Below are 72,089 nucleotides of genomic sequence, written 5' to 3'. Positions count from 1 at the left end.
TAATTCAGTAAGTCAGATTTTAAAAGACACAGTTCTCTAATCTGTTTAGAATCGATGCGTACGGGTGATCTCCCCTGTTGCGAAAACTCCCACACTAAATTGAAAGGGGATTCCTTATCGAATCCTATGGCTACGTACTTGTTTTATTCCTTGTTCAGAAAATATGTGTTTGCAAGATAGAGATCTAAACATGCATCTACGTCATGTAGTTTAGGACACTCGATTTTGTCTGTGTAAAAACCAATTTCCCTACGTCTCTTTATGAAATCACAGTCCGTAGTCACATCCATTCCCTCGTCAGCCGTCTCGTTCTTGATAGTAACGGTTTCTAATTTAATGGGTTGCACACGTTTTCGTGGTTTACGTTTGGAAACATCATCCTTATGGGTCATGCGTGTCACAAGTTTGTCGTGTTTCTCCATTATAGAAGCCGCAGTAGGTTCCATGGTGTGTTCACTAGAACTGTCTCGATGGCACTGAAAGAAATATACGCAGCACACATTTTAAATAGATTTCTTCATGACACGAGCCTAAATCGTGTGGATAGAACAACGCGTTTGTTCCCCTCTGGGACACTTGGAATGTGGTAAACATTTGAAGATCTGACGAAAACTGTGCAGGATATATCCATCTTTACTGATACCTGGTGGAAATATCTGGATGAAATCCTTGATTGTAAAGTGAAGTGCTTTGTAGTAAGCATACACGCAACAGTAATGACCGCATGTTGTGGCCAATATCCCCTGTAAGGGAATGTTGTTGTAAGTCCAGACCGAGGAATGACTATTCAGGAAAGTTACGAATTCTTGATAGAAAGGATGAAATCCGTATGAATCGAAATACTCGGCCATATTATTTTTGTCGAAATAGAAGGCCACCCAGTGTGTACCCCGGGAGTCGGACTTGTCAGTGTTTGCGTTGATCAAGGCCGGGGTAGGAAACGTCCGAGATAAAAGATCTCTCGGGTAAACGCCGTAGAAAATGTTTCTGGTGGAACAGTTACGAGATAGAATCTGTCTGATCTGCGACGTGTTCATGCTCCTTATGTTTTCAATAATGTATAATAATTGTCTGTCTTTGGTCATTTCTATGCTTCCAGGGCTGTTGTCAAGTAGTTCGGGAAACAATTGTATGTTCACAGGTTTTGAAGTTGTCACTTTCGAAGAAACACTACTATGCTTAATAGTACGAGTTATCACTTTGGTGGGTTTTTCCATCACAAGCAGTATAATGTTTACATAAGAGCTATTTCGGTAACACTGTGAGTCAGAAACACAGGCACACATATTTAATGGAAAATTCGGTCTTACTGATGGAGGATGACACTTCTATCTTTAGGTATATCTACTGCAGATTCAAATTCAGCATACAAAAGGTATGTTATATTTTCCGTCAGCTGAGGAGAAAACTGTATCTCGGCTCCGATGACGCCTTGTTCCTGGAGACTGGTGTGCGTGTCGTTTCCTGAAGAGTCTGGCGTTATGTCGTAAATCAGAAAATAGAATCCGTTCTCGAACATTTTCCGTGTGATCTGGTGTCCGTAATTTGAGTGGTGAATGCCTGTACCGGAAAATAGAGTTTGATAGGTACGTGTTATCAATCCGCTGTTTCCTCCTGTGGTGATTCGTAAAGGTTCGGAAGGTACGAGTTCTCCATTTTTCACAAGATGGAAAGAAGATAGGTTCAAACGTCTAAAGTCGAATGGATTTTTCTTACTGTCTCCGAGAAAGCTGGCGGTGGATACCATAGCAAAAAGAACAACATTCGGAAAAGGACCTTGAAAAGCATTATCGATCGAAATCTGCTGCTTTCCGGCGACGTAAGAATAAGCTTTGATGACGTTTCTGGTGAACGGATAATGAGCAGGAGCGGAAGTGAGTGCTCTGTCTATGGCCAAACTGGTTGTAGGAGTAGGAATGATGTGATTTATGTCGAGAACAGCCTTTAAAATTTTTATTCTGACTGTAGGTGATGTCTGGTCTCCCCAGATGTAAAAAGCGTCACGTGATCTAGCTAGATCTATGCGTACTTCAACACCGTTGAGCAGGTATTTAGACTGGTGGAAGAAATCTATGTGAAGTTTCCCCATAAGGTCGACCACGGCTGTCAGTTCCGTAGGATTTCCGGTCGTCGGAACATACTGGAATTTTTTTTTTTTTTGTGGTGAAACCTGTGTTGTCGGCAGTGATTTCATCTTGATGTTCAGGTGTGTCCAAATACCATAGGGCATTCGTGAGATGCGTGTTTGCGGCATCGCTTCCGTAATTGATAGCTGCTTCAAAGATCGCTTTATATGCGTAATTGTTATCGGCGGTTGTAACAGCAATGCCGTTGAGAGTCACTGTACATTGGGAAAAGAGTGAATGGAGAAGATAATTCACGACCCCGCAGTTTTTTGTGAGGGCGTTGGAAGGTTCGGAAGCACTCATAGGACTTCCATCCTGTTTAACCATTTGCGTTTGCAGACGAAGATAGGCAGATGAAAGATCGAGAAAATCAGTTCCTGCCCCCGGTATGACAAACTGAATTATATTCTGATTATCGATGGAAGCGATAGGTTTGTAGGTGGCTGTGTACGTTTTTTCCACATTTTGCTGAATAGGTTTTTCCGGAAGAGGTCGAACTGCGAGATCATGCACATGTTATCCTCCATCATTATCCAAAAATATATTTCCCTGAGACCTTCTGTTTGATTTTTCTTTTACGTGTTCTCCTAGATTTTGCGGATGTTTTCCTTCGTTTTTTACGGATCGTAGATGTTCTAATACGGGTGGCTGAACGTTTTAACATCAACTGAGCAATTCTTGCTGCAGGTTTTCTTCTTATACCGGAACCTATCAGAGAGTCGATTTTCCGTTGTGCTTTACTTTGAAGATTTTGACCTGCTTCACGTACCCGTTGACGAACAATAGTTTTCGGAGTTTGTTGGGTTGTTGCAATGTCGGTGATAATGTAAGCTCCTGTTTTTAAAGCTTCTCTTCAGATTGTCTTTGCACCGCTCCAGAGTAGAGGTTTCACCATTCTAAACAGTCCTGCGAAAAGTGACCCCAATCCTCTCCCTTTTTGATTTCTAGTTGAACGGTAGATGGGCCCAATTCCTCCACGGATTTGGTTACTATAATATTCGGTCTGCGAATTCATGGTGATTCATTCGCTTTTCGACAAAGACTGAGAGAAATAACTGTCTACTGTTTTTTAAAAGGACTTTTCTTTTCTGCGAAAATGTAAAACAGCGATTGTGGGTACGGACCCAGTTCTCAAAGGTAAGAAATTTCATTTTCTATCGTACAACGCAATTTCTATTGTTTCGAAAGATGCTTTATCCAGAGGAACGTAATGAATCGGGTCGAATGTTTGATGGGCTACGGGTACTGTGCAAGACGTATTTGTGTCCGAACACTGTTTTCGGGTAAGACGCAAGAGACGTACCATTTCTCCCCCGACCAATTGTTGTTTCACCAGATCGGAGTAAATAAATATATATGGGTTTTTATCCACAACACTATTGGACATTGCGTGCGTAGAATAAATAGATTTCAATATGTCATATCGAAATTTAGCATAGTCATCAGTTTCGTTTATGGGTGTAACGGTATTTGTTGGAGCATCGTCAGGTTCAGACTTCGGAACCCCTATCACTGATAGATGTTTGTACACGGCCTCTTTGAAGAAAAACCTGAGATGAGTAGGAACAGCTACATTAGCAGGGTTTGTTTTCAGGAAATAAATCAGATCCTCTATCGTATATGTTGTTGCAGGAAAATAAAATGGTTGTTCGTTAATATAGAGTGTGTTATCCGTACAGGTAGTAGATCCAAATGTTCCCCATTGCGGTTCCGTCAAAAAATGCCAGAATTTCTCGAGAACGGATCTCCTTATTTCCAGGTCGTCGGGGAGAGATTCGATGATGGTAGAGACTAGGTGCTCAGCACTTGCATATGTCCGAACAGGAAGAGTTAACATTCCAGAACGAGTTTCCAAAACATTGTCGTATAGAGTTGAATAATGTAGTTCTGCCAATCCGACTTCCCACAATTCTGGAGACAGATCGATCCGTTTAGCAAGTTTTACGGTGAAATGGGTGAGTGTGTTGTCTGGAAAATATTCCTCCGATGCAGATGATAGGAGGTAAACGTAGAAATTATCATCCATTCTCGCCGAACACAGAGGACTCACTGGATCGCAGTACCGTTATATTTTGATATAAATATGTTTTGGAAATTATTTTCCCGATAACTGTTTTAAGGAAGATGCCTTGATCCATGAATCGAAACTAGGCGGATATCCGAGCCAACGAACCAGGTATACCAAATTTTTTCCTTTTCCCCGGGTGTTCAAAATTTTATCAATTTTATACCCTTCGTCAGGATCCGAATACACTTTCTGCAGTTCATGTTTGTAAAATGTACCTTTTACAGGTTCTTCATTTAAGTCGTCTAATATGTATACAGGTACAGGTGTTCGCTGAACAAGGGAATGGATTTTGAAAAGTTCTCGTGACCACGTTTGTTCGTATCCTTTCTCAAAATGTCCTTTGACGACAGAAATTCGTACAATATCACCTACATTAAGATCTGAAGAAGGTTGTGAAACATGTTTGTCAGGTTTGTTAAGACGTTTCCACACAATGTAAACGTTTGTTTCGTTGACATCTCGAGGGGCCATTCCTATGGAACTGTGGATTGCTGTATTGTAACCTTCGAGAAGTTGCGGAAAAATATCGACATAACGTTTTGTCTGTTTTGAGGTGAAATATTTCCACATCCGTTCTTTTAATGTTCTGTTGAAACGTTCCACTACACTCGCTTTCATAGGATAATTTGTTGCTGTCGAGAACTGTACATGTTCATTTTTTAAAAATTTCTGGAATGTAGAATTTGTAAATTCCGTTCCTTGGTCGGTCTGTAGTGTAACAGGTTTCCGTCTGTTTTCTTCGAAAATAGTTTTGAAAGCTTCGGCTACCGAATTGCTTGTTTTATTTTTTAGCGGTAATGCAAAGGCATATTTTGAAAATACGTCGATCACTGTCAGAAGATATTTGTATCCGTCGTTATGTTTTTTTTTGTCGATGTCATGTCGTTGAGATCAGCTTCCCAAAGCATGTCTATGTTCCATACATTGTAATGATTTCGAGAAAACCTTTTTCTCGCAGGTTTGTGGAGAGTGTAGGTTTCCTGATGCATCAGCCAATTTTTCACCGTATCGCGGGATATATTTTTATCCCGTACCGCTTTCCACAGACGATATACAGATGAGAATGAAGCATGGTGTCGGGGATCGTAATATATTTTGGTGAGAATTTTATTGTTTCAACTTACAGACTCCCATGACCGATCTCTCTGTCTACGGCTTTTTCTCAGAGGAACCAGTTTGTAAGCGTCAGGTGTTTTCAGAAAAGGTGTAGTTTTCCTGGAAACACAGACGGTCACTTTCTTCTTCTTCTTCTTCTGTCGATGAGACGGTCCAGGGCTTTCCGTTGGCGACGATGAGAAGTTCAACGTTTTCAAATCCGGAAGTGTTTTTTCCTGACGTTCGTCTATAAAATGTTGTGCCGTGGATTGGTACTCATCGATGATATTCTGTAACTGATGACGTGTATTACGGGGTAATGTCTCTGCCAGATTCTGAGGAAAATACGTCGATTCTGGTGAAATAGTAGAAGAACCGTCGTTATCTTGATCAATAGGAATCTGTAATGGTTCTTTGGATTTTCGACTCAGCCATAAATACTCGTCCAGTTCCTTTCTGTAAAGACGCCATTTTTGATCGTCTGATATATTTTTAATTTTTAGAATATCATTCATCTTCTTATCTAGAACGGATAATTTTTGAGTCACAGACAATTCGGAACCACGAATACGTGCTAACTGTTCCGGTGAAAGGACGATCATTTCTTTGTAAGAAGATGTCATTTCTCAATGAGGAATGAGAGTACCGAGAAGACCCGACAACAAGGAGCCTAGAAGTAAAGGTAGAAATCCTCCTTTCTGAACAAGAAGCTTTCTGCATTTCTCGATGTTCACTTTAGGTTTCACTAGATTGCGTATGACCGACTTGTAAGGTGTCAGACGACGTTTTGCGGACGGTTTAATTTTCACGTTTCCTTTTAAAACGTTTAGGCAGCATTCGCTGATGAAACGTATCGTTTTTTTCGGAGCACTTTTGAATAATGATTTACGGATTTTGGGCGGTGAATTTTTCAACACGTGCAAGAAAGGTGAATGTTTCTTGAAAGAAGTGGAATGTCTATTCCTGTTAGAACGTGAGTTGGTACTGTCTTCCTCGTTTTCCTCATCTCGATGTTTTAAACATTCCTGAGGAAGATATACAGTTGAGTAATTCTGGTTGAAAACTTCTGTTTGATAACGTAAAGGATCCGGTGTTCACTGTGAGAGATCGATATACAAATAACTGTAAGGTTGCGTGGTAGCATCTATATATACTTTTTCCAGTTCCTTCATGCGATGAGGATGAAGTTGTCGTGCAAAATCAGTGAATTGGTTCATATCTCGAGGATTTTTAAAAATAACAAAGTGCTTCACGTTCAACGAAATGTCCCTGCAATTTTTTCCTTGGTGGAAAAGATTCTGTGCTATGAACACCACCGAAATGTTTTTGTGATGGCTGCCTTTTGTGAAAAGGTCGGCGACTTTTTCCCCTTGTGCAACCATCATAAGATCATCCAGGATTATGAGTGTAGGAGTTTTTCCATTCCACGACTGCCAATCGACGATACCTTTATGATATTGCACATCTCGAAGACTTCGTGGAATACTGTTCTCCTGATCGTAACACCATATGATTTTCTTGACGGATCCTTCTACAAGATGAACGATGGAATCGACCATATTTGTCACAAAAATAGTTTTTCCGCTTCCTGATGGTGAAAGGATGAGAAAGTTTAGGAATCATGCTGAAGAAACGTGTTACAGATTCTGAAGAAAAATGAAGGTCTGTCAGTCTGCGAACACGTTTTATATCAGCCCACGAAGTGTTCGAACTCTGGACTGTTACAGACATATTTTAGTCTGCACAGTATCCGAAAGGAAACTATAAATGTTCATGGTGGAATTGTCGTTTCAACAATACTGGCTGAAACAGCTTTTTTTCATTTGTACTGATGACTTTGAACTGTTTTGTTCTTCTGATTCTGAAAATATTTTCGACCATAACTTCAGGTTTCTCATTGTTTATCATGTCGCACATGGTATCGAAATTGATCAATTCTGATGTGGAGGTATTCATTGTAATCCCATTCACTTTACAGATATACTGCGGTTCGGAGAACGGTTTTGTTATTTTCATGCTGTAACTTTTCGGTCCCGTTGAAACAAACTGTTCACAAACCGCATCGGTGCCGAAATCTGCCAATTCATCGGTGAGTTCTCCTAGTGCGTCACCTGTCTGGGGATGGTATTCCATTTCAGGACTATCTATGTAAATTACTGAATCTATATCACAATAACATGTTACGTTCCCCGGAATATACTCAAAGGATCAACTTACGTTTATTCCTCCACGGCGATCGTGAGACTTATCAGCCTACTTTGAAGCCCTCAGGTAGTGGGAAATCAGATAAGGATATGTTAATGTTAATATATTACACTAGAACTCACAATTAAACTTCTTATTACAAACAAAAGTGTATTTCGATCATAATACTTCTCCACTACACAAATTAAAACATTCACATTTCCAAAATCACTTCCATTATTCCAGAAACATCCATAATATATCTCACCTCACAATTCACAATCAAATGTTTTAAGGTTAGTTCATAACCATAAGAGACTACCCAATTCAACAAAACAAATTACGTCATAATAGATAATTAACATTTTAAACATATTAAACACCTAAAATGATACAATAAGTGGGTGCGTATCATGGCATCCTCCCACAAACAAAAAGAAAATTAACAAAATGAAAATGGAGTAAATTTTCTTTTTCAAAACTCTAGGGCCATCCACTCAACTAAACAACTGCTTCTCAGTTTCTTGGAGTGTAGGACGGGGCAGATGTATTCCAAGTGGTAACATCTAATTGTTTAACACTAGTTTCTCCACTATCGAAATCTTCCGTCTGTGTAGCACTTTCCTTCCTCCTCCAATTGTAGTTACCTCTATACCGGTTATAGCGATATGGGGAGAAATTATTATTACCATATGAACTTCTTCGGAATGGCGTTCTTCTTTCTTCTCCAGAAGATCGCTGTGATCCCTCGCAGTTCCTTCTTCTGTAGAACCTGCCTCTATTTTCTTCTCCTGAAGAATTGTTAGTTTGTCGAGCGCTACCACTAAAGTTCTCATTATCAGATCTTCTGTTACCAGCAGGCACCTTCGCTGAATCGGGTTGATTTCTGGAGAACGTCAATTGCCTAACTCTAGCTTGGTTGGTTCTTCTGTCCTCGAATCTCAGGTTTTCTGTCCTCCATCCGTCGAGTTGCTCCGAGGCTTCACATCTTCCCAAGAAGCTGGTAAGTTGATCCATGTTGCGTGGATCGCGAGTAAGTACCAACTGACGCACTCGCAGCGGAAGTTGACTAATAACCAAGTTCAGCGCTTCGCTTTGGTCAACACTATCCACAAGATTACAATAAGAGCCATATGTGTCCCAGCAATATTCTTCAAGTGAGAGGCCACAGCTCCTCGTATACCGTTTGTTTCTCAGAGTCTGCATTTCCCTTTGTTTGGCATCAGCAGAGGCATATTGTTTTCTAAAGGCAGCACAAAAGTGTTCAAAAGTCTTCCACTTCTTCTCATTTGCAACAAACCACGCCTTAGCCTTTCCTACCATAAGAGAGGGCAATAACTTCAATCTAAAAATCATAGGGACATTCATTAGATCCAAGTATGTTATTAGCTCTTTTAAATACCTCTCAGCAGAGACAGTATTAATCTCTCCAGCAAACTTTGAAAGAGTGTTAACATCAGACATGCGAAAAGATTTGTAGGAACTATTCTTATAGGCATTGTCACGAGATATCTCATCCTGTCCCCATCTCTCAGACTTTCCATTATTATGTCTCTTCCTGGGCTTTGTAATTTTCCTAGTTTCAGTTTCCTCAGAACTAGAGGAAACTGCAGAGCAAGAACTTGACGAGTAACGATTTCTTTTCCTCATATTCCTCTTGGAATCACCTCTCGTTGTTGAACCGTTCATTCCCGGTTGAAATACAGCTTCACCATTTTGAGAAGGTTCTAGAACCCGACAGCCTGCCATTAACATCTGTAGTTGATCGACCTGCCTATCTACAGATGCGACTTTCTCCGTAACTTCTTCAAGTTTCTTTTCTTGCCTTCTCTGATTTAGCTCTAAATTATCAAGTAATTCTGAGGAACCCTGTGTTCCTTCTGGCCTTGCAATTATTTCAACACTCTCTATTCGTCCCCTCAATTTCTCAATTTCATTTTCCATTTCCTTTTCTTTAGCTTCTCTAGATGTTTTCTCCTGTGTCAAGTCTAAGTTCCACTTGTCATAATCCTCCTTTTGTTTTTCTTCCAGCTTTAGAATTAATTCAGCTACTTGCTGCCTCTCACACGCAATTTCCTTCCTCAGAGTCTCCTTAATTTCTCTACATTCCTTTCGCCCCTCTTCTATTCTAAATAATAATTCTTCCTTATCTTGACTGAGCAGCTTCATCAATTCTCCTCTTTCTTCATTCCTTTTTCTTTCTTGTTCATTTCTTATCCTTTCCTGTTCCTCTTTATCTTCTCTTCTGATTCTTTCTTGTTCATCTTTATCTTCATTTCTTTTTCTATCTTGTTCATTTCTTATCCTTTCCTGTTCCTCTTTATCTTCTTTTCTTATCCTTTCCTGTTCCTCTTTATCTTCTCTTCTGATTCTTTCTTGTTCATTTCTTATCCTTTCCTGTTCCTCTTTATCTTCTTTTCTTATCCTTTCCTGTTCCTCTTTATCTTCTCTTCTGATTCTTTCTTGTTCATCTTTATCTTCTTTTCTTCCCATTTCCATTTTCTCCATCAGGGTTTGAAACAACTGTTCCAAACAAGGACTTCCTTTGTTACCCTTCTCTTTACAAATTAGACATTTCAATTCTTCCCCCTTATACTGCGATTTTGGCAAAGGATAACCAGCATAACGTAAGTGGAAGCTTCGTTTGCAATCATTGCACTCGACCTCTTCATCATCAGCTTTCCCTTTATCGGAACAGCAACTTAAAGTATCCATTTTTAACTTACGACGATCACTTCTTAAATTACGCTTCTGCATACCCTTTTCAAACACATTTATCGAGTCCCGCGTTGCGGCGCCAAAAAGTTTAAACCTGTTACGTTCCCCGGAATATACTCAAAGGATCAACTTACGTTTATTCCTCCACGGCGATCGTGAGACTTATCAGCCTACTTTGAAGCCCTCAGGTAGTGGGAAATCAGATAAGGATATGTTAATGTTAATATATTACACTAGAACTCACAATTAAACTTCTTATTACAAACAAAAGTGTATTTCGATCATAATACTTCTCCACTACACAAATTAAAACATTCACATTTCCAAAATCACTTCCATTATTCCAGAAACATCCATAATATATCTCACCTCACAATTCACAATCAAATGTTTTAAGGTTAGTTCATAACCATAAGAGACTACCCAATTCAACAAAACAAATTACGTCATAATAGATAATTAACATTTTAAACATATTAAACACCTAAAATGATACAATAAGTGGGTGCGTATCAAACATACCCTGTCACCCAATTTGTCTAGAAGTTCATAAAGTTTCAGACGAGCATGACATGTTGTGAAGGCAGCGATAGGAACGTTTACTTTCCTGTTCTGACTGACTGCCTCTTCAACATATTTCCAGTTCACTAAAACGGTGTCCTGATTGATGAATACGACTCCTCCGATTATGATATTTGGGTCAGTCAATTTATCGACGAAATCCTTCGATTCCTTGATGATGGTTGTCTGGGAAAGATTGTCCTGTTGGCAGAACTTGTCTTATAAAGAATTAAGCCAGAGTTTAGCCAGAGTACGTTTCCCGGGATTGACTTCGATACTGTTTTCTTCCAACAGAATACCCTCCTTATCGAAATATTCCTGTATGTATTTCTGGTTATCCTCGTCGTTCTGACACCATGAAGGCCACCCGCTCGCTTGATGTTTTATTTTCAAGAAGGTGTTGACATAACCAGAAAAAAGTCCTCCAGTCTTTGTGACAGGGTCGTACATCGATGTTTCATACTTCCACACTTCCGACACTGACAGTACTTTGTAGCCTAAACTGCAAGCTTTACGCACATCGGCTATGACCCAAGTTCCTGAAAGTACACGTTGATCATCGGAATGGCTGCATGTACCTTCACATTTTAATCTAAAAGCACATTCCTTGCACAATACAAACATCAGTTTTCCGTGCATTTTTGTAGGTAAAACAGGATGTAAAAGGGTTTTCGGTGGCAGAATAGTACATTTGATGAGTCCCTCCATGTTCAAAACCTCATTTACCGAAGGAATAGAATTTCCTAGAAATATTGTAGGATGTCCGAGAGGATAAGCACAGTATTTGTTCACATAAGGGTACAAACTTGTAAAATCGTTGTACTGCAATTTCTCGTTTTCCTTGACCTTGTAATAAGTCCTGACTGTTTCAACTCTTCCTCCATATAAGGCGTCTCGTGGATTTAAAGGAATGCGCAAGACAATAGGATGTGTCGATAGATATCTATTCAGTTCAGGATCTGCTTTCAATATTTTGTTGAAATCGCATTCGAACATAGTGACGACATGGTATCCTTCAGAACGTAAAGCCGCAAGTTTACGACATGTTGTCTCGTATCTGAAGGCTGCAGTGTTCAACATGTCACTGTGTTTCTGACTGTTACTATCCTGATCGGTTTCATCGTCATCTTTCGGATACATATCTCTGTTAACGGATATGCGACGTTGACAACCATGCCAGTAACAGCCCAGGGCCTCATACACTGTCCTCGTCTCCTCGTGATAACCGTCCACTCTGTAACGTCCTCCTATGACATATTTTTCACGAGTACGTCCGCCGTGAAGAAGTATTACATCATTCTGTTCTTCAACGTAGGTTAGCCATTTCAATGCAAACTTCGACATCTGATCTGCATGATGGTAACCTCCTTTAGGAATTATTCCTATAGTGTTAGCAGGCATAAATTTCTGTCTGTAAATTAGTGAACAGGCAGATGCTATTGTGAGGCAATCCCTTAAAATGTCTATTTTACATATGTCTAGGAAATTCTGTCTCAGCTTCAGACATCCTTGTCTCAACAGGGTAACATCCTTGATGCAGTATTGGAGAAGTTGGTTTCTGTTGTTGAAAGGTATGTTTCGCATGCATTCGGCGTGATACCAAGACATGAAACGGTGTTGATCTTCAACTGTTTTCATGTATTCATAACCGTATGCAGAAGGAGGAGGCATCGGTCCAATGTAATTTCTGTTCTTGTAGGTGTTCCACAAATGCGGATAATATCCTTTCTGAACAGGCAAACCGAAAAGTTTCGAAAAGCCTGCAAGATTTGTCTGAACGTAGTTGAGACTGTCCACAAAATGAAGATTTTGGTATGTCATGCTGATGATTTTGGTACCATCTAAGATGACACGAGGTTTCATTTCTCTCTCCAACATTCTCCGTAATAAAAATGTTCAATCGTAACCTCGTGCATTATGTGCACAGATGGTTATGTTGGAAAACTTATGCTGCAATTTCAAATAGGATAGGAATGTGTCTACAGGGTCATCCCAGAATATAAACTCTCTTGTTCCACAAACAGAACACGGAACTGTTAAATCTGTGACGTTCACAAGTCAATTATTTGCACGATTACAACTAAAACGCGAAGGTGAAGATACAACTTCTATAGGTCTATATATTAGTGAAATAACTGAGCAATATGCAGTTCACTATTACCTATATTTCCATTTTTGTCAGACACACTACTACATACTGACTATTGATTCTCGTTGCTATAGCAACGTTAGAATTACAAATATCTCGTTCATACAGCGTAGAGTGCAATGAATAACATAAAACTTATTTAACGTTGTACAAAGTAATAATTATACATTTTTTAAACGTTAATATAAAGTGATTTTTATAATATGAAATTAATAATTTCAATAAACATATAATTATATTGTGCGGATTCACAGCACCGTCACAACATTCCCCTCCTCCGGGAAAATGAAAACTACGAAACAACGAGGAGGAGTTTTCATTTATAAATCAGTCAGATGTGTATCAACATAACTACAACAAAGTTACAAATGGACAATATTATCTGACATTCGACAACAACGTGCACATAAACAGATTTGTGCCTAACAGGTAATAACAAATCAGAACATAATACACCATTCAATTGTACAAAATAATAAACAGAATGGTTTCATTTTTTTCAAGTATCTACTCTCATAAATTTAATTCTCAGACAACAGTTGATTCCTCTTTTCTTCCGAACAGTTAAACACTCGAAGATTTGAAAAGTTAACCTTGTCATAATATTGCTGGTTCATTGTGTAAAGAATTGCATTATTGTCCTTAATTTCCTTGACAAGGAATGGCCCAATATACAAGTTGAACAATTTATGAATCTGGCTGTTAATTTTGGAACTAACTTGCCTATTTTTTGTCATAACCAAATCTCCTGTTTGAAGTTTGATCGAGTTCAATGCATTCTTAATCTTCCTACTTCTTCTAGATTGTCTAGTCCTGATTTCTGCTAAAAACAATTTGCGTTTCCATGGCAAAGATTTAATTTGTTCTGGCCAGCTGATTTCTTCAAATATTGAGTCCTTCATATCTTCATGTAAGAAAAGTTCACTAGGACATAATCCGGTAACTGAAGAGCATGAATGATTTAATAACTGAATAATAGAATTTATTTTTGGATACCAACTGGTGTGATTATCATTGCAGAATAATCGCAGTAATCTAACAATCTCCTTATTGTACCTCTCAATAGGATTAGATTTCGGATTGTATGTAGTGGTAGTAATATGCCTAATTTTTCTTGAATCCATGTAGGCTTTCCACTCATTTGATGTAAATTGGCTTCCACAATCTGATAATAATACATTACATACAGGGTAATTTTTAAAATATTGTTCTTCAAAACGATTGATAATTTCCCTGGCAATTGCTTTTCTTAACGGATAAATCATAACAAACTTTGACATAACGTCTACAATTGTGAGGAGGTATTCATATGTACGTGATCTTGGTAATTTTCCGATTAAATCAATAGAGAGGAAATCGTGAGGTTGGTGAGAATCGACGTGATATTCATCTCTCCGCAACGGCCGACCTACAATCTTTATTCGTGCACATTCTAAGCAATCTTTCAGGTAATTTCTAATTCATTTTCTCATGTACGGCCAAAAATATGCCCTTCTACAAGCTGCTAAAACCTTCTGATAACCAAAATGTCCATTTAAATCATGCATTTTGTGCAATATCAAAGGTATAAGCTCACGTGGCACTACAAGTTTACAAATTTCATCTGAATTTGGTTTATAAAAAAGAATTTTGTTGTGAAGAAGATACTTTGAAAAGTTTTTATCAGTTGTACTATCTTCCAGGTGAGAAATTACATTATTGCATTTTTCATCTGCTCGTTGAGCTTTTAACCAAATAGAAGAAGTATTATCTTGTGAATCTTCCACAATTACTTGATTGATATATAATTTATCATCAAGTGCAGAATAAATAGTACAAGGCGGAAATCTGCTCAACGTATCAGCAATATTATTCGAAACTCCTGGGACATGATATAACGTGAAATCAAAACACTGCAGTTTGAGAGCCCATCTCGTGAGACGAGAATTAAGTGATTGTGCAGTTTTAAGCCAAGACAACGACTTATGATCTGAATATAAGTTGAAATCAGTTCCTTTAAGATATATAGCAAATTTCTCCAGAGCAAATAATATAGCTAAACATTCCAATTCGTGTGTACTATATGTAATCTCTGCTCCTCTAAGAGCACGACTGCCATATTGTATGACACGAATTTCATCATTATCAACTTGCCAAAGTACACAACCCAATCCTTTCTGGCTTGCATCAACAGAAACACAAAACCTCAACTCAAAGTCGGGTTGACTCAATGCTGGTGCTGAAATTAGAGCATTCTTTAATAACAAGAAAGCTTCTTGACACTGAGGTGTCCAATAAAATGGTACATTCTTGCGTAAAAGATGATATAATGGACTAGCGATATCTGAAAATCCCTGTATAAAACGATTCCTCCAATTTGCCAGTCCTAAAAATTTGCGAAGTGACTTTTTGTTTTGAGGAACAGGAAACTGTAGAATAGCTGAGTCTTTATCATGATCGACCTTAATCTCAGAACCAGACAACACATGACCCAAAAACTTAATTTCCGTTTGGAAAAATTTGCATTTGGCAAATTTTATGGACATGTTCGTCTTCTGCAATGTCTGTAGAACATAATCAAGATGTTCAAAATGTTTCTCTATTGTTGGGCTAAATATTAAAATGTCATCCACATATATCATCAGAAATGAATGAGTCTCTGGTCCAAACACCTTATTCATTCTTTCAACAAAAACAGAAACAGCTGATTTTATACCAAATGGCAAGTAACAAAACACGTGCTGTCGTCCTCGATACGAAAAAGCTGTGTACTTATATGAGTCGGGCGTAAGTGGTATTTGAAAATATCCACAGGAGAGATCAATCGAAGAAAAATATCTTGCACCCTTAAAATGTTGAAGTAGCTCGTTTATCGGTTCAACATGGGTAAGTGGTGAAATTACATGTTGGTTTAGGCGACGAAAATCCACCACTGGACGCCACTCACCATTAGATTTTGGGACGATATGTACTGGGTTCAAATAAGGTGAAGACATCTCTTTAATTATTCCCCAGGCTTTCCATTTTTCTAGTTCCTTTTCTAACGCTGCTCTTTTGGCGAACGGTACCGGATATATAGTTGCCTTGAATGGTTCCTTTGTGTCTAGTTCAATTTGATAAGGTTCTACGAATGCAGATCGGGGTCGATCAGAAAAAAACCTATGATATTCTATTATTAGATTCTCAAGCTGAGACTGCTGCTCCGCGTTGAGTGATTCACAAGTCCGCACCTTCGTTGTGATCTGATCTAGAGAAACGACAAATAAATTTTCTGCTTCTTTGACTATAGTAACTTCCTGCATCTGGCAGCGACCCCTATTAGTTGTGCTTTTGCTAGAGTTAAATGGCTGAACCAATTCGGAACCTGTAGACGCCATCAAACTAATTTCATTTCTTCTAATATCGAGTACAGCTTTGTATTGCCTTAAAAATGGTATTCCGAGAATTAATTCAGCATGCAGTTGCTTCAATACAAACATCTCCAAAGAAAAAACTTCCGAGTTAATTGAAATACTTATAATCTTCCGACTAACAACACGAAACTTCTGATGTCCTGCAAACGGCAATAACTTAAGTTGATCCACTGTAGCCAGTTTGGCACTCGGAATAATTGATTTTATACTGCACCATAATTCATAACTGACTAAATTACACTGGCTTCCACTGTCGATGACTCACTGTATGGTAATACCGCAAACTGTTCCTGTGATCAGAGATTGATCAGTAATAGGAGTAGGTATATCAGTATCATTTAAAATCCAAGTAGGTTCATCTTCGTACCAATCTAATTGAAAAAATATTGAAAGTGGATAACAATGATCAACTTCAGATAAAACGGAATTACTTAATACAGCATACTGACAAGTTGTGCCTATATTATCACTACGATATGATTTAGCCGGACCCTCCATTATGTTAGTGCGAGCAAACTGGTCCACGTTCCCCCGCGACGTTCGTTTAATGTTGCTTCAGGGACAGAAGAAATGAACTGTTTACAAGAAGTTTCTCTTGGATCGAAAGATGGAGCATTTTCATTTAATGGAGTATTCGCCACTGCAGTTGCATTGCAACTGTTTCCCGTTGACAACTGAGAAGACGAATATCCGCAATTGGCACATACACTGCATGGTTGGAATGAGTGGAAATTATTGTTAGAGAACTGAGAGTTAGGACGCAGTGTAAATTGCTGTTGTTCTTGATCGTTTCTGGCATTAAAACTGTTGCTCATAAATCTACCATTATTGTTGAAGTATCGTGAGCTTTGTGGACTTCTATTTTGCCGGAAATTTTGAGTTCCTGCACCATTACGTCTGTAACGATTATATGGTCTGTTAGTTAGGTTAGATTTCCCAAAATTATTATTTCTATTAAATATCATCGTCTTTTGGCTGGAGTTTGATTCTTGGTTTTCAGCAACAAACGGAACATCTGTACGTGGAATCTTAATTCTTTTATTTTCATCGCTAGAAGAAACAAAATGAACACTATCATTAGGTCTTACGTTAAGTCTTGAACCTTGATTTCCATTAGGTTCATCATCGTTCACAAACGATGAACTTTTAGCAACACTTTGAACTCTGAGTTTTGCCCTTGCACTATTATTGTCTGTAAAACTTTTCGAATTATTCCCATCATGTCGGAAATTTTTTTCACGTACATTATCATGAACAATAAAACTCTTGTTTGATCTTGAATTCACTAAATCCAACCTCTTTAGTAACGCAATTACATCATCCATTTTAACTAATCTAGAAGCTAATATTGTTTGTGCAATAGATGTGGGCAACTGATTGATTAAAATATCAATAACTTCTGCATCATTCGGACGATGAACTAAATTATAATATGCTGAATGCGTACGAATAGCAAAAACTTCCATACTACTCGTCGATTTAGGATCATATTTACGACTTCTAAGTTCAGATAATTGAGCCTGAGTTAACGAATAAGACGTGTAGTGATTCAGAAATTCCTCAACAAACTGTTTGTACGATGTAAACGAATCGACATGAGCATTATACCAACCTTCTGCAGGTCCTTGAAAACAATTAGTAATACATTCAAGCCTTTGCATGTCAGGAACTTGCAGTAAGTCTAAGTAGGACGTTAAAGTTTTAATAAACTTACGTGGGCTTCATTTTTCAGGATCTCCAGAATATTTAGGAAGAACAATAAGTTCATTCAATCTTACCAACCGTCGAGGTTCTTCAGTAAGCGAACGCATGCAATTGTCAGGATAATCACATCGATGATTCTGCGGATTTGCTGACTTTTGGTTTACTTGCCTCTTTCTTTCCTGACCAGAACCATCAGAATATAAAGAACGGGTTGATTGACATAACTTGTTAGTATTACTAGTTCTCACTCGATTATTTCTAGAACGTTTGTGTCTTTGTGAAGCAATGCGATTGTGTTCATCATCAGAAACATCACACGCTGAAGAATCAGATGATTTCGGAGAGGTTAGGTTCCGTGCAGGAATACCAGGTTGACATTTACTATTCACATGAGAACTGTAAACTTGTACAGGATTCCTTGATTCAACATTAGTCGAAATATTAGATGTTAACTTAGTAATATTTTCCTCACATGCTTCCACGCGCTTAGTTATTTCATCCTTGCTCACAACGGCTTCAAGTCTTTGAACTTGCCGAGACAATCCTGAAACATTGTTCTGGCATTCTGTAATCTGATCATTCAAGCCAGCAAGTTTATCAGAATTCTCTGTACAAGTAGTGTTTACTTCCTCGATTTTCTCTGTTAGTCCTTGCACTTCTCTTTCCATTTCCTGATGTAATGAACGTGTTGCTAATTTGCAGGACTCTGCAACTTCAGCTAATTCCTTTCGTAACGATGTACTCAATTCGTGGAAGTCAAGCTTGAGTAGCTGCTGTGAATTTTGAATTTCCTGTTGAGATTCCCTGATTTTTGTAAACTCAAGCTGTTGAGACTCTTGAGTTTGCCTCATTTTTGTAAACTCAAGCTGTTGAGACTCTTGAATTTGCCTCATTTTTGTAAACTCAAGCTGTTGAGACTCTTGAGTTTGCCTCATTTTTGTAAACTCAAGCTGTTGAGTTTGCCTCATTTTTGTAAACTCAAGCTCTTGAGTTTGCCTCATAGAATCTTGAGTTTCCCTAATTTTTGTAAATTCCATCTGTTGTGACTCGCTGATTTATCTTAACTCTGCCAGCAGATCAAACATTTGAAAAGGAACATTACTTTGCCTCGTTGACGTCTCTGCCAACACAGAAGGACGAATGTCAATTTCTTGAACATTTTCTTGACTTCTTTTCCATTGCACAAAAGCTTCAATACTGAACGGATCATATGATGGATCACAATCTCTACAGAAATAATTTTCATTTAACTGGTATAATTCCCAATGCTTATCGGACAAACCCAAACATTCTAAATGATACCAATGGCCACAATTTTCACAAGCTACCAACCTTTCCTTGTCGGGATCTTTGCAGCACTTCACCATATTCATGGCACCATTCATATTTTGTGATTCATCAGGTTCATCACCACAATTGATAGATCTAGCTGTAAGACTTGTTTTGGATCTCAGATTATAAGGATTACTTGACGCGTACATAATATAAATTTATGTACAAACTAGATTCACGAGAACAATGGTGTAAGTTAACACGCAAAACACATCACTCAAGATCGTGCTGATAATGTTCCACAATCCTGGACCACCAATTATACTGTGACGTTCACAAGTCAATTATTTGCACGATTACAACTAAAACGCGAATGTGAAGATACAACTTCTATAGGTCTATATATTAGTGAAATAACTGAGCAATATGCAGTTCACTATTACCTATATTTCCATTTTTGTCAGACACACTACTACATACTGACTATTGATTCTCGTTGCTATAGCAACGTTAGAATTACAAATATCTCGTTTATACAGCGTAGAGTGCAATGAATAACATAAAACATAATTAACGTTGTACAAAGTAATAATTATACATTTTTTTAAACGTTAATATAAAGTGATTTTTATAATATGAAATTAATAATTTCAATAAACATATAATTATATTGTGCGGATTCACAGCACCGTCACAAATCCTCTTTTTTTAACATGCGTGACAGGCCGTCTGCACCACAATAAGATTCGGAACGTGAAGAAAAGTTTTTTCTTTCTCAAGATAAGGAATGTCAGTGTAGCATTCAAAGTCGTAAAACACAAATAGAAATTTTGAGTTCTGTTTAGGTTTCGGTATAGACATGTAACAGAAATGATTTACAGGTTTCACACAATTACATACCGTACAATATTTCATGTTGCATCTATGTACTTTCTCATATCTATTGTTCGTGAGAATAATTCTGAAACATCGGGGACACTGTTGGATTTCGCTGCAGACAGTACCGTTTCGGAACGGTGTAGAAACATGATTTGTGAAGCAGTTCTCATTTTTGAAAATTCTGTAACATGTTTGACATATTCTACGAACACCCTCTTCAGGCACACACGGTGTAGTTGAACGGCACATAGAACATAACTGTTTACACAGATGGTTGTGAGCTTTCTGAAATATGAGTTCGTTACACCCGCGACATTCTTGTTTTGCCTCAAATGCTCCAACACGGTTCACTATCACATCATAATGCTGTCTCAGGTTATCGTAGAGAAGATATATAAATTTGGAGGCGTTTTCAACCTGTCCTTCAAACAAAACATCTTTAACGTCACGAAGATTGTTGTTTACAATAATTTTATATTCTGGGAGAACTTGCTGAAATTTTCTCAGTTCGGGAATTCCACTTCCGGCACACGCATTGTCTGTGAGATCTACATCTGCTTTTCGCATAATTTCGAAAACAGGTTTGAGAAGATTTCTGTTTCTTCTGTATTGAGTATAGGAAGGATCGTTATCAGCAAAGGCTTTTCCTATGACCAGCGCTTCAGCTAAACAGAGTGTTTTTTTTTCTATTTGGCACACCGACGATACTTCTTTTTCGAGTGCTTAACATGTAATTAGGTAAACAATATGTTCGATTACCCCCCCCCCCTCCAACAGGTATACTGACATGGTCTGCTCGTAAAATTAAGCGATCTGTAGCAGTGAAGGTTTTCGCACTTTGTAGTATTTTGTACATAATGTTCCACACCATATCACTATGCAACTGATCACATCTATGCCACCCGATGTAAATATCTTTCACAGTTGGGTAAGATATGTTAGACAAAGTTAAAGTTTTGTCTTCATCCTTGGCGTCTTTTTTAACGTAGGTGAGAAGAGTTTCAACACCTTCGCGAATCCAAGTGTGAGGATCGACATTTTCTGGTGGGTGTGAGAAACTGAATTCAACACGTCGTCCCTTGGAACGGAATTTAGGATATTCACGTTCTGCATGTTATGTAATATTATATTGCCTATCTGTTCACGAGACACTGAAGCACGTTTCCTTTTCTTACCTTTCCCATTTGATGGCTGTTCTGCTGGCGGGTCCGGTCTCCATGACGGTCCTGGCAAAGGCTCCGGGTGTGATCTGGATGCAGCGTTTGTAGAAGTTCCTGTGTCGGATGCCTGCGTCTCCTTGGTGACTCGGGATACAGGATCAGGTGTCGACGGGGGGCCTGGGGACTCTTCGGGAATAATTGTCCATCCTCCTTCTGAAAGATCGGGTGCGGATGTTGTCACTGTCCGTAGTAAGTGGTCATACTCCTCGACCAATGAGATACTTTCTCCCGCGATGATTTTCTGCGCAATGATCGCCAACACTTCCCGTAATTGTGCAGATATTGTGTAATATCCGTCACGATATAGCACTAACAGATCGTCAGCGGATAACTGTACGTCCATGATCGTACAATGATTATTTCACGAAGACTGTCTTGTGGAGAGAACGCCGTTCTTTATATATGCAAGCATGACGCAACAGTTATCTCCGATCCTAACGGTTCTACTGACCCTATGTAATTATCCCGGAAATGGTTAACAGGCTTCACCACATGTTTTCCTCTTTGATATCACTATGTAACGGTTCTTATGTTTATCTGAAAACGCGGGATACAGGATGTAGAAAAATGCTTAACAAAGGAACGTCTGAAATGATTATCTATCGAGAAAGGAAGAAGGACGTAGATAAGGAAATAGCTCGGCTTCTAATTTAACTAGAGAAAAAGTGATTACAGATTCCGAATCTGCACGACAAGACATTTCATGTGAATGTAACATCAAAGGTCTCCGACCGGAAATAAAGAAACTAGGAAACCGCTAGACCTAGGGGGATGAAACCTGGTTTATCTGAAAGAGCATGTTTTTCTGAGAAAAATGACGTTTGGACCATCCTCTTATTTCAATTAGGAGTCGAGATACAGCGATTTTAAGTTAAAAAAAAACACCGAAATTTTCAAATGGTACTAGCTCCTCTCTTAATCGTCGTAGAGCGAATCTGATTATATATTCGTAATTTGCACGTCGAGACCTTTCAGTAGAGTGGTCGGAAGGGGGGGGTCTACGATTGAAAATAAAGAAAGTAGGAAACCGCCGGTCCTAGAACAATGAAACCTGGTTCACCGGAAAGAGGACTTCACTCCGAGTCCAACAAGCTATCAATCATCCTCCTAGCTCAATTAGAAGCTGAGATATTCGATGGTCAAGCTCAAAGATCAAAGGTCAAGTTATATATATATGTTATACTTATATATTTCCTGTGAAAGCTTATAGAAGTTCGGATCCCTTTAAAACTGTAGGTCCGATCCCGATTAGCCTTACTGTGCATAAAGTGGACTTATAACAGTAAATCAATAACCCCATTATAAAACATATATATCCGATATTATAAAATACATCTTCATTATGGGAGACACCTGCCTCAACTAATAACATCCATATTTGTAGACTTTTCCTACCGATATTACAACACTGGTTCATAACATTACATTCGGAAACGGAAAGAAGGAACTTTAAAACTGTAGGTCCGATCCCGATTAGCCTTACTGTGCATTTCCCTGTGAAAGCTTATAGAAGTTCGGATCCCACTTTAAAACTGTAGGTTCGATCCCGATTAGCCTTACTGTGCATAAAGTGGACTTATAACACCAAATCAATAACCCATTATAAAACATATATAACCAATATTATAAAATACATCTTTATTATGTGAGACACCTGCCTCAGCTAATAACATCCATATTTGTAGACTTTTCCTGCCGATATTACAACACTGGTTCATAACATTACATTGGGAAACAGAAAGAAGGATTTTTATATTAGAACAGTTTATCTCAACACTTCTCGACCGGGCTGTCAGAGAGCTGTATATTTAATTAGACCCTTATTATTTTTCTATCAGAGTCTGCCAAGCAATCAACCACATGCAGCTATTAGATATCTCGCAACTGTTGACACCAACTTGATATGATACTGCGATCCAAATTTACCGGATATGCCTATTAGCCAGCAGTGAGTTCATCTCGCAAGTGTTGACACCAATTTGATATGATACTGCAATCAAAGTTTACCAGATATACCAATTAGGCAGATTCAGCAATTAACTTACTATCTTGAAAGGCGATATGATACTGGAATCTGTGGTTGCGGCAGCTGCATATGTTTCTCTACGATCATTTCACACTTGGAAATTGTTAACGAAGGATTAAAATGGAGAACGGGGACGATGTAAGTACCTTATTTTAATTTCATTTTGTCAAATAATAAGTTCATATTTATACATCGCAACCTTTATTGGTGTCGATCATCAGTTTACAAATTATATACACAGAAATTCTTACATGTAATGAAACTCTACAGGTGAGTAATTATATAATATCAGTGTTGCAACAAATCAATAGTGCCGATCATCAGTTTACAAAATATATACACAGAAATTCTTACACATAATGAAACTCTACAGGTGAATAATTGTATTGCAACAAATCAATGAACTTCCCATCTATCTCTTCGATCCCATCTACCTCTTCGAATGCAACCGCAGAAAATTGAACAGTGTGTTAGTGTATTAGTACTGTTAGTTCTAGCTGTTCAATTTTCTCTTTTTCAAAGCTCCACCATTCTCTTCTCCATTCCTTTCTCCTCGTCCCCCATTTTCTCCTCTTCTTTCTGCTGTCTGACACCTTTAAATAACTCCATCAATTCAAAGCACACTCGAAGAGATAGATGGGAAGGTACATACTGCCCACGTTTTATATTTTCGACGAAATCCCCGAATACCGCAGATTTTTCTTTTCTCCCGATTATACATGAAAACATTTTTATCAGATTGTCGATTCTTACTTCCATATCTTTACACACTTCTTCCAGATTTTTTAACAGATCTTCCGCTAAGTTGTTTTCTTCGCAAAAGTCGACGTAACACGCAATATGTTTCTCCGCTTGCTTAGCCTGGTTCTTATTCCATAGGCTTCTTCTTTCTCCCTTCTGATTCTCGTTCTTAAGGTCAGCATACAAAAGTTCGAAATCGAAAGGTAACAATGCCATCTGAAAATAAAAGAGAAACTGTTATTTATGCACACGTCAGTATTATACAATTTACATCGAAATATCTTTATTTTCAGCAACAATGGATGAATTTCATAAGAAATTATCTGAGACATGTCACCAGAACCGAAATCGAACAGGCCGTCGCAGACATACGTGCCACCATGCTGCGACACCTCGAAAACCAGGAGTCAATTAGCAGGCGTCAGCACGAGTTTGCTACTCAACAGAGCACCAGAATAGTCGCTGCTGCTGAAGCGCTCCTGGATTTTTTTCGCGAACTCTTTCAGCAGGGCGAGCTATTCCGTGCGGAGATGCTCCAGGATAGGAGAAGAACTGCCGAGCAGATCAACGAATATTGGAACAGGTATCTATTTTCATATTTTTCCATTTCATACTTTTTTAACAGACTATTTTTTCCAGACTTCGTCGTTCAAGAAACATCTCAATACATAATATTTCATTTTTCTAATCGCTGTTATTATTATTTTTCAGAGTTCACCAAGCAACCCTTGATGCCGGTTCTCGTCTAATCGGCGACCTGCCCCGGCAACTTTTCCAGCACGAAATCATCGTAGCTGCTGGGGCAGGCGTTCCTATCCCTGGAGCCACTCCGCACGACGACGTTGCTGACCTTGCGCCTCCTGGCGAAGAGGTAGTGCCTGTTCCGTCTCCTCCACAAATCCCTCAGCAGGAGGAGGAGGAGGAGGAGGATTCACCGCCTTCTTCTCCATCTGTGGTGGATTTGGTGGAGGATGACGACGACGAAGATTTCTAACGCCCTCGTTCTCCTGAATAAAGCAAATAACATGTACAGAACACAGGTAATATTTTTTCTTCTTACCTTAGACCACTCTAGTTTTCTTCGGCTTCGGAAGTATCCGTCTCCTCTATAATGGTCGGAAATCGACGTGTCGGAGGACTCAAACTTCGACTGAATTGATCTTCAAAATTGAAGATGCTAGAAAGAAAATCATATTTTCTGCTTAGGTCACTCCTTCTTACAGGATTAACACTGTACTCTGATAGCTCCTCAGGGTCCAGAACACGACCTTTCACCCCCATCACTACGCCTGTCGGGTCTTCCAAACCTATGCCACTCTTGAACCATTTAAAAATTTCGTTCAACTTCAACACAGACTCTGGATAATGTTTTCGAAACATCTGCATCAACGTCGAAACATCGCAGTAATCTACCATCATGTACAGGCTGTGGCATCCTACCCGATAAAGACGCGGAATTTCGTCATTTAACAATTCTTACAAATTCTCATATCGAACCAATTCGATTCCTGAAACAACACGATTCAGTCTCTCATCCGCCATCATCAATATTTTCTTACCTCACATTTTGGAGGAACATGTAGATAATCTATATTTACATGTTCCGAATTTAATTCAGATTCGTTCTCTTGGCATATACAGTCAAATGACGAAATTCCTGACAATACGGCGAAAGGTCCTGCATTGTACCCGTGAGCAGCTATCTCATCTACCACACGGTTTGACCACACACCGTATGGTAGGTGGCAATATACCGGCGCTCTTTCATAAATAAAATGTGTCTCGCATAATCCATGTCTACGGTTCTTGCAAAAATACATTTTGATCGGAAAACCGTCACTTTCCATTTCCATATACGTTTCCGATGGTAAATCTTTATTATAAAAATTAACCAAAAGGGCCTCCCTGTACCTCACAGGAGCATCGAAAATTAATAATTTTGAACCGTTATTTACAGCTTTCTCTGGTTTAACAGACTTCACTTTTCCTCGACCAGAAACCTTAACAGGATATGCCAGACACATCGTCTCACCTGGAGGACGTTCCGTATATCCATATAAAGGATTGCACGTTAGATTCTTGAAAACAGACTGCTTCCTTTTTCTCAAAGGTTCACCAGCACCGTCGATACAGTTTCGCTTACGCTGTTTTTTTACTTTCTCGTATGTATGATGTGCCGCATTCCTTTCTTCCCACGATTTACGAAATTCTTCTTCACTGATCCAGCTCGGCACATCCGTATTCTCTTCCGTACTCACACTTGGACGTATCGGCGGCTCTGGTGAACATTGAGAAGTAGGTAGCGGACTACCATCAGTCACCGGTTCAGGTGGGGATGACTTTCCAATCATCCCACCCACAAATGACAGCATCCAGGATACAAAACCCATAGTACTCACCTCGGAATACTGATTTTATACCTAGCTCGTCCAGAAACAAGTGTCAGCAAGGGCGTCCAGGAACAAGTGTCAGCAAAATCGCAGATGATTACTACCTGATAGCTTACAGTCTGCCGAACTGTGTAAGTGAAATACGGCAAAACTTCTTATATACCTACCTACCCCTCCTCAAATTCCCTGATTTTCTCTGCGCATTCTCTCGTGCAAGGCATCCAACGCCCACGTGCCTCGTCGGTCCTCCTCTTTTCCCGGTATACTATGAAACTCCACCTCCTCCGAGAACACTACTTTTTTTTATTCTATTCACATGCTGCCTCTCGGAAACTTTTTTTCCTTTTTGCCCGCTCTCCATTCCGCCGCCTACTAACGTATCCTGCACACAGTCATACCTTATCAACGTTCCCACGAACTTCTACACGCCCATTCCAAGAAACACCCGACATGTCCCAACACGTGTTCCACAATCTCTCCATACCGCTTCAACATCCCAAAACATTTCCTTTCCAACTCCTTTATCTTCTCAACCGTCGACTCTTATCAACTTCAACAGTCATTTACGCCCCTTTATTACCAACCGCAACGGAAACCCATATCATCATTCCCAGAAAACCAACCGTAGTCACCTCCTCATTAACAACAGGAAACCCCGACTCATATCAACATTCCCAGAAAATCGTCACCTCATCATTAACAACAGGAAACCGTCTTATCAATTCCCCAACCGCCACCGACTTTTCCTCCTCCCCAACAAACAATCAAAACACTCCTCACAAAATAAACACAACCCATTCAATGACGTCACACCAATCAAATCCCTCCTAACAAAATAAACAACACCCATTTCATGACGTCATCACTCAAAACCCCCACCCTTGCTTGCCCACACTGCTTGGTCATCAATTGATCTTTGATCGATCTTTTCCAATCAATTGATTTATCGACCTCAACGGGGGTGAATAACTACTACGAGTATTTTCATTTTGTGCACATATCCCCACCCATTCGCTTGTAGGAATAATGCGGCAAATTCATCAGTCCTTCAAAAACCGCCACTCACCCTCTGTGGTGTCTCAAACTCAAAATATATATTATCTTTAAATAGGTGGTTCTCAACCTTTTTCAGTCCGGGATCTACCTTGAAGTATATTACACTTCACGGAACCCATAAAAATGGGCGCCGGCAGAATTACTTGAGGGGGTGTGCACCTAGTTTATAATCATATTTTTGCTAACATCTAGTTCTTTAAGAAACCCTCTTTTACACTTGCGTTAACAAATTACGCATACTTCATTCTAGCAAAGTAAATATGTAATTTAAAACACTAATTTACTATAGTCTAACTAATAACACATTCTGAAATTGAGAGATGCCGGTAAAAAACAATGGTAGAGCGTAAATAATAGACATGCCGAGTTTAGACTATGTAAGTACAACACGGGTTAAATTTGAATTGTTAAAGCAATATATCTTAGTAATTTAAATATAAGAGTTTTATGAGACACAATAAATTAATTTTCGAGCCCGACTTCGCGACACATCAAACGCCCTGTCGGGACCCAGCAGTGGGTCGCTCCCCATAGGTTGAGAAACGATGGGTTTAAATAATTTGTATGGAGATGCAAAACAATTTACCAAGAATTTTTAGGCGAGTTTAATTACAAACGTTTAATTTTCTATAGTTATAATTGCGGCACCCAGTTACCAAAGCAACACCCTTAATCCACTATCCTTGAATTATCATTTATTTTATTTTATCGGATATCCCAACGTTGGCATTTTTCACGTATCCCTTCGCATTAACACTATGTTATTGATGCAAATCTATAAGTTGTACGGTAGAAACACAACATACTATTCACCTTGAAACCATGAAATCAAGTTGAGGTATTGTAACTGATATGGTTGAATGCTCTGCGCAGACTTCAAGGCGCCAATGCAACAGTCCTTTTTTATCTTCCCAGTTGTATCGTGTAAGTGTCGGGAATCACTCACCCAATTACAAAGTATTTTGAGTTCGGCTCTGTGGCTGAAATGTTAGCATGACGCGCTACAAAACTCGGTGGCCTAGGTTCGCATCCTGGATAGAAGTTGTGTTTGTTCCAAAAGTCTGTTTCATCGTTCATTCTAACCTTCATATTATATGAGAGACTTGCCGCAGGAATCCTCAATGTGAGAAAGGTACAGCCCTTTGCTGCTGTTTTATACTGCCGCGGTAACTCGGTCGTTAGGGCGTCTGACTAAAAGGCGAGGGAGAACCGGGATTTTTTCCACCTGTTCAAGCGGCCTTGGCGCCCACCCAGCGTCGTACAAAGTGGGTATCTGGAGGAAACTCTGGGGACGGCCAGGGCTTCGGCTGTGACCAAGAAAGTGTGGGGACCAACTCCACACCCCGTATATGCCCTCATGGCGTGGTACAAAACACAGGGGATGATTTTACTTTTTTTCCTACTGTTTGATTTGATTTATTTTACTTCTCCCTTCCGTCTCTTTCACCCAATCGCCAAAAATTAAGATGTAATTGATGCGCGGGCAATAACAAATACGTATGGACAGTGCGCAATACAGACTGACTGTAGTCCAGGCAGAGTGGGATTTATAAAATTTGGGCTCCTGGATTATCCCTTGTGTTAGGCACTGTCGATATTATCATTGTTATTATTATTATTATTATTATTATTATTATTATTAACCGTTTTGTTTTCATGGTACTTCACTTCCACTAATTGCGTGCTCTGTATTAATAACACTTGTAAACTTTAAAATATAGACACGTCTGATTATAAATTATTCAGTAAATTTCAGTTTCTTTTAAAATTGCCACTTTCAATATGCATTTCCCCATACCACACTAATACTGCACACGCACTAAAGGAACAGAAACCAACATTACATTACGGTAGCCACACTGGACGCGAATTAACCAAGAAACAAGGATGTTGATTTGGACCGTTACTATCCCTCCACTTCACTTGACTTTTAATTATTGGCATTTAAAATGATTACATTAGTTTTTACGAGGAACAATTGTTTATATTCGAGCAATAAAATTGTACATATTGTTTATATGACGTGACCTTTGAAAATAGGATCATCATGTAAGAACTTATTTAAACGCTAGAAACTCCTTCCTTCTACCTTCATTCATGAAATAAGCAGGTAAAAGTGATCTGACATGTTCTAATCTGCTATTATCACAACATTAAGAAAATGTAATAGTCGATGGTCTTTTTCACTTCTTCCCCTTCAGGGTCTCATTTTTGTGCGACCCTAGGTTATGGCATAAGATAGCTTAGTGGCAACCCTCCCCCCCTTTCCTGAGTACAGGGTGTAATACGTGGAGAGAGGTTGGCATTTTGGTGCTTACAGCAAAATCATCCCTTACACCCCGCTTCTGTTATCGCTAATAAGGAACCCTCTCCACTTGTGGTCTGTATTCACCAACTTTCAGTGGCGTGCACATAAATGTAGTAAAGAAATGTGAGCATGAGGGAGTTATGAGTCATTTTTACCACTCCTAGATCCTGCCATCTTTTCCTATATTTTACGTGTTTTGAAAGGAAAGTTGATCAAAAATAAGACTACGTCCCTCTAAAACTACTTCTAGATACGCCACTGTTACATAACTTTGCAGCTTGCACATCATAATACTACTGGTCTATCACCCAGTAACAGAATTTAACCCCGTTTAGCGTGAACACAATACAAGCCGAGGTAGTGGTTAGTATAACAGCCTGTTTTGTTAATATTTACCCGCTCAATTTATATATTAATTATCTCCGTAACAGTTACGATGCACTAACTCCGTGGCAAAAGGTTCCTTCAATAACAATGGTCCGTTAATAGACTTCCTCATTGGTTGACACGTGGTCAGTACATCGAATCGCATTGCCGCTGTTATCTGGTTTTCTCGATCGGAACCTGCTAGTCCACGTAGCTCCCCAATTGCCTTCAATAAACCGAAATGTTCTGTGATTGCGCTAACTTGAGTTCTAAATATACTTTATGCAAAGATAGGCTAATCAGCATTGACCTACAGTTAAAAATGTTATCCGAACCACTCTCCCGTGTATCGAACCCGGATCTCCTTGATTACAGGCCGACGACTTAACTACTACTAAATCGGGGATGCCCTATATGTTAGGCCCTTACCATTCGACTGTTTCGAAGCTCCGATCATGACATGACGAAAAAAAAATGATAAAGCGAACACAGCCACAGTAATCTTTGCAGTAAAGAATCACCAGTAAATACTTTGAACAAGCCAAAGAAAAGTTTCGTAAAGATACTTCGTAACCTCGTCTTTGAGCTCTGAAAGATGGGCCAAGCATTCATTTTGTAACATTTTACTGCCTATTCCGTCCTCAGTCAACCACCGAGCCCAGCTCTTGTAATGTGTTTGACATTATTAACTGAATGGAGTTGGGTGAAGAGAACAAAGGGCGTAATTCTTATTGCTTTCTTACAGAGAGGGGGAGGGACGAACGGACACGTTTTTAATGCTCTTAGCTTCTCACACAAGGCTTGCTTTTCCTGCATTTACTTGAAAGGCGAAAACGTATCAGCAGCGAAGGAAGTGAATATCTCGTATATTCGTCCAAGTTTGATTTGATTTCGAAATCCACCCAAGCAAAGTAGCTTCACCAAGAAAAGAACAATCCACTGGCGCTGTTGCATAATTTTCAACAGTAAGGGAGCAATCAACAGTTCACCATGCAACCCTGCTCCTGCGTTGCCAAAATGTTCAGCACGGTCATCATCTTTATTCAGTGCTGAGCATTTGTATCATCACGAACCTCACACATCGAAAGTAGAGATGTAATATTTATCGTTGTTAAACCTTTTGACAATGAAGCACTGAAGGAAACTGGCAACACTGCAGTACTCGGCTGAAAGGGAAAAAATAAAGATACACACGCGTGAAAGGAAATGTTAAAACTTTTGCTGCTATTCAGTTTCTTCAATGTATGGATGTTGGTTGTGTGTTCGCGGTCTTGGAAAGATTTGATTTTGTTATTTAGCGTCTCTTTCCTAAGACTTTTGGCTAATCGCGACGACGAGGATGAGTGATGACAGGATGAAATTTGTAACATTTGTAATCTTTGTAACATTTAATTACATCGATGAAACTTTTATTTCTGTTATTTATTTTTCTAAATAAGCATTCAAACCAGAGACCTAAACGAATACGTACATGTGGGCATGTTAGAGATTTATCCTATAAAAAAATATTCTTCGTAATAAAGGAGATAGTTAGTTAACACGAACAGTTTCTTTTCTCTTCGTCGGATACGGTGCACAGTTCACTTTTCCCTTCAACGGTTTATCATGAGCAGACCTGTCATAAAAACTGCAAATGGCTAAATATTGATTCGAAGTATTGAATTAATTAATAATAAAATCCTAGGTAGGTCACCCCGTGATAGTCAGACACCATACCACGTTCATTATTGCACTTCAGAAATTGCATTATAATATTAATTGTCAGAAAGGTGTGGAATATTTATTGATGATATGAATGTGAATCATGTAAAGGTAAAATAAAATTTATTAAATCGTTGCACGAATGTAGCTGTTAGAGCACACACTTCCTATCTCACTTAATGTCCACTATTTTGGACAATTACTTGATTTAGGAATATTTGAAAAATACTAGCCAACGACGAAGCTGCTATGCCTGCAGTCATTTGTAGAAACCACAGAAAATCTCAGTCCGGATACGAGTGCATCAGCTTAATCTATGGCGTAAACTTGATCTGACTTTTGTAATTGTTATTCGGCCCAGATTTGAAAGCACCACTGATGCAAGGTCTCTTGTTGATTGAGCGTGTCATCCGTTTCTTTTCCTGTTGGCGGGATCTTAACTCACGTAAAAGTGTATCATTTTAAAGAGTGGGAAGTTGCATGAACGTTTACTATACCGTAGCTAAGAAATGCTGATTACAATGACAGAAATATATTAATGTTGCAACAAAGTTATCATTGAGAAATCACATCTTGTAACTTGCATTAAAAGAAAGTTTGAACATTGTAATTTTTGACTTCATTGAAACGTGATGAAAAATGTGGGAAGATTTTTATTAGATTCTTGTGTTTACAGTCAAAAATACAATTAACACCTGTTATTGTAAAATATTCTGGCTGCGAATATGAGAGTTGTTGAAAGGTTCCCAATATAGCTATTTCGTTCTTTGATTTATTGGGCTGCTTTAAATAGAATTCGTAAAGGCAACGAGAGCAAGTGAAATATTCATTCGAGAATTAGACTGCAACGATCACTAGCAGAGTTGTCTGTTTCCATTCGAATTGTGCCCGCGACAAAAGCAAGTTCCGAGCGACCCAGCTGACCGCTGGCGCCAAAGTGTCGGGAATCGTCGCAAGCAGAACTTCAGTGAGCACAAAGGCAATGAATTCGGTTTCTAACTGGCACGTATACATACAAGACCAGGGACGTGACCGGAAATGGAGGATTGGGACAAAATATACTTTGTTCAATTTGGACCAAATTGTCTGTTTTTTACCATGTATTTAGTAACAATTGATTTGCTCGCTCACACTCCAAACATTTGTTTCTATGATCCGAAACTCAAGATTATGCTTATTACTTAGAAATTGCTATTACAAAATTGTTAATTTGACTTCACGTAATGGAAGTTTTCAGTTTTCAATGTAACGCAGGTGCTCTGCATAGCCACGGGGTCCAACAGCCTTTTGAAGACCAAAGCCTATCAATGGGTTCTTCGTTGAGTGCATTGAGTCCCATTCGCCGCTGTTATCAGACTTTCTCAATAGGAGCCAGATCGTTCTTATTAAATTTTCCGAACTATATTCATTCTTTTGAGTCATCACCCAAATTTTGGAGCTCTGACCAGAGTTCGAACCCGGAACCGCGGATAATACGCGGGAGACCTTTCATGGTAAGAGTATGATAATTACAATGGAATGAGAGCCCCGAAGATAGATATTTTGGCGCCCTAGTAGTAGGGTGACCATAATATTTTGGTCCAAAAACGGACATCCCAAGATCAGTTTACCTCCTCCCCTTCTGAAAAATCACTTAGGCCTAATTATGAAATTATTGTTATAATTATACTATCGTTATTATTATTTGAAATATGAACTGTTTTTTTTATAATCTCGGTTTGACTTACACAGTATTTCTGGTTCCTTCTGATCAACCTTTGATGTTAGCCCTACGCTAAAGTTGAGGAGTGCAAGAAGTATTTATCAGAACAATCAATCTTCTTGAGAGCAGCTATATTTTTTCATCAACCGTTTATAAATCTCCTTGAAAACCTTACCCCACACATCTGAAGCGAGATTTGTCATTTGAGTTTCTGGTTTGTGTTTTGTACCAAGTCCCTATTGAAACTGCATGTATGCTTCTTGGGCATGCATATGCACTGCTCTACAAATAACAGAACACACGCAAAACAATACAACTTTTTTAGCATGAAATGTCTCAACTTTATACTTGGTTTTCAAGCTAACACCTAGACTTTTATAAAACGGGATAAATAGTGTTTTAAATAATATCGAAGGGACGACCGGGACACGCCTTTCAAACGGGACGTACGGTCACCCTATATAAATGACAACATCACTAAGGACCTAATGAGTGAACTGTTGAAAAGAAGAGCGTGTCAAACAGCACGGTGCATCAAAATCGAGAGGTTAGGTTACGATGAAATGTTGCACGCAGAATGAAGCAACATCTGTCTACAATTTATCACCACCGAAACTTAAGTCTTAATGGTTATTTATATCTCGAAGGTAGCAGCTTCGATGACGTCAGTGTTCATTTAATGACGAGTTGATAAATGGTTACTACGAAGTCAACGATTGTGAACACGATTTACTTGTCGCTCGGCGTCCAATGTTCCGAATTCTGGACTGGGCATGGATGTGAGTGTCACTTCATGAACTTCATCCTCATCGTCGCGATTAGTCAAAAGGGGACGAAAAGTGAAGTAAAATAATAAAAATGAATCAAAGTTGAGTCAGGTCTAACGACCTGGGCGTTTCTGTGTGTGTTGAATCCCTGCATCGTTGAACTCCTCCCTTAAGAGGCAGAACTACAAAATAATGACCTAGGATCTTTCAAAAGTTCAATACCTGTTCAGGATAAGAAGACCGTTCTAAATCATACTTTGGATGGAAAGCCACAGCAGTAACAATCCTTCTCATAGGCGTGCTCACGGAGGGCAAGAGAGACATTACAAATGTGTGTATTGTCCATCATGAGAAAAAATCACATAAGCACAAGAAGACCAATACAATTCACTAAAACAAAAAAAAATAACTAAAAAATTAAAAGAAACAATTTCGTGGTTGGTCGACACGTGAGCGTCAAGTTAACATAGACAATGTGTTTACAGGATAACGGCACAGGTCCTAATGACGAAAAGAAATGCTCCACCCCAGTGGCGGCGATTGGGTTCCAAAACCACGGGGGCAAAGACAATATTTCCCTTTGAAGATAAGGTTTAGCACAGTGCAAGGGCAAAAGTGACGAAAAAAAGTCCCCCCTCGACCCCCTAATCGCCACCACTGGTCCACCATATTATAACCCCCCTCCGGCCCGTGACCAAACAAAAGACTTTCGAATTTTACAACATACGCATACGCGGACTATGCATTCGGTGATTTATTTACATACGAAATTTAATATTTTGAAACTTGTTTCGTTCTTGATAAGTCGGCCCCCATGTTGGAGTGGTTAGCACATCGCGCTACTACACCAGGGGCCCCGGTTTCAATCCCGGCCTTGGCCTGGATGTTTGTGAGTGTCCATTCATCAATTTCATCATATTAGCAAAAAGTGGCACAAGAAGCGGATTAAAATAAAGCAAATAAATCAATCAATCGTTCCTTATAATTCGACATTAATTTCAGTAATATCAATTTCCAACGATGTGGTTTGTCCTGCAATTATCAGGCAAGTTATATGTACGAAATCTATTATTTCTATATGTTACAGTCACCTAATGCTTCCAATTTATGTCCTGTGATTTGGCATAAGCAACTGGACAAACTTAGAAAAAAACTACGACAAAAAGTCACATTTTAAAATTAATATACGATAGGTAAAATGGCTTTTTCTAGCATCGTTACAACACTGTATGGTATAACCAAATAATTTTGATTGTGAACTATAATAATGTCTTCAGCAATGTATGAACTTTGTTCGGCAACACATAACGAAGTGGTTTTCGCAAGGTTTTTTAGTAAGGCCGTATAAACAGCATTTGGATAAATTTTAAGAAAAATGATAAAAGGCATCTGTCTGTACTATATGTCACTCGGTTTTCTCTAAATTTGCTCTGAAAGACCTCCAGGGACTGCACCTGCACCCTGGCGCTGACTCTAACTGACAGTCATCTTGAAACGAGCAAAGGGGCAATGTGTTTTCAAGCCGTTTATTTTGATGGTGCACTGGTAATGCTGTCACCTTTTTATCAAGGGTCTCAAATTCATGTCCGGTGGAGGCACATATTTGCTTGAATTCCGTCCAAACCCGATTAGGTTTGAACGAATTCTCTTCATTCTCGGGACTTAAATCAACTTTAATTATTTCCATCAGTATTCAGAAAACGTCACCCACCATTCACTTACTCTGTACGCATTTCTGTGCGGAATTTACTTCCAATTCCAAGTTTTCCTTTAGAGCACAGCCCTGCGTGACGAAGCGGGTAGCACGCCACGAGATCTTAGTTCGATTTCCGACTTGGGAATTGGGGTTCTTTGTGAGAGTCTCTTCTTGAATTTCATCACTCATTATTTTCTTCGCGATCAGCCAGAAGTAGCAGAAAGGCGAAGTAAAATAAACTCAATCAATCAGTGAATCAAACTTTCAAAGGCCTCTAATCAGGTAGTTCTCAACCTTTTTCAGTTCGGGACCCACCCTGAAGAATATTACACTTCACGGTACCCACAAGTATGGGTGCCGGCAGAATTACTTGAAGGGGTGTGCACCCAGTTTATAATAGTACGTGTTTTTGCTAACATCGAGTAATTTACGAAGCCCTCTTTTACGCTTGCTTAAACAAATTTCACATACTTCATTCCAGAAAAGTGCCATACATATATAATTTTAAAAGCTGAAATTGAGAGATGCCGGTGAAGAGCAATGGTAGGGTGCGCATAACAGAAATGTAAAGCTTAGACTACGGGCAACACGGGTTGAATTTAAAATATTGAAATAATATATACTAGTATTTTAAATGTAATAGTTTTGTAAGACAGTAAGTAAATTCTCAAGCCCGACTTCGCGACCCACCAAACACCCTCTCGGGACCCAGCTGTGGGTCGCGCCCAAGTAGTGTGTTTTGTGGTATAACCAGGACAAGAAAGGATGAGCCCCTCTCAGGCAGATTTGCCTACACTTAAAACAGGCTCAACATGCCCATATGAGCTTTTTGCTCAAGTGTGGAACCCTGTCTAATCCAAGATTTTTGTAAAAATGCCCTCGGGAAGTTCCCGTGAAATGATGAGCCCCCTCAGATTGATTTGCCTACACTTATAAAAGGCACTTCTGTGAGATTGTTGTCCATAATCCTGTCAAAAATATGCCCCTCTTGATATTTTTTTTTGGCCACACTTAAAATTAAGCCAAACGTATTAACACACACACACACACACACACACACACACATATTTACTTCCGGTTTAAGTTCAATTGGGCACCAGGCTCAACTTGTATATCTAGTATTAAGATAATATAATTTTTCTAGAATTGTTCTGTGACTCTCTCATTTCTTACATCATAAACATATGATTTTTCTCCTATGAGAATAACACTACATATGGTGTCTTCAGGTAATGCCTCATGGAATTCACAGATAATTTTAATGTTTGTCCTGTCATTCACCACAACTTGTTTCCTTTTTGAAGCATTGATTACAAACATGGGTCTCTGTGTTTTGAATTCATCTGGTGTGTAATACATGTCAGTATTGCCAATAGCGACTCTTTTGAATGCTGAAAATGCCTCATATAATTTGAGGAAATCATCCTTGGACATGTCTAAATTATAATTTTCTCTAGGAAATACCTCATTTCTGCCATTTTTAAGATATATGTTCTTGATGTTGCAGTTATCAAATCTACTTGAATTTTTTTTCTGATTGTTGTGTCTTCCATTCTGAAACAACACCACCACAAAATCCGGCATGTCATATTGTATACTGGAGAATGAATTTGTAGCATCAAACTCATAATAAGTACCAGATGCGGGCTTCTGTACACATTGATATGTATAAAATTGTAGAGGAATCTGTGGATTTTTTATTATATCAGCTTTGTATTTAAGAGCATAACTGGCTTCATATTCAACAACCGGGATTCTTAGCTCCATAGTCTGAATAATGCATTTGCCTTCATCAGGTAGGGTATTGGGCAGAGCTTCCCCTGTAGAGTTTAATGTGCTGTACCTCATCAAAGCATTATTATTATTGGCAGCTCTTCTAAATGTGATTCTTAAACCACCCTTCCACATAATATCTTTGTAATCTGAGAAGAATCCTGGCAACAGGCGCATTGGGAACAGCACTGTGTGGCTCTTAGATAATATCCTATCACCAGCCTCAAATCCACCTATTTTGTAGTAAGAAGCCTCGGTTTTGGATAATTTTAGAGTGGCCAAAGCTGTGGAGGTAATGCCGGGATAATCCACTCTGTTTATAACAACACCATGCTTTCTGATCTCAATTTCAGAGAATAGATGCTGCACAAAATTATCAACCAATCTTATATTTGAATTTGCCGGATAATCTGTTCCATCGAGCTTTACAACATCAAATTTGATGTATAGATCTGCTCTGTGGGGGTGTATAAAGCCATCCCCTACATCAAGATCAACCTCAATCTCTGTGTTGGGTTGATTTAAATTTGCAAATGTCCTCCTGTTTGGGGGGAATGATTGTAGCTCATAACTCTCAATATTTTCCATTTTTTTTGTATGTATTTTTAATTAAATATTAATCTCTATGATAGCAGTTGTTGTGGCTCCAGCAAAATCAACTAATTCTTCTTTTTCATTAGTGACCATCAATTCAATATAATCTATTCTATTATGGCACACAGGAAAATATAATGTTGGGGATGGAGTGTAGATGATTGGCTCCATAAATTCAGAATTAGGTTTGAATGTTGCAATGATGCCAGTTTGTTTGTGAGTGCCTATACCATTTGATTTGGTGATCATACCCTCAGCCACATTACAGTGAATATTCAGAGTCTCTATGGCTAAGAATTTAGGTATATTAATAGCAGTGTGTTTGATGGCCGGTTCAAGTTTTGTGTTGTTCTCAAAGCCTAACAGCTCTCCTATAGTACCCAGATCCACTGTTTCTGTAGCAGATACAATCTCTACTCTGTGAGTGACAGAATTTTTACTTAACACTACACCTCTGGGTAATTGAGCATTTAGAGTGGACAGATTATACTGCCCTGGAGTGATGACAATTTTTTGATCCCCTACTGCAATTTTGTTGTTGTGGTGTGTAATATTAGGGATCAAGTACATGCCATAAAATGCTGTGAGAGCTATTGTTTTGGGATACACTATGTCATCATGTAATTTGAGTTTCAAAATTGAATTTTTTGTTTTAAATACCACAAGGCTTTTTGAAAATTTTCAATTGATGGTTTATTTATTTGAGACATATATCTAAGAACAGATAAACACAAATGTCCGCAATTAACATCTTTGAAATTTTGAACACGGGCATTATTGTAATAAAGATTAGCTGAATTTAGATATTTTATTAAATTTTCAGGTGGAACACCTCTAAATGAATCAAACACAAATGCCTCATTGTTTAAATATTTAAGATAACAAATCCAGTGAGTGCCCTGATTTTTGTACTTATCCAAATTAACAATGCCACACTCTTTGTTGAGTGGTTGTTCTGGCAAAGAATCAGACATGTACACACCTCTAAAATTTTTGATGCCCAGTGGCTTGATTAAAGCTTCAATATCTTGGTTTGTAAGCGGCTCTTGTTTTTTTTAAACTTATTCATGGCTCTCTTAACACCTTTGCCTTTTTTCTCCATGGCCAGGTTATGGCGCCTCTGCTCATCTAATTCTGCCCTATTTTTCTTGGCATCTATTACTGTTTTTGCTATGGCAGCTGATCCCCCAGCCAAGCTCCCAACAGCCCCGAGAGCTGCTAAGATGGCAGGGATAGTAAATATGAATCCCCCCACATGTAATTTTTTTCTTGATTGCTGTAATTTTTTTAATTGGGGGTACCAAGCAACAATTTCATACCATGTCCCTTTGCAATACAAGAATTTTTTTCTTGCTCTGCTTTTTGGTCAAAAGGCTATCAATAGGCCCAAGAGATTTGAGACCTGCATAAGGTATTTGATACATAACACCCTTGGCCTTCATTGTAGGTTTATTATATACATATTCGCAACCCCCACCCCAGTTTTTGTTTGGTGCTCATAGCTATGGTGGTCCCCAATGCTGCTATTTTCTCACTTAAAGAAGCATCTTTGCTTACAAATCTACCAAATGCAGCCTCTTCTAATTTCTTGTCTGCAACATGTCTCTTGTCAAGATCAGAAAGTGTGTTGTATGCTATGTCATGGTCTCTACAAGCAGCATCTAGGGGATTTACACCAGGATCCCCTCTGTTTAATCTATGATCCAATTTTGTGCCTGGACCACAATACTGATAGCCTGGAATGTGTAGTTCAAATGGCAGCTTGTTTATAATGTCATTAACAAGCCCCCGACCCTCAGAAATATTCCAAAATTTGGGGGGTAGAGTATTAATAATTTTTATAAGATATCCAATCCCCTTAGTGTCATTCACTATAAAATTAGATAATTTGGTGCTTATCATGTCCATAATTCCAACCTTTTCATTGTAAAAATTGTGGTTCCCAGCATTTTCCTCCCCAGCTATCACCAATAACCTGTCTACAAGTTTCCTGACATCATCAACCCACACAAATTCTTTAGGCAGGGTGTTGTATTGTTTGTTTCCACTGCCAGTCTTGATCTGTGACCATATGGGCTTGATTAAATTATTGTATTTTGCCCCACTGCTAGACTTGACTCTTTTTTGTGTGGGATCATTGTTCTGGTATAAAGCATCTGATTTTATTAATATTTCTTTGTAATATTCATAATCTTGATCTGTATAGCTGCCAGGCCTTTTCCTAGTCATCAGTTCCCACAACCCAGGTGTGCCGGGATATTTAACAAAACCACCTCTTTGTCCAAGATGAGATTCTGAATATACAATTATATCATCTCCCATAAATGTTACTCTGAAATTGCCAATTCTATGTATGATGCTACCATCACGCTCTGTGTCAGCATATAAGCCAAAAACCTCATCTTTATTGTCTTTAGGTGTAGTTAAATATTTTTGAGCAAGAAGACCCAATTCAATAGGATCCAGAGTAGCTTCAATTCTTCGAGGAGCAACAGGACTAGGTGTATGAATACTGGAAAGTGGGGTGATTGGATAATCTAATATGTTCCTTGCAGCTACAGGTACAAGCTCTGTGATCAAATTTTGATTTTGCTCTGTAACAGTTTTGATATTTTTACCTAATTCACTAATAGCATCAATAATAGGCTGTTCTGTTTGTTTGTGTTGTTCATAAATTCCTCGGTTCTGTGATTTCCATCCCTTAAATCTTTTTACAAGATAATCTCTTAATTTAAGATCATCAATGATTGGCCTTTTCATGGTTATTTATATATGTTTCAATGTCTAGAAAATTGTTGATTTTATTTCTGTATTTGCCACTACTGGGCTTTCTTGTCATATCAATTGTGACAAACCCATAACTGTCCTGGTTCCAGCACCTACTGCAAAACTTGGAAAAATCATTGTAGCTCAAGTCCCCACCTACATATTCATCATGTATGTGTTTGAGGTTGGTATGATCTTGATGAAACACACATATAAAATTGCTGTTGTCTCGGATCAGCTGCTTCGGTATTTTAGAAAAAGTCTGTGCCAGGTAGAAGCAATCAATGTTTTTGTGTCGGCCCTGTATAAAGAAATTTCTAACCTTGTTTTGATTATCCAATATAATGTCATCAAACACAACAACAGAATTATCGAGACATTCATGAAGTGGCTTAACATCTGGTACAAAAGTGGCTATATCCAATCCATCATATAGCTTCATCAGCTGCTGGTATTTTATTGTTCCAAGCTCTTAGAAAAACATACAAGTGCCTGTTTTTCCAGTCTAACCAGTTGGGTGCCAATAAAAAATTATCAACCATTAGTGTAGTTTTACCACAAGCAGATGGCCCAACAATAAGACACCTAATATTATCAGGCAACAAGTTGCCATTTCTCTTATTCTGTTGTTCAGGTTCTGGCAGCCTTTTTATAACATCCCAGGTGCTCATATTATTATTTTGTTTGCATCGATCCAGCTGTGTTCTGGAAGTCCTAGCCATTTGACAAATAACTTGTTGCCTTTTCTGCGGATGATTTTTTCTATGAGATATGTGTCAGGCTGTTTAGTTTTGCTGAGTTCTTCTTCATAGAATCTGCCTTTGAGAATTTCTCCTCGGTGATCTTTTATTATATATGTGTTAAGGGTCCCAGGTTTAACTTGAACCACTGTAAATAATTCAGTGCTCCAGTTTCTTGTAAAGCCTCTTTTGAATAAGTGCTTATATTTGCTGATTCTTACTTGATCACCCACCCTGTATTTGGCCTTTCTTGTTGTTGGCTGGTATCTAGGATAATAAACAGTGCTGATCAATTTTTGCTCATCAGATGAAGTTACTTCAGAGGGTTCCATGTTGATTGTGGAATGGACCGAGTTGTTATATTTATGTAGAAGTTCTGGAAGAATATTAATCCATTTATAATTACCTTGAAGTGTAAATTGTTTATACATAAGATTTTTTAGGGTTTTGTTGAATCTCTCTACAATTGAGGCCTTGAGATCACTGTAACTCGAATAATGTTGTATTGCCTGGCTTTTAATAAATTGTTGAAACACAGAATTATAAAATTCTTTGCCATTATCTGTTTGCAAATATCGCGGTGATCTTCCACTCTGATTGATGATTGTCCTGATGGCTTCTGCAACACATTTTCCAGTCTTGGATTTGAGTGGCACAGCCCAGGCAAATTTTGAAAATGTGTCTATTACAGTAAGTAGATACTTGTAGCCCTTGTTGATTTTGTCTAAGTTTTTCAACTGTCCACTTGCCATTTCAATCAAGTCCCCTTGCCATAAATCATCTATGCCTTTTGTGACTACTGGGAGTCTCTTATAATTATGTCTGGCTTGTCTGTGTAATTCATCAACAATAATTTCTCTAGACATAATATGAAAACAAGAATATTGCAACTATGGGGTGTTCAGCAGCTGAAACTGCAGGATGTTCTAAATATAATTTGTCTCCTATTTGTATTTTAAATTCCAGAGAGCCATCATCTTCAACATATGCTGTTTCTAATGTATTGGGATCTGTAAAATCCTCTAATTCTACACTGGTGATTTTTACTTTGTTGTCAGCATTTGTTATTGATAAGGTGGGGTAGTGGTGTGCCTGTGGTTGAAGCCAATATTTGATCTTGATTGGTCTCAATGTGCCCCCAACAAAAAACTGGTAATAAAATTGTGCAGGGGATAGCATATATATTTTGCCACCTGGTGTAAATGGTGAATCATATTCTTTGTTGGGGATGCTGTACAATTCAAGAATTACTGTATGTTTTGGATTCTCGATTATGCCTGTTATTTCTTTTTCTGCTGTAAGCAATCTGCTTGTTACAGATTCAAGGTGCTCATTGATGGTCCTAACAACATCATCATAGCCTGGCTTGATTTTTATGTCCACAATAAGTTTCTTGTATTGTTGCACAATCTCTTGAAGGTGGGTGGCAAAAACAGACAGAGCATTTGCTTGATTGGATTCCATGGTTCCTAGCTGTTGCTTGATATTAGCTACAATTTGTTGCAAATTTTCAACAACTGCCAATTTTGAATTTTGAGCAGTAAGATCATGGACCTGTCTTCTGATATCCTCAAACAGGGCATGCAGTTCATTAATATGTTGATTGGTTGGTAGAGTGGCCACTGTCTGAGTGAGTTGTTTGATCTCTGCTTGGATATTCTTGATATCTTCTGATTTCAATATCCTATTCACTGCCCTCTTAATATTTTTAAGTTCCTGTGATGTAGGAAGATTTGATACTGTATTTTGCAAAGATTCAAGTGCCAATTTTACATTGTTTAATTCAGAAGCATCAGCCACATTTTGCATAGCATGTTGGAGCAGGGCTATATCTGCCTGAGTGGGTGTGGATTGTTGTAAAATTTCAAGTTTTGTTTGGATATCATCAATCAAATGATGAAAATGAGATAGTTCAGATTCAGTGTTGAGGTTTTCAAGCTTTGTGATTTGGTGCTGGACACTAACAAGAGTATCTACAATACCGGGCAGGCGAGATTCTAGAGTTTCTTGTACATTTGCCAAATCACTTTGCACTGCTGCTATTGTACCTTCAAGATGGGTTATGGTACTTTGAATTTTTCCAAAATCTTCATATGTTTCAAGTTGCAGCTTAATATTTGCTACACTCCGAGTTATTGCACTCAAAGCATCAGAAGATGGCAAATTGTTCATAAAATTTTCAAGTGTCTCAATTTTTTCTTTAACCTCGGCTATGGCATTCTTCAAGGGGTCCAGATTAGGTATTTGGAGTGATTGAATCTGTTCTTTTAGTGGAAATCACTAGATCAAAATCTTCTTGTGATTTTATGCTTTTGACAATTGTTTGGAGCTGTGCCTGGACATTATTTATCTGCTCTTCCAATTGTTGTTTCAATTGCTCAGAATTGGTGGCCTGGGTCTTAAATTTGGCTTGAAGAGCTGCTACAGCTTCTTCTAAACTTTGAAAATTATCTAATGTTGCCAGATCAGTATATTTTTGAAGCAACAATTTGAGTTCAGAATCAATTTTAAGAAGAGGGTCCATGCATTGTGATTGTAAATTTGTAATTTCTAATTGAAGACTGGCATTGAGTGTGGTTTGTAAAGCTTGTAAATCACTTCTTAATTTCTTGACTCTGACATCAAGCATCAGAATCTCATCACTGTGATCTTCATGCCTTGTATGGCCAAATATATCATTAGGCATTTTTGTTTTAGTGGTTATTTATTATAGAGTATCTGATTCTTAATTCTATAAAAAAGGGTATAAGCTTGTCATATGATCCAGGGACCTCAATATATAAGCAGTCACCAGCAGAAACAGCATATACAGTGCCAGAAATCATGTTTGAGTGCTTAATTCTATAAATATTTCTCCCTACTGAAATCTTGACATCACCCTCAGGGGTTGTAATAAATTGTAATTGCCCACCTACAGGTAATTTGTAATGATTTAAATTATTGTTAAATATGTACAATATTTTACCTGTTTCTTCATCAACATCTGTAAGTATGCTGTTCAGATGAATAATTAAGAAACCACTCAGTTTAGATATCATATCAGAAGAGGGTTGTGGTGTTGGCAGCTCCATAATAGCCTGTTTTTTGAACCCAAATAAGTTCATAGGCATGTTTATTTATTTCAAATCATGCTCTGTGTTTGGGCATTGATTGCCATTTTTCAGATCACAATGCCCCCATGGTAAAGTATGTATGCCACATGATAAAATGCATCTCTTATCATCATGTGGGTCCAGAGCCACTTTTCTTACAATATTTGTAGTCAATAAGTGATCCACACTCTGAATTCTATTTTCTGATGTTTTGATTGTGCTACATGATTTGAGACAATTTTTGTAATCTTCAAATTGGAGCTCTTTTTCAAAAGTAACTCTGCCAATGCCCTTGGCTTTTTTGGCAACAGCACCACTACATGTTTCAAAACTGTACATCTTGGCTCTTAACCCAGCAAATGCCACAATAACATCACCAAGTGTCTCATCTTTTAACTTGCCAGGCACCTTTTTGTTGTGGTGTTGAATTTTTGAATGTTCACTGGTATCAAAATATTCAAGCAATTCAGGCTGTGACATATCTTGATAAACATCTTCTGTTTTAATATCAAGAACAAAACTGTCCGTGTCCATGTACATCAATTTTACACAATCACCATAAAAAGGTTTCAGCACATCATAATACAATTTTAACATATGTAATTTGGCCAATTCCAATATCACAGCCCCTACATAAATAGCTTTATCAAACTTAATTTTTGTTTTTTTCATGTTGAAAAGTGCCATATTTTCATCATAAATTATTCTATAATTGAAATTAGGCTTTGCAACCAATTTTTTGCTCAGGCTGGGGTCAGTAATTATTTTAACATCGGTATGTTTTCTGACATTTTCAATAGTTTTGCCATACACAGAATTGACCATCAATTTAAACAAGGCCTTATCAAATTGGCTCTTTGCAGATGTTCGAAGCTCTGTATTTGTATCAATATATGGATTCAACCATTTTAAGTGCCTGAACCTCAAAACTTTTCCAACTTTGGTCACTTGAACACCATGATGCATCAGGAACTGGAGGTTTTTGTAATATATAACATAACCCTGTTTTGGCTCCAGTGTCATCATCAATTTCTTCTGTTTAGAGCCAGGTGAGCACTGAACCTCGGGAATTGGGGGCAGATCAGAAAATGTGTTGTGTAAATCATCAGGAATTGTCAGATCAACTTCTAAGAAGAGGCCATAGTTACTGTCATCAAAATCCTGAAGATTCTCAATATTGAAATCTTCAACCCATTCAAGCCCTGCATATGGCAGTTTTTGCATCATGGCATAACCATACAGGCTGTTTGCATCTACATACAGTATATAATTTGATGGCAGTGCTGGATCATAATCAGGAATATATTTGTTATTTGCTCTGGCATATCTCTGAGAACATTGCACCATGCCTCCTCTTATACATTGTTCCATAAACAAGTACATGTCCTGATCCTGGATCAGATCCAATTGCATTTTAGTGTTCAAAAACATTGCAGACCATGCTAGGCCCGGAGCACTGTAAAAATACATTGGATCCAGTTTATAATTTTGCATGGAAGATTTTCTGAATGCCTGCAATATATCAGCTAAGAGGGTCACATCAAGTTTCAAATATGCCATGTGATAATCACCAAATGTCTGGCATTTTAAATTGTTCCACATCAACTGGGCATGGTGATAATCATCATCAGTGATTCCAGATTCTCTGATTATGCTGTAAAACTGTTGTTTTGGTGGCAGAGCACACTCATCAAATTTAGAAAAATCTGTAACATAATCATATGGATATACACCCTTCCGCCTAATTAATTTCAGGTCCTGATTTGGAAACAAAGCACATGTGATTTTGAATTGATCATCAGATAATTGAGTGGCCAGTGTAGCCAGGCTAGCCGATAAAATTCTGTAAGAATCAAGAAATCTTATGTGAATAGGAACACCATTAACTTTAATTATTTTGTTAATGGCAATATATTTTTCATCATTTTCAGCTAAAATATTTAAATTATGCTTCTCAAACCCCTCGTACCTGATCAAATGATGGAAATCATAATTGATGCTCCATGGCAAAATATGGGGACAAATTTTGGTCTCTGGATCTTAATATTACAGCTATTACACAGGGCCATTAAGAATTTACCATCTGTATGAGAATGGTGTTTCACCTTGATATTTATATCTGAAAATTCAGAATCACATACCGGGCATTTTTCTGCATTGTTGAAATCTTCAATCTGTTTCTCTGTTAAAGGCAACATGGGTTTTGATTTTAATAGAACATTAGATGCTATGTCATGGCACTCATTTTCTATTCTATGTGCAAATTCTTTGATGGCATCTGCTCCCATGTATAAATTTTCTTTACTAACAACACCATCCTGTACAACCACATAATAAAAACTGGAAGGTTCATGTAGCTGGTATGGTGTAATTGTATATTCTTCAGGATCTGGATTGCAGAATGCAAGAGGTTTGAGGTTTGATTCAAAATCACAGTCAATATATGCTGGGTGTTCCAACAAGGCTTCAAACTTTTTGAATTTGGCATTTTTATTTGGATTAGGCATCACCATATGAACAGGTTTATGGTTCCCACAGTATTTCAGATGCTCAATTAACTTGTTTTTAGCAATTTCTACATTCTCTTCCCGAACCCCATTCACCATTTTTCTACCATCAAATACACTTAAACATCTTCTACACAACTTGAATATTGTATTGGATTTGTCTAGTTGTGTTCTGACTAAAGCTTCAAGATTATGTATCAGAGTGTAATGATTTGTGCCTTCCCCATTAATTAAGAGCAGATCAATCGGAATTGCAGATTCATCATCAAGTGTGCTGATTCTGAGAGGATCTATCAAGCAATTGTCACGGCCAGTGGAACAAATAAATACATTAATAGATAATTGTTTTCCATTAATATTCCTGGCCTTTTTTTCAAATTTATCAATATTCTGAACAGACATTGGATATTCTAAACCTTCCATTGCCTCATCAAAATCATTTTCATGTTGTTTATAATAAGTTATTCTCTCAGGATGCCTTGAAACTGGATACAAAGCAGCTAAAATACACCACAAAAAGCATTTTTCATCATTATTTTTTATATTAACCACGGCTGTTTTGTTTTTGATATTGGCAGGTAATGGCACATAAGTGGAACCTTGTAATGGGTTGAATTCAGAAATATTAACATATAACTTGTGTGGAGATCCGCATAAGCTCCATCCAGACTCTTTTGCTGCAAATTCAGAGTTCTTAATATTCAATTGATCTATCAAATTGCCTATTATTTTGTCTGAATTTGTATTTGAATATACCGGTACAGTTTCTGTTATGTGGGGCTGTGTAAATTTTGTGCCATTTGGCTTCTTATATTGTGCAAACAATTTGAGGGACAGCTTATAAGACCCATTTTGTGCATTTAGAATTGCCTGCACATCAGAATTTATACTGTTCAAAAAATTCTTAATTCCACATTTTTGCTCTGATTCAAACCGGTAATCCCTTAATTGGCCTTTAAAACTGCTATGGATGAGTTCATAGCGTGGCTGCTTTGCCGGTGAAGCATTAACAGGTGTTTCATGCTTCCTTTTCAGACCAGATGTAGATGGTTTTTAAGGCAATGTTGATGACTGTGCAGAGCAAGTATTTTTATGTGTATATGTGAAGTATTGCAGATTATATTCTCTATGGCATTTAGGGCAAATTTTTGTGGGAGTTCTGCATTTGTCTGGATTGCAATTCCTTTGATGCCTGGCCCAATTGGGGCTGGATATATTCTTTTTGCATTGATTACAATATTTTTGATTTGGCATTTTTGTTGTTGTTTATTATATACAATTTCCTGGGGTCCAAATCAAAATTCTATGCTTAATAAAAAATATCAGTTGGGTTCAGCAGTGGGATTTGTATATTTTGTGTGTGTGTGTGTATGTGTGTATGTGTGTTAATATTTTTGGCTTTGGTATTTATATAAAATTTCTTGGGGTCCAAATCAAAACTTTATACTTAATAAACCTATGACAGGTTGTCAAAAATTCTATATATTAAATCAAATAGATTTGTAATTCAATTTATACAAATCTGCAATATTTTTGTGTTTAAAAAATATGAGCAGCACTGCAACAACACATCTGTACTCTTCAACAACTTTTTCAATACTGGCTGATATGCAATGCAAAATCTCTTTATATACCTTAAGCACGGACCGCATTGAAAACATCTGAAACAATAAGCCAATCAGAATTTAACACATCATCACATTATGTCATAAGCAACCAATCAGAAAACAACACGTCTCTAATGCATAATATTGGGTAATAATTTGTTGCAAAACATAATGCAACAGAAATAAAGCAGAAATAGGCCACAAGTGGACCGGAAGTAAATATGTGTGGGTGTGGGTGTATGTGTGTGTGGGTGTATGTGTGTGTGTGGGTGGGTGTGGGTGGGTGTGGGTGTATGTGTGTGTGGGTGTATGTGTGTGTGTGTGTGGGTGTGGGTGGGTGTGGGTGGGTGTGGGTGTATGTGTGTGTGTGGGTGTGTGTGGGTGGGTGTGGGTGTATGTGTGTGTGGGTGTGTGGGTGGGTGTGGGTGTATGTGTGTGTGGGTGTATGTGTGTGTGTGGGTGGGTGTGGGTGGGTGTGGGTGTATGTGTGTGTGTGGGTGGGTGTGGGTGGGTGTGGGTGTATGTGTGTGTGGGTGTATGTGTGTGTGTGGGTGGGTGTGGGTGGGTGTGCTTTTGCAGATGCTACCTTATGGGGACACTCGTCAGTTGTGAATCCACCTTATGGGGACCACACCGACTTGTGGGGACCAAAATCCGGTCCCCATAAGGAAATCGTTATGAAAATACATTTAGAACCCTCGAATCACTGCCCTTGAATTTTTGAAGAACGATAATGGAATTACCTAATAGGAAATACATGGAAGAACCTGATGGATAGCATCCTTACTTGGGAAAATTATTTTTTCACTTGTCCCCATAGGGTGGCAAATTTCAATGCAACGTGTGGGATGAGCTTACTATTTTCCACACCAGGTGGCAGAAAAATCGCGTCTGCGTTACACACCCACACGCTCTGGTTTTATCGCCCTTGTCGGTACCCGGGGGGAAGTGGAGTAAGGGGGGAAGTTTCGGGTGGTGGTGCGGTGAGAGGGGGAGCGCATACACACGATTTCTTTCCGAGTAGACCTTGTGGGTACCGGAGAATCACCTCCCGGTCAAAGGCCAAGATATTGAAGGTGTATCGGCGCTCGTCAGGAGAGGTTGAGACAGTGTCTGGCTGAAGGTAACGTTTTACCCCACAGCTTTGTGGAATTCGATTTCTGAAATACTTTTAATTCTTATTATTTGGCGCCATTGCCCTCTATCTAAATTTATGTTTCGCAACCGGTGTTCCTCCAGAAGATTACGGGTGTGCTGCGAACTTTTGTCTGTAGTAACAAATTGAATGTAAATTATTTAATCTGACTACCATGCGAGAGACCCGGGTTCGATCCCCAGCGGGGGAGAACCAGTACATTTTCCACCTATTCAAGCGGTTCTGACGCCCACCCAGCGTCTTATAAAGTGGGCACCTGGAGAAACCTTTTGGCGACAGAAGGTGGCCTTTGACGTGGTGCTGATCACTTCACCCCCACCTTCGACCGTGATCAAGAAAGTGTAGGGTCCAAACTCCACACCCACTTTACTCCTTCATGGCATGGTGCAATGCACAGGGTAGCACTTGACTTTTTACTTTACAAATTTGTTTTCTTATGTTTGTATTTTTCGCTCTGTCATTGTCATGACTTAAATAAGACGCCACTTGATGGCAAGGGTCAGTTTGTTATTACACATACATAATCTCTACAGGCGTTTCAGATCCATATAATCAGCTGCATGAATCGTTTCAATAAAAAATAATAATAATAATAATACCAAAGTACCTATGAGTGCAGTGAATTGGATTATTATTATTATTATTATTATTATTAGTAGTAGTAGTAGTAGTAGTAGTAATAGTAGTAGTATTTTTAACTGATTATATTGTAACTCATTCCTAAACTTTTAATTTATATCAACAGTGCCGTAATGTATTTTTTTAGATAAATAAATTTTATGATGTGCCGTGTTCAGTACTGGATAATTTATGGTATTCTGCGAGGACAAGAAGGTTGCGGAACATTGCTCAACCTTTACTTTTACAGATGACCGAGTATTTTGAGGGGTTTAGAATTGTCAGAAGGAAAAAGGGGGGAACACCATACTTTCGGAGGTATTTTCTTATGCCCTGGTACCTTAAAATTAACTCAGGGCGTGAGTTCCGCGATTTTTCTTTTACGGATTCCCTTTTTGATTCATCCTTTATTTTCCTTATTTTTTTGTTTACAGTAATTCACTGTGACATTGGCATGAAGAACCAAATGTGTTCGGTTTTCCTGAACAACGTTGGTTTTACAGCATTCTACGAGGAGATAAGTAAGATTAAAATAAACGTTAATAATAGTAGAAGGTAAATGTGTGTTAGTGTTCAACATTAATAATACTTATGAATACAGATACAAAATCACATAAGTGTGTAATTGGTTTGGTAATGTTTTGTTAGGATAGGTTATATTGTGTGTCGTGCGCCTTAATTTTAGTGTTAGTGTCAGAAGGAAGTCATGAGCTAAAAAGACGTCCGTTAAAAGTGTAAAGTTAGAGAGGCCCTATCACGGGTAAATACACTCTGTAAAAAAAAAAAATAGCATCACTGTATTCTTATTACGGATGTTGAAAATTTTGAGTTTCGCATGCATGCATCTTTCCTGCACAACTTGAAATCAATTGATTGAAGTATTGGTCTGGTATCACTGCGTAGTGTGGTGTTATTCTTTTGTTGATTTAGTGTTTGGAGTGTCCGCTAGAGGGTGTTGCAATCAGTTACTGCTGCAAGGCTTTGTACTCAATTGTCAGGAATCTGTAAAACGATTGTTAGTAGTGCAACTTATGACGTGTTTTATGTTGCAACTACATGTTCATTATTGACAGTTTGGATACGTTATCATATTTGTGAAGTGTTCTGGTGGTGTGTAGTGTATTTGAGCGTGTTTTCTCGAAAAAATGGGCAGAAAGTGTGACATTTCACCACGTAAGCAAGGAATGGTTCTTGTTTTGCATATGGATGGTCATTCTCAGAGAGAAATTGGTCGACAACTTCAAATGCATCAATCCACAGTTAGCCGCTGCCTGCAAAAGTAACAAGAACATGGAAAATCATAACTAAGAAGTCACTGTGGCAGAAAGAAAAAGACATCACCTTGACTGGATCGTATGATAAAGGACATGGCACTGAAGAACAGAGGAATGAGTTCACGCCAAATTGCACATAAACTACAAAATAAGGTGGGAGTTAATCTTACTCATGCTACTGTAGTATCCCGACTAAAGAAACAGGGTGTTTCTAAACACGTCCCACATAAAAAAACCAGACTAACTGACGCACATGCAAAAGTTAGACATGAGTTTGTCACACGTTATGGCGCATGGAATGATACAGATTGGGAACATGTGATATTTTCTGATGAAAAATGATTTAAATTGCTGGGGAATGACAGCTCAGTTAAACTGTGGATGCGGAAGGGAGAAGAACTTGCAAAATCTTGTATTTTAGAAGCTCAAAAGTTTTGTGGCAGTGTTATGATTTGGGCATGTTTCTCTGCAAAAGGGATTGGCAGGATGCATATTTGCACATGGACCGTTAAGGCTGATCAATATCTGGAAATCCTGAATCGGAAAGTTCTACAAACTGCAGGAGATAATTTTTCTGGACAGAATTTGGACTACTTTATTTTTCAAGACGATAATGCAAACTGTCACCGTGCTCAGGTGGTGAATAACTGGTTTCATGATATGAATATTGAAAGACTTTGGTGGCTGCCCAACTCTCCAGACATGAATCCTATAGAAAACCTGTGGGCTATGATGTGCAAAAAACTTGGTAATCAGACGTACAGGTCAAAAGAGGAACTTATGGCAGCAATTGTACATGTTTGGAATGAAATTGAGGTCGAATATTGTCAAAATCTCATTCATAGCATGCCTCGAAGGTTGGAAGCACTTAGGAAGGCCAGGGGTGGCCACACTAAGTACTAGTCAATGTATTTACTTACTATCATTTCAAATTAACATATCATGATGCATTTAAAACCTTTGTTCAATCTTTTTACTTGTAAAAATTGTCTTTGTGCGAAAACGTTCCACAAGCTATATTTGCAATAATTTTGATATTAGTTCTGTCAAGTGCATTATGTACGTAACTATGACTTAATTAATAAAAATATATTGTGCAGATATGGTGTTTTATATAATTGTTAGGAAAACAAATCGACAAGTCGAATTAAATCAATAAAACAACTGATAATTCACGAGCGAAATGCTGACAACCAAAAATAATGAAGTGATGCTATTTTTTTTTTTACAGAGTGTACATGTTGTTCAGTTATTTTTCCCACTTATTTCTCCTTGATTCAACCTCGATAGCGAGAAAAGATTAAGATTCAGTTGAAGCGAAGAAACTTCTTTTGGTACTTAATTACTGCGATGTGTAGGGAGTAAAACCACAGACTAAAAAACGAGGGAAGAACAACGTCAATACCTATTTTGTTCTTTGTTTCTTGACTGTAAACTTATTGTTCTCTAGGACACAGCCTATATATTATGCAAGTTCTGTCCCAAAAGTAATTAGACCAATTCTGGAAAAATCGTTTTGTTGAAGGTGTGTTTAAGGGGGCTATCGAATTTTAACCTTCTCAGAACATTCTCTGCACATAAATACTATCAATTAAATTCAATACCAATTTATGTGATGTAAAAATGTGAATAGAATTTATATTTTTTCACATATGCCTTTTTGAATGTAACAATGTCATTGTACGTTTAATATTGTTGCCAAGTTGCTCAATGACTTAGAGACAGTCAAAGACGACCGTTGTTACCACTAAGTTAACCAGATACCTGTACCCTGCACCGTCCCGTTTTAATTTATTCATCATTGTTGCAGCCTACTAGGAAGGAATCCTTGATTCTTCAAACTGTTATGGGTTTTCAGCGACGCATTTATGTGCAGCAACCATAGGCGTAACTTAGCAGGGGCATAGGAGACACTTGCTTCCAATTTTTTTTGGTTTATGGAGATTCGCGAGATAATGGTACTTTTGTTAACCTCCTGAAACCCGAGGACTACAGTAATCAGTAATTTTATGATTTTGCAAATGTAACACCTATTTATCAAAATAGTCCTGGATGATATTTCTATGAGCTGCAAAAAAATAAAATATTCTGCTCCACCCCCCCCCCCATGAGTTAAGCTCCAAATTTTTATACTATAATCTGAGCATACGAAACAAACATTGAATCTTTCATTCTGTAAAATAACGAAAAGTTTTATGGTTGACGTAAAAGTGTGGAAGAAATCGAAGGAAAATTAAATTTAGATAAATAACATCATAAAATCGGATCGTCTTAAGAGCCCCAGAGAACATTTGTGGAAGTTGCTCACAGCATGTCCACTGCTCCATTTCGACCTTGAGTTCCTTCGCTGGAATCACGTTGAACTGCATCGTGTGATGTAGGTATATTGGAAGTCAAACGTCCCATCTTGTGAACGTCGAATTACATACATCTTTTATTGCAAAGTTGATATTACAAAATATAATTACACTTTCAAAGTAGTGCTAAGAATGATGTGATAAAAAATTATGGAAGTTATTTTCCTCAGGACGTCTAATTGCCAAGCGGGAGACCTGGGTTCGATTTCCGGGTGGGGCATGATATACTTTCGGAATTTTTTCCGGCCTTGTCCCCGCATAAAGCGGCTCTGGGCTCACACAGTCTCAAATCTGTTGCTACCTGGGGCCAACCCTGAGGGGTAAAGGCGGCGGGAGCAAGCTGCTGATCACATCACCTCCAAAAGGACGAGATCGAGTTCGAGAATATGAGACGTCCTATACCTATATCCCCTAAATGTGCCTTTATGGCACGGTGGTATCTGCACGGGGAATTTTTACCTTTTACCTCACATTTATCACAATAAACAAGCTATGTTTAATATATATTGCAAAATATAGTTCTGACTGGGTAAAGGCTGTGTAATATCCCACTTTATTTTTCATGATTTTCTGTAAAGTTACTAAACACGATATTTATTGCCATATTATTTTTATATTATATTTTTGGGTTATTTTACATTCCTTTTAGGAAACTGATTAGAAAATGTGTAAAGTGTTTCTGTCCAAATCCATCAGCCCTTATGAACGATCAGTGTCTCAAAGCTACAAATTCAAAAATCTGATAGACCTAACAGATAGTAGGTAAACACATCTCTATCGGACCGTCCGTCTGTGTCGCCGTGAGGGACAAGAGTCGATGCGAGGTGAGACATCCATATCACAGAATCTGTTGACGCTACATCCGCAAAAATAAACACAATTTTACGACAAAGAAAATTCAATCAATCCCCGTATAAATTATCTCCAATCCAATCCAAAAGTCGGAAACCACCCATATATTTATTTATTTAACAAATGATGCCACAGAACATTGTTCCATTGAGACATGCATACATTTTGTGCATTATATTTGTGCATTACATATATCTGTGCATAACATAAATTGTTTCACTAATTACTATACAGACGAACCCCTCACTCTTTTCTCCACTGACCCAGCAAGGCTCCTTTGAATGATTGAAGTGACAGACTGTTTATATCAACGCTCGGATCATTTGCTACGACTTCATTTTAAGTTTTACCCATTTTCCACATCAGAGATATCTTCACATAATTTGTTCTAGATTTTGGTACATGAAAAACCCGGGTTTCGGTCTGGTTCTCATTTGAGGTACATGATATTGTAATGCAGATACTAACCCCGTAGAGTTATTTTGTAATTTTCAATTTTATATAAAGTGCTCATCAAATTACGATTAAACGTTTCTTCAATTTTTTCAATGTTAAACTGCGATACAAGCTCAGAGCACGGATTCAATTTAGGATATACTTTGTCTTCTCTATACTTTATGAACCTCAAGAACTTGGACTGAATCATTTCTATTTCCCTCATATGTTTTTTCTTTTTGTCCAAGGGCTGCCATATTACCGATGCATATTCTACGAGTGAGCGTACTAGGGAGACATACAATATTATTAATATTGATGTACTTTCTAGATCTTTCCCACATATTTTTATGAATACTAATTTCGTATATACTTGGTTAACGATATGATGCATGTGCTCTTTAAAACATAGATTTGAGTCATATGTGACACCAAGATCCGTGAATTTAGTGACCTTAGATATTTGTTTTCTCCCATCTGATACTGGAAGTTTATTTTTATTTCAGCGTTTGTTATAGACATTACCTGACACGTATCAAGATTAAATGAAAGTCTATTATTTTCGCTCCATTGTAGTAATCTATTTACGTCTGCCTGCAAGTCAAGGCTGTCTTCGTCAGAGCAAATTGTTCTAAATATTTTTACATCGTCAGCAAATATAAGTCAACGTGATTTCGTAATAATTTTCGGCAGGTCATTAATAAAGAGTAAGAAAATGAGTGGGCCCAAATTGGATCCCTGCGGCACCCCAGAATGTGCAAATTCGGCAAGGTTTATACTCGCAATATAAAACCATGTTACATGGGAGCAGTGGCGAAGCGTCATAAGAGGCCCGGAGGCCGGGCCTTCCCTAATATAATTGGCTATTACGGATTATTTTATTACTTACAATTTCATTAAACGACGCCTTAATACAAGAAAACTGAAATTCTAGGCCTTAGGATAATTTCCACAAATTTCCATCCCTGCCAGAGACTCTATCGTCGCATGTCGAGCTACTTCTCCGAGGGCCTCAGCTGGTCCCATAACATTCTATGTGATTCATGCTGGAAAGCATTATTTCAGGGGCGCGTTCGCCCGAAATGGACACAGTGAGTCCGGCCTCTCGCAGTGATGCCAACCCTAGCATAATTGTGCTAAAAGTAGTACAATTTGAACTTCATTGGCACCTAGCACCCTGTGTTTGGAATAATGGTAAAATATAGCACCATCTATAAACGTGCGCCCCTGGGAGACAGATAAATTGAATTCAGAGGAATATATTTTGAAAAAATAAATTGAAATAAAATCGCAAATCTTATTTGTTTCGAAGAAAAGTAGCATGCCGATCCAGCTACATCTGATCCACCGTCTTCTTTTCATCTATTCTTTATCTTTCCTTACTTACCTCACGAGGAACATTTTATTGAAGGAAATTGCTAGAAAGTTGGGGTCACAGATAAAACAAGCCGCCGCCTTTTGTAGTCGTCGAATTTTCTCAAACTTTTTCAAGCGTTATATTGGTTAAACCATTGTAACTAATTTAATGGAGGAAATTACCAATATTGTTTAACTAATCAACAACGCATGTTCACATCACAACTGTCCCCAAAATAGATGCATAAAATGAACTTAAGACCTAAGTCATCCGAGCACAATTTAGTTGCATTTAGCAAAATTTAAGAGTTTAATCAGCACATTTTTCCTGATTGGGAGGTTGGCAACGCTGGGCACAGGGTACAAACTGGGCTTCACATCTGTTTCTTGTCTAGCGCGGGGTGTCCAACGAGGGGAAAGGAAAGTTGAGGGTAGAAAGGCATTGACAACTTGTTCCGAGGGCGAGAAAAATGTTTCTATCCCAGTGTTCTGCGTTTTCGTTAGTTTCTCGATTTACTCCTGTAGCGTTGTTGTTTTTTTGTTATATTTTATCTTGTTTCTTTCTTTTCGTTCATTTACATTTTATTGTTCTTTGATTGATTTTTTTTACTTTGCTTTTTGTGCCACTTTTGGCTAATTTGCGAAGATGGGGGAAGAGTGTTGATGTGATGAAATTGACCAGAAATACCCATGCGCAGGCCGAGATTCGAACCCAGGACCTCTGGCGTCGTAGCGCGATGTGCTAACCACTCCGCCACGGGGGTCGGATTTCATTGTTGTGAGCATGAAGTGAGCAAGGGGAACTGACTTGTATTACTCTGGAATGCTACAAAAACTAGCATAAAAGCCTATTACCGGGCATAGGAAGAAAGAAGGGGCATCGGAACATTGAGGACTGCCACTCGAATGACATCTAAAGCATCAATTTACAATAAAATCAAGAAATACGATTAACGAGTTAGCACACATCAAGCGTTACTATTCAGGTACGTTGATAGATGCAAGAATATGTTGTTACCTTTTCAAAAATAACTTTAAAGGTTATATTTTTTATATTTTAAAAAAAGTTGCACCCATAACAACACGAACTCGCACGCCTGTGCCTACCCTTCCAGCGACACCACGCTTCGCCACTGCATGGGAGATATAGCCGGTCGTACGTTGGCCATTATCCTCTCGTACAGTATTTGTTCAAACACTTTGCAAAAAACTGAGAGAATTTACACTGGCCTAAAGCAATCAATGTTCTTTGCATTTGCCTTTTTTGGGAAGGGATTAACTTTAGTGATTTTTCATTTTGATGGGAAGTTGTGATGTTCTAAAATGTTATTGAATATTATACTCAATGGTTTTATTTGCGGTTCAGCGCACCCCTTGACCACATAGGGAGGAATGACGTCCATCCTCACTGCTTTTTTGGCTTTCAACATTTTAATTGCTTCCCCGATATCGTTCAATTCGATATGCGATATATCGAGTTGGGAAAGCACTCCGGTTTCGCACTTATCTGATTCAACTATAGAGTACTGTGAAGCATCTTTGTACACCGATAGAAAATAGGTAGTAAATGCATTTACAATATCGTGCCCATTGTGAAAGATTTCATTGTTGTATTCAAGAGTATTACTACCTGAATCCCTCTTTTCATTTCTAATATAAGTCCATATATTATTTGCATCTATCCAGGGGCGCCGACTTGCCAAAATTATTGGGGGGGCTCTGATCACTGAAATAAATTAATAAATGACTTACTCTCCCTTTTTTAAATCTTGGCTTCAGTGTTCGGAATCTGATAAAAGCCCATGAATTCCTAAAAAATATCAAAATTTTTATTCATAGTTCGAATGCACAATATTAATTGTCCACTGATGGATATGTCACAAGTTTCGTCAACCATAATAGCAAAATATTCCCGACTTTTAATATCTGCTACCACGGAGCGCAAAACAGATCTCCCTAATATATCAATGATATCGTTCTGAATGTCATGTGAGAGCCCGAACGTCGCATCCACTATCCTAGTTCATGCACATCGTCTTTTGAAACTCTTTTTAGTAACAATTTTAACAATACTCATAATTACATACTTAGTATATAGTAACAAGTCATGTGTTTTGCTGTCTCTGGTCATAGCCCCCCAAAAGTTGATGGTTTAGCGGTCTCAGCCCCCTAAAGTTGATGGTCTAGAACATTTCAAATGTATATTTAAAGTTAAGTTCATGTTGCACAATTCAGAGTAAACTTTACAAGAGAAGCAAAATAATACATTAGATCCTCTTAAGCAAAATTTTGGGGGGCTCTGCCCCCACTTCGTTAACATTGGGGGGCTCGAGCCCCCCTAAGCCCCATGGAGTCGGCGCCTATGCATCTATCCTTATGCTTTCCTCCGTCTCACGGATGTACACTTTATACGATGCTGTTACCCCTTTCTTTATCTATCCTTATGTTTTCCTCCGTCTCACGGATGTACACTTTATACGCTATAGTTACCCCTTTCTTTTCCTAAGGTTCTTGTATTTCCCTTCATGATACTCTGCCTTGCAATTACCTTTTTCCCACTTTTTGTCATGATATAATTTTGACTTTATTTTCCTAACAATGTCACCACTGAACCACAAAGGATATTTAGGTACCTTGATGCGTTTCAGTGGTACGCAGTCATTCAAAATATTATATAAAATATCATAAAAGTATTAGATACTGTATTGGCATCCTCAATATCGCATAGATTTACCCAGTTATAGTCTGTTAATTTTCGATATAAAGACTCGAAGTTCGCTTGTTTGAAGTTTTATTGAAAATTTACATTTTCTGCTCGAGTTGAAACATGGACCATTAATGTAGCCATATGCGGTATTAGGAGATAAAGTGCTTCATCTCTGAGGCATGTTAGATACCCCGTCTGCCATATTGGATTCGCCATATTTGATTTAACCTTTTTTTCAAATGGGAAGCACATCAAACATCTTTGATAGTTTTCGAGTTCAGGAGAACCATGATTAAGTACGTAATTTTATATTATGCAGACACTCAAAAACGAATAAAAATTCCTTAAAAAGGATTTCAAAATGTGATATTTCAGAAATTTTCACGTTATTTCGGTATGACACATGATCCCCTTGCAGTTTTAAAAAAATAAGCGGATTTGAAGTTGGTGCGGGTATTCTTGGTGCACTCTTTAGTCCAAGACATAATGATAACGATATTATTTGTTTAACGTTATGCGTTGTCATGAAATTGGCTGGTTCCATGTTTTTGCCTGTTTATACGTCGGTATTTTTTGACACACCGTAACTTCGAAAGTAATACAGATATCATAAAACCGGATTTCACCATTCAATTTTTCAGAAAACTTTACATGAATTTGATATGTCATTTGCCTATTCCCATTTGAGAAAATAGGAAAAAAAACCTTTCTTCTCCACTTTCATCAATTCATTCTCATTGTGTTGCGATTAACCTAGAGAGGTAGAAAAATATCGTAAAATAACAAAACAGGAGAAGAAAGTAAGGTATGGACACATAGACTCCTACATACTGCACGTGATTGCATTCACGGTTTATAATATCTGTAGACTTTCGACTTTCGAATCACCCTGAATTTTAAAGTGGTGACGTGACCGAAACGGTTCGAGCTATAAATTGAAATTTGTCAAACAAACCGGACGCGTTATTAAAAATCTCTATTGGGTCTTTCATTTGATTGTTGTAGTCATTCACGAAATAATTGGATAGGTAGTCAAAAACCATAAAATAGAAGCGTAGATGGGTAGAACTATCAAATACTAGCATGGAGCGGTATAAAGTATCTGGATGTGAGTATCCGTCTGTTTATGGGAGGCAATGAATCGAAAGTCAACAATGAAAATATTCTTATACTTAAATATCTTGGACTCAATTAAAGCTACGAACGTGTAATTTGATAGATATGTTAAATAGCAACTTCCATGTGCGTAACTTGGGACCTAACTTGGTGGGGGGGGGGACAGGACCGAAATTTTTCCATCCCATAACTACTGTATTTGTAAAATTTTAAAGGTGGCCTTCCCCACTTGAAAATACTTGTTTCAAATGGTACATGTTAGAAATTTTAATATTGAAGGAGTTAAGGTCAAACTGTTTCAACAGTGAATAGATGATGATCATGCACATTTGCTGATGCCAGAATTATTTAATATATAGCAAACTGTCCGCATTTAAGTATTCAATTTAATATTTTTTGATATTTAAAGTAACATATGGTTATTCACGTGGGAATTTACAAATACAATTGTTGTCAATATCCTTTAAACTGTAATCAAGGGACCGAGGTTCGATACCTGGTGGAGGCCCATAGTGATTCGGATCCCACTTTAAACTGTAGGTCCTGTCCCGATTATCCTATTAGTGCATAAAGTGAGGTTAGAACAACAACTTAACAAGATAATTTATACGTCACAAAGCATGAAACTTTTCAGATTCGATGACTTTCTGCTATCCATTGTGCACTTCCCAGCACTTGAGCCCGAGAGAAATATCGACTTGTATGGAAATTTTCACACGCATATATCTTCCACGGTTTCATGTCATTTCCGTGGCCGTGAAGAGCAGGACTTCCTCCATGCCGTAAGGACCACACAGTATTTCCAAAGCCCTGAAAATCTATACAATACCTACTTTATAAATTGGACATTTAACCAATGTAGTTCTCTTTTCTAAATTTTGTAGTCTTTTTCTGTGAGAGGGCGTGATAGTTCGCTCTTTGTATTTCTGCCATTTTTTTAAGAACAAAAATCAGAGCTCTACCGTGTATCCACGATGACGTCCAAAGTGTACCTGGGGAGGGGAAGGGGTGATTCTGAATTATTCATCATCATTTTTACCCCTGTATCCTCATTAAACAATAATATATTTCAAGAAAACTGGTCATGTGCTTTGGCCAGAATTTCAGACCTTTGGAAACTCTGTGCCATGGTAGGCAAAGTCTGCAGTACGGTGTGAGGTTGTTTGCATGAATTTAGTTTCATGTAGCACAGTATAGTTAAACTATTTCTTAGCGTGTAAAAACGTCGTGTTATTTTACAATTTGTTTGCAGCAAGTTTTGTCACTCATGTTGAGCAGTTAATACCTCTAGTGCATAATGATTCTATTATTGCACAAGAAAACTATAAATGAGCCCAGCAACTCATCAATTCCTCCTCTGTAAACGATATCTATTCTTCAAATACAAGTGATAGAAATGCAATAGTTTTGCGCTATCTATGTTGAAAAATGATGGTACCCAGCCACGCAAGATATGTGGGCTTTAGACGGGAATTCCGTCAGTATTTGGAATTATGTGAGACGTGGCATCCCCAAGAGTATCCGTGAGGTCATAAACATATATAGTCCATAATACAATTTCGAAGGTGTTTTTACGCATAGCCTATTTCGATCTTTATATAGCATATAAATCCGACCCGCCACATACCACATAAGCACACAAGTATGAGTGAAGCTTCTAGTTCTGATGAAGCTTCAGTCTCCTTTCTTGACGAGTTGCGTCGGAGTAAAATTCATTTATAATTTTGAACCTAGTTTCTTAAATATACAAAACAGCAAGAAGGCGAAGTATTTAATGCCCAGTAGCTTTGAGTATACAGTGTATTGGTCCTGAGCCTTCGAGGGCAAGAAAGAATGCTCACAGCATCCTGAACTCACGGAGGTTGTCAATAATGTTTTGAACAATTCATTTCAAATTTGGAAAATGTTCTCGTAAATGTTGTTCTTCACACACAAAAAAGTTCTGGGTTGAAACTCATGATCAGTGTTCTTATATTCACACATTCCTGACAACACATTTACTGTAGTTCTGAACTACTTTCTGTCTCTGACATTTTATGGATGGAATATACCTCTCTTTTACTCAACACCTGATTTTTTCTGGAGGGTGGCCGGTTGCCCGCCCTTGCCCCCACCAAGTTATGCCTATGGCAACTTCACTCGGCAAAATGTTATCAAATGGTTTGTCTGTTTGTAAGTTAGGGTAAACAATTTGACAACATATACCTGTCGATTGCTCAGAAATAATTGCAAATTGGATTGAAAGTAGTCTAAAGTCTAGTATTATGGGATAATTGATATGTCTATAAAATTGTTTGTCTGTCAATGTGAGTTCAACTATGGATGTACTACTTTCTGATTAGTACCCATAGCATAGAGCATTCGCAGTTACACTGTAAACACCGCTCTAACTTCTTTTTACATCTCTACGACGTGACATAAGCATGAATCATGAACTCATGAAATAAGTGGAGGGATTTTCGCACCTGCATGCTTTACTTAGAATTTCAACCTGAGGTCTATAACGCTATGCTTGATCATTTTTATGTACACTGCTGTTATCCTCTAATCAACCAGCCCGAATAATGAAGCAAATTTGTATGTGAAAATTTAAAACTGTGGGTTAACTTTATTCATGTATTATAATTATGGACGGAAAATACATAAAATGTGATCTCCATAGTTCGCTATTCATCGTACCTTCATCAACTATTTGTTTCGTTAACGGTAATGTCGAAGTTGCCAAATTCCGTACATAACTGTGGTACAACTTGCTGCACATGGAAGAAAAATATTATTTAAAGTTCTATGTAAAATGAAATACACTAAGCGTCGGAGTGGTCAGTGTCAGGGGCATGAGTATTCTTTCTGAGTATCACTTAATCAATTTCGTCTAATCATCATTCATCCTCATCTCCGCGACTATCCAAAAGTGGCAGAAATGCGAAGTAAAATAAACCAAATCAATCAATCAATCAATCAATGAAATATACTAACTTGAAGTTTACAAAATATATTTACATGTAACTCGTACATAATCAATTTACAATTAATTGATGGAAATATATTTGTTAATTTGCGGTGATTAGAAGACAGTCAAAAGTTCTACCAATTCTTGACTTTGGTCGTTGAGACATTTCATTAGCATGTTCTTAAAACGTGCTCATTAAAATTTTCGAAAAGCAGATATTTTGATGCATTAAGGAAGATTCAGGTCAAAGCAGATTTCAGAGGAATAAGCAAACAAGAAACAAGTGTCGTTTGAAACGAACATTAAGAAGCAAGTGTGACCTTCCATACCGGGGCGACGCAATAAGCAGTTCAGTTGCCTGTAGATTGGGTGACTCTCGGAAAGGATCGTTTTTTCTATGGTCTAGTTGCACCGTTCACGTGCAGTGAATGCTATTTTGAAGATTGCAAAGAAGATCCAGGTGTTGTATCCCTTGCATTTTGTTGCTTTGGTACGGAACCCTCTGTTGCTTCAAGCAACTTGCTTGTCTCCTGTACGTACTTGTTATTTGTATCTTTTGTATGAAATCTTCGTAACATAAATGCCATAGCCAAGAAAAAACTCAGAGCACTTGTAATGGTCGGATTGACCAGTTTTGGAAATATGTTAATTAATTGCTGGCCAGCTACAAGGTGTAGGGTTAAGTAATATGTTTTTCATGTGTGTACTATTATGTTATTACTGGATGTAAGTGTATGTGCTCATTGGATTGTGCTTTACTGGATATTAGATTCCCCTGTTTTTTTATCACCCCAGTGGGGGAGATGTGTTTCCAAAGACCGTTACAGTGGAATTTTCCAACGCTAAGGGGTTCACGTCCACGGATGTTTACCCCACTATAAAAGGCCAGTTGGGCTTTTATAGAAAACAGTGTTTCCCCATCTTTCGACGACGAGGAACGTCTCCTCAAGTTTAGTCCACATTTGGTGGCTAGACTATTATAAGACTGTAGCATTTGGTTTAAGCTAACCCCTGTTTGCTGTCCCAAGTACCCTTTAGAAAAGTTTTGAATATTTTGATATTTCCGTATTGAATAATTGATGCCCAAAAGAAAGAGTAAAGGTAAGGAAACGCATTTGTAATGAATTGAATATCATTTCAGCTGAGGGTAGGCCCGCAGAGATAGTTTTGCTAACTCTGCGGTAAAGAAAGTGCCGATGGTGTAAGCCATAGGTGGGCAATTATGGTGATTAAGAGTTCTGTTAATTTGGTGTATTCAAGACACACATGGAAACGATATGTAAATAAATATGTATATATATAACAACGTATAATAAACAATATAATCCTACTAGAAATGTTATGATTTGCTGAATTAACTCTAAGAACTACAGTACTGTCCATTTTAAACCAGGTGTTTAATCACGTGATGGACATGCGTAACGAACCAGGGACTAAAAATATAAATTGTTATGTGAGAGCCCCCTTTCGTAATTCCGGCTCAAATATAATCTGCTCGCTTGGCACCCAGGGTGAGGTGAAAGGAGAGATTTGAAGGATTAAAGCAGGAAGTAATCCAGAGGGCCGTTTAGAAACCAGGGACCGGGGGCTAACCTTTCAAAGGGGAGGGGGGGTTGCACTTTCACACACTGATCCTAGGTTCTAGGTTCGAATCTTGGGTAATCGATATGTGTTTGTTCCGTCATCTATCTCATCAATTCATCCTTCATCCTCATTGTATTGTGATTAACCTAGAGAGGTAAAAGAAGGACGTAAAATAACAAAACAGAAGAAAGTAAGGTATGGACAACAACGTTCCTCCGAATAGAGGAAACATTTTATTTTGAAAATACCAAAGAGCTTCTGTCAGCATTACAGTGTCGCCGAGAAAGATAGAAGAAAAAGGGGGGACCGAAATATTTTTTTAGGAATAGTCAAATTTTATTCCCGTTAAATATCGCATACAAAATGCATACTTGAGGTAAAACTTGATTAAATGACAATTTTTCTTGTAGGCTAAGGTATGTTCATGTACGCATGTGTCAAGAATGTGTACGACCGTGAGGTGCCGCTCATCCTCCCTTGTATTCCTCAAATCTTCAATTGTTTTTATCATTGTAGTGAACAAAGTTGTAAAATTGTGATCAACAGGGTCGTAACGAATAGTTTCATTGTGAAGCAATTAATCTTCGTTTTTAACATAGCTATGTTCTAGATTTGTGTTTGAAGAAGTTGGAGCTAGGGTTGCAGCTTATCATGTTCTGCATGGGTATCGAGGCATTTAATAATGCCCTGAGTTGTCCCGAAGCACAGCTTCGGACGACATTATGCGGGTGTGTCTACGAAAACCAATCCAGTCAGCAAATCGACCATCAGCTTGTAGATCCACTGTTTAAAAGAGTAGCTCTAACACCACTCGCTTATAGCAAGCGACTGAATGTGTAGATATTTGTGCGACATGAAAGCACTGTTTTTGTTGTTGTGGCAATGTTTGTACAATTCAAGATATCGCCAGAGGTTAGAGTAGTTGCGCAAGAGGTTAGATTAAGTTTAAAGCCTGTAATGTTGAAACAAGTTCGCCACTTATACCCAGTAGAGGCACATAATGGTTTGGATTCCACTTTAAACTGTAGGTCCAGTCCCGATTAGCCTTATTGTTCATAAAGTGGACTTAAAGCACCAAACAAATCAATCAATCAAGTTCGTCACTTCGCCGAAAGAAAAACTAAACATCTCTCAATTTACAGCATTTTGTAATCACGCAAAATAACGAAAATTCATTTTCCTCCCGTCTTATCGAAGGCCTTGACCCAATTTTGCTCAAATGAATTATCACTCTAGTCTTCAAAGGTATACAGCGACTGTAAAAAAATCTGCCTAAAAGCTCTAAATTTACAGTAATTACCATCTTAGCAGAGTTGTAAGTTTTCTATTTTGTTCCCCCTCCCCTGCCCCCCCCCCTCCTATGCACCCAAAAGTAAATTTCTTACTGGCAAATTGTACATCTATTGTTTTTTGAGTTTCGATGATTAAGGTCTGAATATTTAGTTTCTAATGTCAAAAATGGGTAAGAAGTTGATATGTATAAATATATTTACATACATACATATGCATGGATGTAAGGTTCAAGTGACGGTTACATCCAATGTCTGGAAGCCCTCTGTTATGCTAAATAAAATGTGGTATGTATCATCAGGAAAGCAGGTCAATATTTCTGCCAAACCTATCTTTTTGTTGTTTCCTCACTATCATTTCAAGCTTATTTCTTAAAAAATAAAATAATGCGGGTTCAACCTTACTTTACCCAACTTTTCACACCACATTGTACATTACGTACATTGTCTTCCAAAATGAATGTAAAATTAAGTACATGTCTGTAAGTAACTCTCAAAGTATCTTGATACAAAGTTTCGTTGCAGTTTGTGTCGTTCATTACAAACAGACGTTTATTATTATTATTGCTATTATTATTTGAGGCTCACCCTGACTCAAAAAAAATTCTACCTTGGGGTAATCCTCGGGAGTAAGGGCGGCCGGAGTGTGGTGCTGAACACATCACCTCCAAAATGGCCGAGATCAAGAATGTGTGCTCCCACCTCCCCTACATTTGCCTCATGCACGGAGCTATATGCGCGGGTTACTTTACATTTTACCTATAATAATAATAATAATAATAATTATTATTATTATTAAATATGTGAGATATCTATATGCTCTTTGTGGTATTAGTTATTTCTTCGTTATTTTACGTCGCTTTTCGTTGGTTCGATGTGGCCTACAGACTGGGTATTGTTTGTCTCTTTCAGTACGGAATAAACATAACTTGATACGGAAAGCATTGGGTCGCGCACGTCGTCTTCGTGACCGCTTACTTGACGTCATATGCTTAGAAAACAAATGCAGGTTGTTTCCACTTGACCTTGGAAGGGGTGGACTATAATTGTGTTTTGGCTCCATAAAGAATGCAGCGTGCTGTAGAAAATAATTGGAATGTACGTATATTCTTTCAATAGGTCGCCGCAGCACGGGATGAAAGGGAATGCTTCCACAAGTAGTGTTCAGCTTCAAGGCCTGCATTTCCCTCAGTAATAAACAGATAAGGAAAGAAAAAGGGGGAACCCCTGAAACATCCACCCGCATAGTGCTTATTGCCCTGGTGCCTTTAAAATAAACAAGGGTGTCAGATCAGTAGAATTTCGGTTCCCCGTTTTTCTCTTCCTCCTTATGTATTATCACTTATCTGTATGTACGAGGCGCTAAACTAGATCTAGTTAACGTCTCATGGATATAGTGGACCAAGATTGTTCCGGCGTTCTAGAAATGAACTTGGTTGTAAGATCTTACTTGCTAGAAATTGAACTAAATTAATGGTATCTGCATTGTTAGTAATCAAAACCGCGGTAGCTCAGCTAGCGTCTGACTACCATGCGAGAGACCCGGGATTTTTTCCACCCGTTCAAGCGGCTCTGGCGCCCGCCCAGCGTCGTGCAAAGTGGGTACGTGGAGGATACTCTGGGAGATAAAGGCGGCCCCACCTTCGGCCGTGATCAAGAAAGTGTGGGGCCCTAACTCCACACCCCGTATACGCCTTCATAGCTTGATGCAAAGCACAGGGGAACACTTTACTTTTTATGTTAGTAATGAAACGAAGGTTGGGGAGCGGGGAGAATGTGTTAAGACTGAGAGGAAAAAGAGTGGTATTTTAGGGAGGTTATTAATTAAATGAGTTAAGCAGTGTGCGAATTAAGCGAAGGCGGCGCCGGTGATTTCCCCGCCACAATAAATTTTACCCCCTGCAAAAGAAAATTATTTATATCCCTGCCAGAAGTGTTTTTATCCCTTTAAAGAAAAATAGAATTGAAAGGATATATTATTCCATGTCTTAACTATGTAACGGACACAATTGAAAAATCATTTGTCCATTAATGGTCCAGTCATAAGATTTCACTGTCCCAAAGTATGCAGCTTTGTGGATTAAGGAAGGACACCATTCCGAAACTGACAACCTCACCGTGCCGAGACAACAGAAACTCAAATGTTCGTGGCATAGTGCTGATATTTTACACTTATTAAATTGTTCACAAGAAACTTGTAGGTATGTAAGATTGGCATTAAGTATGAACTTGGCAATATACAGTTGGTAACTTTTTCGGTGTTAGTAGTTCGATAACTATTTTCGTGTATGAGTTTGGGTTTACTTAGAATCAGGGGGGCCGCCAGGAGGTGGGGAAGGGTGCTTCATCACCCCTTCATTTTCTTCCTCACGCCGTCCAGCATCCCTTGTTCAACTTGTTAAACCATGTCATATTCAGCGTAGAAAGGTTTTGAAGTGAGATCGGTATTACTGCATACAACAGGCAAGTCATCGATCTTAATCTGACATCAGGCACGTATCCAATGGGGAAAATGGGCTTTGCAAGCTCGAGCCCCCCCCCCCCTAAAATTTTCTGTTTACACTAGATAAAATGAGGCTTTTCGCTTCTTGAATAATGTGATCATAATTTGAGAGTTATGATTATCGAGACAAGACAGAAAATGTTCTATAACCCTCGCATTGTTAATAGCACGTATCCAAGGTGGGGATCGGAAATTTTTCAATTTACTTTAGAAAAAAAATAGGTTTTTGTCTTTTTGAATAATAGGACGAAATAATGGGACGAAATAATTATCAAGGCAAGACGAAGAATGTTCTATAACCCTATTGTTCATAATATTGCACGTAAACTTTTCTTGCGCTTTCGGTGTTGTCGCAGCGAACTTGAGCACTATGGAAAGACTTTGTCAGCATTTGAAAGCTGCACAACAAAGGTAGCGCCACAAGTAGGATGATTCGTTGCAATTTTTAATCTCTCGAAAGCGCGAGAAGGAACATTCTTGAATAAGAGAAGGAGTCGAACTACTGGCAATATTAACGAATCGTTTTATCTGCGGAACCTTCTAGAATATTATGAGGATATAAATACGCGGCTTCAATTTCCCGGTTGATCTGTACAACAGAATCGGTTAATGAGACTTCAGAGGTAATTGTCACAGTTCACACAGTCGATTAGTGATCAGTCAGTGTCCATTAGTAGCTTTATAAGATCTAGTGATTTGAAAATGAAAAGTAACGAAGTCTACTTCTAGTTCCATTTCGGGTCCAAATTTGAAGACAATGACGAAAGCGGAACTTCCGGAGCCTCAGTGTAATGCTATTTCGGGTCGAGGGCTGAAGAGTTCGAAGATCTCTTTCTCTAAAGTTAATATTTCAGCAATACCGGGTATTGGAGCAGTTTATTAAGAAAGTAAAAACTGCACAAATCAACTGAAAAACAAAGTTCTGAGTGATGATTTAGTTGTGCCCTGACCAAATTCCGTGTATGCGGTTTGTAACCTTATATAATAGAAAAATGCATATGCATGTGTGAACCTACAGCAAATACTGATATTTCAGATATTGGCTTTTTTACACTTGTTACCCAGCAAGCCTTGATGAGTTACTAAGAGTCTAATGTTCCCGACAAATGGAGTAGCGGACTAACTTTGTGACGACTGGTGTCCAACTGGAGGATGTTGCAACATCGAGCTACGACGCCAGGGGTTCTGGTTTCGAATCCCGGCCTGGGCATGGATGTTTTTGTGTGTCCATTCATCAATTTCATCATGAGGAAGCTGTGATAGACATCTTTGAACAAAGTAAAATAAAGAAGATCAATGAATCAATCACAATTTTGAACACTTGCGAGTGCCTGAATGTGGACAATTTGGTGTGTTTCGGCTTTTATAAGAACTGCAAACATAGGAGGACAAGAAGCTTTAGTGGTGTTCTGGTTCGAATGAGAGAGAAATATTCGAGAACTGCCTGCATTCAGTTCGAAGCCCACAGTTTGAATCTCGCGTTGTCGACTGGATTGACCATTCCGTGCATGTGTAATACCTTCGTAAAAACACTCGCAGATACCACAGATGTTTTGATGCCTGGTGAGAAGAAATGGACAAACACACATACTCAGATGGTTCCGGCACACAATGTTCATGCTTGGAAACAGGAGTCGTGTGGTAAAAAATGTTCCGATTTCACGTTCTAATTAAAATGGCAACCTTAAACAGGTGACGATTTATGGGATAGTTGTTCCCCATTTTTTTTTATTATTATTATTATTATTATTTTTTTTTTTTTGCCTCCTCACTATGGTCTCTTTATGCTAAGCCTCGTCTACCAAGAGAAAGTAAACTTTCCTCGCACCGCCCCACCCCCAGGTTTTGGAACCCAATCGCCACCACTGGCCTTAAACATGCAATTCTGAGGTTCTATCTATACCTCTTAAAAATATGTTGTTAGTGTAAGACTGTTTGCTTGTATAGATTAAATTGTTTTTATGAGCCATTGTTGCTTTCCATTGTTATGCGGCAATAAAGAGGGTCCAAAATACAGGTTCCGACTGCATATTTTACTTATTTCGGCCCGTAATATCTTGGTTAAACAACTCTACCCATTTTTTTTACTCGGCATGGAAGCTCACTATTAGCACTCACTGAAATAGCACGTTACTTGGATATTGACGCTGTTAGTAGATATAACCCTTTAAATACTAAATTGTTGCAAAATCCGCAACTTTAGAATTAGGCTTTTCTCAAAACAGCAAAAGGGAAGAGTAAAACTTGGTATGCCAAGTTTTTTTTTTCTTTTTTTTTCTTTCTATTGAAGACTCGTAGTGGCGCTGTCGGCCACCAGAAGGCAGTTTAGTAGCAGTGAGGAAAATGGCTACCACTGGACAGTAGAAAGCGTTCTTTATTCTCGTTCAGCGGCATTTCCGAACAAGATTTGTGGTTGAACCGCCTTCTGGCAAGTCAATTAGAAAATGCTACAACATTGGTGGAATTGCGTGAGCGCATCACTGCAGCCATAGCCGACGTGGATCCTGACATCCTAGGAAGAGTGTGGCAGGAACTTGATTATAGACTAGATGTGTGTCGTGTAACACGTGGATCACACAGAGAACATTTATAATACGCCAGGAAAAACATTGAGTTTTTCAATCTGTGTGTGTAATATCAGTGATTTACGTATCATTACAATGAAATAAATAGCCAGTGAAATCGGGAACAT

The sequence above is a fragment of the Lepisma saccharinum genome, chromosome 2, assembly GCF_977018435.1.
Source record: "Lepisma saccharinum chromosome 2, izLepSacc3.1, whole genome shotgun sequence".
Lineage (NCBI taxonomy): Eukaryota > Metazoa > Arthropoda > Insecta > Zygentoma > Lepismatidae > Lepisma > Lepisma saccharinum.
Note: the sequence above shows the minus strand (reverse complement) of the source record.